Source organism: Phoenix dactylifera, chromosome 9 (assembly GCF_051530095.1).
Source record: "Phoenix dactylifera cultivar Ajwa chromosome 9, Ajwa_hap1_PhDact_Kaust_v1.1, whole genome shotgun sequence".
Taxonomy (NCBI): Eukaryota; Viridiplantae; Streptophyta; class Magnoliopsida; order Arecales; family Arecaceae; genus Phoenix; species Phoenix dactylifera.
Window position 1 is genome coordinate 23,867,922 of NC_143198.1, and position 71,037 is coordinate 23,938,958.

The 71,037-nt window shown below is 41.5% G+C and overlaps 6 protein-coding genes and 3 pseudogenes across 16 annotated transcripts in view; 2 read left to right on the plus strand and 7 right to left on the minus strand.

Annotated features, from left to right (window-relative positions):
• Positions 1 to 8,847, plus strand: part of LOC103714626 (protein ULTRAPETALA 1-like) — a 9,299-nt gene extending 452 nt beyond the window's left edge. Inside the window, exons 1-3 of one of the 2 annotated variants that reach the window (XM_008801945.6) lie at positions 1 to 614; positions 2,667 to 2,991; positions 8,313 to 8,847. The exon at positions 1 to 614 is cut by the window's left edge and continues 452 nt beyond it. In XM_008801945.6, the coding sequence (XP_008800167.1) occupies positions 407 to 614; positions 2,667 to 2,991; positions 8,313 to 8,487 (708 nt within the window). In that variant the 5' untranslated portion in view covers positions 1 to 406 and the 3' untranslated portion in view covers positions 8,488 to 8,847. Of the gene's footprint in view, positions 615 to 880; positions 1,104 to 2,666; positions 2,992 to 8,312 lie in introns of those variants that run through there. The other variant, XM_026807484.4, reaches the window with a different exon arrangement.
• Positions 8,848 to 9,673: 826 nt separating this feature from the next.
• Positions 9,674 to 13,873, plus strand: LOC148702529 (uncharacterized; annotated as a pseudogene).
• Positions 13,874 to 14,949: 1,076 nt separating this feature from the next.
• Positions 14,950 to 19,179, minus strand: LOC103714625 (receptor-like protein kinase THESEUS 1 pseudogene; annotated as a pseudogene). Of its 2 annotated transcripts, XR_015968861.2 has the most exons (3): positions 18,840 to 19,105; positions 18,537 to 18,731; positions 14,950 to 18,441 (listed from the first exon to the last, which is right to left on the minus strand). The product of XR_015968861.2 is annotated as a receptor-like protein kinase THESEUS 1 pseudogene, transcript variant X2 (transcript). The 2 variants fall into 2 exon arrangements; XR_015968860.2 differs by having other exon boundaries at positions 14,950 to 18,731; positions 18,840 to 19,179.
• Positions 19,180 to 23,485: 4,306 nt separating this feature from the next.
• Positions 23,486 to 25,220, minus strand: LOC149752898 (uncharacterized). The gene is made up of 2 exons (XM_089925657.1): positions 24,814 to 25,220; positions 23,486 to 23,534 (listed from the first exon to the last, which is right to left on the minus strand). The coding sequence occupies exons 1-2, from the start codon at positions 25,218 to 25,220 to the stop codon at positions 23,486 to 23,488; spliced, it is 456 nt and encodes a 151-aa protein (XP_089781783.1).
• Positions 25,221 to 27,172: 1,952 nt separating this feature from the next.
• On the minus strand, positions 27,173 to 29,359 carry LOC149752899 (uncharacterized). Its single transcript, XM_089925441.1, has 4 exons — positions 28,654 to 29,359; positions 28,429 to 28,552; positions 28,009 to 28,332; positions 27,173 to 27,899 (listed from the first exon to the last, which is right to left on the minus strand). The coding sequence occupies exons 1-4, from the start codon at positions 28,998 to 29,000 to the stop codon at positions 27,771 to 27,773; spliced, it is 924 nt and encodes a 307-aa protein (XP_089781567.1). The 5' UTR covers positions 29,001 to 29,359; the 3' UTR covers positions 27,173 to 27,770.
• A 645-nt stretch (positions 29,360 to 30,004) lies between these two features.
• LOC149752900 (uncharacterized) lies at positions 30,005 to 32,937 on the minus strand. The gene has a single exon (XM_089925658.1). The coding sequence runs from the start codon at positions 32,860 to 32,862 to the stop codon at positions 30,565 to 30,567; it is 2,298 nt and encodes a 765-aa protein (XP_089781784.1). The 5' UTR covers positions 32,863 to 32,937; the 3' UTR covers positions 30,005 to 30,564.
• A 6,595-nt stretch (positions 32,938 to 39,532) lies between these two features.
• LOC103714622 (uncharacterized) lies at positions 39,533 to 54,005 on the minus strand. Of its 8 annotated transcripts, XM_088704487.2 has the most exons (7): positions 53,762 to 53,926; positions 46,952 to 47,285; positions 46,757 to 46,861; positions 46,554 to 46,679; positions 46,053 to 46,163; positions 44,121 to 45,966; positions 39,533 to 43,721 (listed from the first exon to the last, which is right to left on the minus strand). In XM_088704487.2, the coding sequence occupies exons 2-6, from the start codon at positions 47,266 to 47,268 to the stop codon at positions 44,157 to 44,159; spliced, it is 2,469 nt and encodes an 822-aa protein (XP_088560613.1). In that variant the 5' UTR covers positions 47,269 to 47,285; positions 53,762 to 53,926; the 3' UTR covers positions 39,533 to 43,721; positions 44,121 to 44,156. The 8 variants fall into 8 exon arrangements, with proteins under 8 accessions (XP_088560613.1, XP_008800157.1, XP_008800156.1 ...); XM_008801935.6 differs by lacking the exon at positions 39,533 to 43,721 and having other exon boundaries at positions 43,899 to 45,966; positions 46,757 to 46,852; positions 53,762 to 54,005; XM_008801934.6 differs by lacking the exon at positions 39,533 to 43,721 and having other exon boundaries at positions 43,899 to 45,966.
• Positions 41,622 to 42,092, minus strand: LOC148702530 (uncharacterized; annotated as a pseudogene).
• LOC120112409 (uncharacterized) lies at positions 41,858 to 42,324 on the minus strand. The gene has a single exon (XM_039131765.3). It carries the CDS (start codon positions 42,322 to 42,324, stop codon positions 42,118 to 42,120), a length of 207 nt encoding a protein of 68 aa, XP_038987693.1. The 3' UTR covers positions 41,858 to 42,117.
• Positions 54,006 to 71,037: the final 17,032 nt, after the last annotated feature.

Sequence of the window (71,037 nt, forward strand, 5' to 3'; positions counted from 1 at the left end):
TAGGTTTATTAGGTGAGAGGCGTGTGCGAGGAGGCTTCCTTCGGTGGATCCTTGTGGCCTTTGTCCTCTCGCCGGGTCGCGATAGATCTCGGTAGCGAAAAGTTGGCGCCTTCGGTACCTTTCGGGGGCCTTTGGACGAGGTTTGGGTCCTTGGACGCGGCCCGTTGCGTGTTCTTGACGTGAGTTCCTCTCAGATCTCTCCTCCACGGCTTTGTACAGGGGTTTTAGGAGACTTTTATCGTCCCTGATCTCCTTTTAGGCAGTCCTTCGTTATTCCGGGGCGCCCCGAATCTTCTGAAGGCGATCTGGGGCGAGCTGAGTTCGTTGCTTGTCTTCTTCACTGTTCGTCCGTTAAAAGAGGGATCTTGGCGAGGTTTCTCAAGTTTTCTGTCAGGGAGAAAGAGAGATGGCCGATGCTCCGGGGAAAGATGCCGACTTTCTGTTCACCGACGAGGAATTGAGCGAGATGAGCGGGTTGAAGAGAGGCGAGGACTTCGTCGAGGTGACGTGCGGGTGCACGAGCCACCGCTACGGCGATGCCGTCGGGCGGCTTAGGGTTTTCGCCTCGGGCGATCTCGAGATCAGCTGCGAGTGCACGCCGGGGTGTCAGGAAGGTCAGTTAGTTCTCTTATTCTCCTGGGTTTTCCTCCCTTGAGTGCTTGGATATATTGTTTATAGTAAAAAAAATATCAGGCAGGTATCAGATTGTTAGCTTTGGTGATGTTGAGTTTTATGGGAATAGAGGAATCTGGTGTTCACGCACACATGATGTTTGATACTGGAGTTGTGGCTGTTATCTTTATATTAGCTCAGCCCACATACATATGAGTGGCTGTGAAAGGTTTGTCTGTTTTATATCAAAATATCAGCTACATTCACATGTGATGCCGAGATATTAAGTTCTGTCATGAAGCCTTTGGTGTTAGTTCTGATTCTAGTTGCTCTTTTGGAGTGTATAGTGACGTATGAATTCGTTTATCTTTGCAATGCGGTCGCATCTTATGATTGATTGCCTGCCTTGATGCGGTTGCTTTCGGGTTCAAGGGATTGCTTCTCATGTTGGCCATGTTTTTCTATCCGAGAGATTTTGCTTCTCATATTAGGTCTTAAATCAGATTTGTTTATTATTACGTGCGGCCATTTTTTAGCATGGAACTTTTGTTAGAACTGTTCTTGCACAAGATCATCTGCATGTTTTGTTTTGTCGATATGTTGTCTCTGTGTTTTTGAGGTGTTACTCTTATTTATGCCACAGTAGATTTTTGTTTTTCTTTCTTTTATCAAACTTGCAGCTAAAATTACAAACCTTTTTCTGTATGATCGTGGAGGCTTTTTATCTTCATTCCACTGATTTGACTTGCTTTGTAGATTTACGTCGCCGAGATCTACTTATCTCTGTTCTTTCTCAATTTTCCTTGTGATTGAACGAAGTAACACTGATTTATGGAAGCATCACAGTTCAAGGAAGCTCTATTTTCTTTGTTTCTTCAATGATGGCCGCAGTGTGCTTTTGTCAACTGTGATTGTCACCCAGTAAATAATGCCTTGGGAGCTAAGGACATTATATCCTATCCCACTCTATTATATAATTTGCTTTCACAATTTCTGTTTTTGTTGATACCATCTTGTAATATCTGTTCACACTCTACCCCTGCATAATTTATTTCATTATCTTATCTGAGAAACATGAAGCGCGAGTAAGGTGGCACATGAATAGATGTATCACAATAAATAGGTTGATGTCCCGCATGTGGACAGACTGAGCCCTTCTTCCTAATCTGCGTAAGATTATCATAGGAGCCTCTCCTATTTTGACTTTGCTCTGGAAAAGCTCTGCATGCCAAGATATTCATTGATCCTCCATTTATTCTTGATGTAAATCTTTTATACCATAAAGTTAATAGGAGAGAAACTAAAAAACCCATTTTTTCAGGCAACAGTAATTATTTTCAGCACATAACCAGTTATTTATTTGAGATTCTTTTGAGGTTGTATGGAGGAATGCTTAGTAAAAAATGCATGTATTGAATTCAAAACTAGGAAGTCCAGTTCTAATTAAAATTATTCTGTGTTGAAGGCTTATGGATGTCGTTAAAGCCTAGCAAGGGTATTAGATTAAAACCCCGTTAAGAAAAATGTAAAAACAATGAGGTAAAGCTCCTAGAATACCTCAGGTTCTGAAGAATAAATAAAAAGAAATTGCTTTTAATGGATCTAATTGTTGTTCTGTTTTATTATATCAAGAGATTCGAGTCGAAAAGGGAGCTTCAGAAATGCCCTTTTGTATACATATTGTAGCTACTAGTATGGTCGCTCTTTGGTTAATATGCATACTGTTCAATTCCTTCTCTGGATTCATCTGTGAGTGCATAAAGACGTCATATGATGTTATCCATGGATAAGAACCTCCTATTCTGACATGCCATTAGTACATCCTTTCATAGATGAAGCTTTCCTGCTTACAATAGTAGTATGCTGGCTTGTATTTTCTCAATGCATGAAATATATCTGATGCTTGTCAAATATATTGGCACTGGTTTCCCATCGCATTCTAGAACATTCAATGTTACACCTCAAATGTATGTAGGCAGTAAGCTTGATGTTCATAAGTTTTTATGACTTAATCTTCTCATATTTTGGCTGATCTGCATGAATATAATCATCAGATAAGTTGACCCCAGCTGCTTTTGAGAAGCATTCTGAGCGGGAAACTGCAAGGAAATGGAAGAGCAATGTATGGGTCATAGCTAAAGGTGAAAAAGTTCCACTGTCAAAGACAATTCTACTTAAGTACTACAATCAAACATCAAAAACTGGTAATAGCTCTCACAAAGGTCCCAATGGACGACCATGCCATCATGATGAGTTTATCCGCTGTACAAGGTGTAACAAGGAACGCAGGTTTCGCCTTCGGACCAAAGAGGAATGCCGCATTTACCATGATGCTGTGGCTGATCTCAACTGGAAATGCTCTGACTCAAAATTTGACAAGTAAGTGTTCTCATTGGGATTGTGTGAAAGTTTAACCAATGCAAATTTTTCATGTCTTAGCATAAAATGGGTCAGCTCATTTCTTTTATATCAAACTTTCTTGACATGCAGAATTTTCACTCATGTTGTTGCTGCTATAATAAAATTTGGTTTACAAAAAATTGTCAAATTGGTCATTGCCTACTTTGTACACAACTTTGCAATTATTTCTCATGCTCTGCATGTATGTAGTGCCATTACACTAGTGGTTCTCGAGAATTGAAATGGGTCTATGATGGATTTAAAGTTTAATGGTTATTATGGGTTTGAAAATTTTTGAATTTTGTTCTGATTTGGTGTTTTATTTTGATTTATTTTCTTTAATTTTCAAATCAATAATTTTTAAACTGAATCATCTTTTGACATTAAGTTGTATTTGGCATGTATTAGAGTTTGATTATTCATGGTGTTTAGTCTATTCTGAGTTTACTGCTTTGCCCTCTCTTGCTTTTCTTTGTTGACTGGACTATTTTGAGTTCTGAACAGTTGAAAACCTGTTGTTTTATTGATTCCTTTTGGTCCCTAAACCTTCTTACAGCCATTCAAAACTTTCTAAATTAATTCTAAAGATTTATACCAAACTAGATTTATGGATTAGTATGTCAGACAGAACTTTCTTATGCTAGAAAGTTTAACTTGTTCCTAGATGCCTTTGACTTCCCAAATGTAAGTTTCACTTGTTTCTTAATGCCTTTGACTCTGCAAATGTATTCCATGCTGGTGTTTGATCTCTATCATATAGCAGGACATGGTCGGTAAAGTTTTCAATATTCAAACACAATTTTCATTATCCAGCTGACCAAGATCAATAAAGAATTTTGGAGGTGCTGTAGCAAGGTGAAGCTTAAGGGATTAGCCACATTGCATTTATAGACTGATAATAGACTTCTTTCTTTCTTTCTCTCTCTCCCCAGCACCTCCTCGCCCCCCCCCCCCCCCCAGGTGCTGTAGACTGATAATAGACTTCTTTCTTTCTTTCTCTCTCTCCCCAGCACCTCCTCCCCCCCCCCCCCCCCCCCCCCCCCCCCCCCCCCCCCCCCCCCCCCCCCCCCCCCGCGCTCTTTTCTTTTTTCTAGGTACACACCTTTCTGCCTGCTACAAAAATATAGCATTGTATACTCTTTCTTCAATATTCCACTCAAACAACAAACCCTCATCTAAGGAGTGTCAAAGCTCAGCAGGTGTCTATTCTTTTTTCTAATTAATATTAACACCTTATACCCTTTTATAGTTTAATTCATACCCTTTTAATTGAAAGAAGGAATGTTTTGCCTCGTCCATCCCGCGTCTCTTTCTTTGTGAGATCTCCCAAACTAATCCTGCATGAACTTAATCATTAAATGCACAAATTTGAGGAACTTGTAAGAAAACATTGTAGAGACTATCATATTGATTTGCTACATGGTTGTATGTGAGAGAAAACTTGTCAACAATCGTTTCTTTTTTGTTGCATTGGAGACCTTGGTAGGTGATATCAGTTTTCATCATCTGTGGATTGGAGCTCTGTTGGATAAGCTTCTTACTCATGGTCTACCAAACTGACCCAAATCATCTGATTTGGGGCATACCAACTCGAACCAATGCGAAATTGGGTTGGTTTGGTCTTTCTGTTTGGGATCCAATGCAAACTGGCTTGAACCGCTCTAAACTGAGCAGAATTGCTCGGTTCCGCTTGGATCAGGTCATCTCATGACCAAAGAGAGAGGTGAAGACCATGAGATACTATTCTCCTCTATATTCTGCAAAAATTGTGAAGGGAAGTGATGCAACATGAGGAGTGAAGAGCTATTCAAATGTTAAAATTAAAATTCGGGGATCAACACACAAGTTGATGGCAAAATGGATTGAAGAACTTTTTGTTCGTCTTAGAAAGTTCTCTCATAGAATGTGCATTAATATATCAATATTTGCTTATTGAAGTCCCATTGCTCATAGTACTTGCTGGTTGTACCCTGTGCTACATCAAAAAGGGTGGGTTTTGTAAGGAAAAACTTGTATATTTTACTGCAAGATTAGGTTCATCATGAAAATTTAAAATCGTTGCCTTAATTAAGATGCATTGAAATGGAGATGATCTTAATCATAATCAGTTTCCAAATCTGTAGAGAATGACAAAGTTTAGGACATGTAGATCTCATATAGATCCCCAATATAGAGGCTTTCTTCACTTCATCTAAAAGAGAGACTGCACAACAATTAATATTTGAATGAGACCTTGCCTACCATTAATAACTTTTTGCATAATCTATGCCATGTCCTTAAGAAAAACAATCCACCACCATCCAAGCTTTGTGTTGCTTATTTGAACTATCAACAAATAAAAGCACTTTTGATTAATAGTGAAGGCAAGCTCTTACACATTAGTATGTCGAAGAACAATATGCATCTTAACCATAGCCTTTTGTCATTTTAGGAATCTTCAAATCCTCCTATAGTACTTTAATTTTTGATGGGAACAATGGTTGCATAAACCAAATGAAAGCTTAAAAAGATCCTGAGCTTGTTCTGTAAGACCAATGCTCTCTAGCCAATGCTGATTGTAAATTGGGTAGCAACAATTAGAGAGATTTAGAGAGGTGCAATCATAACCTAGGATCAAGATAATAACTAGACCTTTGGGTGTTACGTCCACCTATATATTAGGATAATGTATCCTATGTAAATCTATGAAAATAATACTGAAATACCATTAAAATCATAGTCTAGAGAACCATAAATCTTAAAATAACCTTTAAAGTCAACAAAAATAGAAAAAAGGAACAAAGAACATTGAGCTAGTACCAAACTGGTATGCATTTGCGCATCAAGTATCACTATAGTACAGCTCGGTACTATTACCGTATCAGTACTGATACTTGACCGATACGGTTCCTGTTACCGAGATTGCAGACCTTGTTCTTATTGTTCGTAAAAGTTCCTTCATGATGCCTTTAGAATTTCATTTGAATTTGACTTTTGTTTAAAAGTATACTTTCAATTAATTGCAATATGCTTCTTAGAAAATTGATTACTATTTTACAGTACTAATAGAGGCAAGCCTTTTATAACAATTTGCAATGGTGTTTTGAAAAATTTTGTTCTCAGTAATAGGTAAAGCTTTTCCATTGATCCTGATTAATGTTTTGAAGAATCTAGGTGGCTTTGGAGCGACATGATACTCTTTTAGGTTTTAGCAATTACTAACTTCTCTCTGAGTTTAACAAAAGTACTATCTAAGCAAATAATAATATTTATATTGGTGACATTTCTATGATGCATAATTTATGTTTTCAAAGCATCATGTGATCTTGAAGTACTCTATGCTCCCCTTTCTTTATGCAGGCAGGCAGGCTATGGTAGTCTAGGCCTGCATGAATTTTGTGGGCACATAGATATTTGGGAAGGAAAATCATAATTTGTTTTACAGACCATATTTCTTAAGAATCTCAGTAATTATAACCAATGGGGCTTATCTGACATACATAAATGAATTTCTGCGAAGACTAGTCAATTTTGATTGACAAATCCAAAATTGGCGAGAATTATATTGAACCTAATTAAGTTTGGTTGAAACTGCCAAAACTCAAATAGTTAATTTCAATGGCCTTGTCTCCAGTCACAGTAGTTCATTCTGCGCATGGATGTGGATTTTCGTTGGATAATTGAAGAAATTGAGATATTATTTTTGTTGGATCTCATATAGGTTTTGCATACTTTATTTATTACTAAGGGAGTACATACTTTTGCTTACATATTAAGCACAAGAAGCCAAAATTCTGAAAATGTCTAACTGGTCTAAGCCTGAGTGTAAGCTGATGTTATACAAGGTAAAGAAAGATTTCTTTTAAAGGTTGAGGTTTTTTGAAGATCTTGAGGAAGATTTACTTGGTCGCCATAAAGATTTTGTAATAAGGAACCGAAGAATGAAGGAAAAGCTCCTAACATTTGTAAATTGTTGACCAAAAAGAAGAAACCTATGCTAAAATCATCTAAGATGAAGAATCCCTCAAAAGCGTGATTGAAAAGAGATACCCCTCTATCATTGAAATTCATTTGGCTTTGATGACATGGAATGAAACTGGTTTGATTGTCAAGACATGCAAAATATTTTCAGCAGAAGAAGGTGTACTCTTGTTTTTATGACAATGTTGGCAATTGGATCTGCAGCCCACAGAATAACATGACATCCTATTGTAGGAATACATCATGAAAGTATGAACATGGCGAGACAGGTAGCTGTTCATCAATGCCGTTGACTTGGGACGAGTCCTTGAAGCAAATTGATCCACTAGTAGATCCATTTTGGTTTTTTTCTGATCTTTTATGAATCAATTTGGGTTTCAAATAAATAGTTTTATGTCTAGAATTGTTATCAGTGTGGACTCTGTTTTAGTTACAAGGAGATCCTTCTGCATCAAGTCGAGGTCAAGTAAACGCATTTAGTCTACGATTATGTTTATTATTATTATTTTAATCACAAGGAGTTGATAGAATTAGTATCAGGTTCAATCACAAAAATAATTTTGAATGCAATTGCAGCTTATTTTCTTTATGGGTATGTAACTGAAAATCTACACGTCCATATTCACTTTATTTTATGTGCTTTAAGGACATGACAAGTTGATGAAATGTTCGACTTGCTAGAAGAGTGTTCCTCAACACAGTTAGACTCTGAGAAAATCTCTTTTTTAAAGGGCACCGAGAAAATCTTACTTGAGAACACAGCAAGCTGTATGCTTTATTAATTAATTAATTTTTTGGGTTAGGAGCAAAAAAGTTTGCCAATAGTGGAAGCTGAAGAAAGGAAGTAGACTTGCATATTACATAGTGGAAAACTGAGTTTGATGTTAGAAAAACTCGATTTCATGTTTTATCCAGGCTGTAGAGTAGACATATCCAGATTCAACTGGCATATTAAATTCTTCATTGCCTAACAAGTATTATAACGCAAAGCATAGCAACATGAACAGCACCAATTTAACTGTGCAGTGCTACCATGTTCAGGTGCCAAAACATCAAGAACATCCAACTAACACAAAGTATTTAGATTTTAGTGGTACAATGATACTATTAGAAACATTTGTATAAAAATTTAGCTTTACTGGGAGGAGAAAATAATAATCTCAAAGTAGTGCTCAGCGCATGTATCTGTTTACCCAATGTTTTCATCATCTCAAGGTTCAGACCAGGGACTTCTTCGGTCTGCCATATTTTCAACACAATCATTGTTTCTGCTTGTATTTTCTCCCCATTTCCTCTTTTTCAGTGTGCATCATGCCATTTATCCTGCTTCCATGTCTCAGGATTAGCTGTGATGATGAAGAGGAGCGAGCGAGTCGCAAGGTATTGAGGGGATGCTTGCGTTCACCATCATGCAGAGGGTGCACCACATGCGTCTGTTTTGGTTGTGAGATCTGTCGCTTCTCAGACTGCAGCTGCCAGACCTGCGTTGATTTCACTCAGAATGCAAAAAATTAAGCCTGTTCACTGGGTTATTTCTTCTCCGTAGCATCCTCGTTTCATTTTTAGGCCATTGAAGCACCATGCTAGAGAGGTCATTTTTAAGCTCTGTTTTGGTTCCCAGGCAAACTAAGATGCTTCAGTCACTGATTCATTTTTCATTGTTTTCAATGATCTTTTCCAAGATGGTCAAAGATACATTGAAGATTGGCTCCATTATTTTCTTGGTGAGGCCTATTGGGTATTTACTTTGATTGGAGAACTCGCTGATAAATGACAGTAATGGAAAATATGGGAACAGGAAATTGTTTTTGACGACAGTAGATGAAAGGCTGTGTTGAAGCCTAAATCATTTGAAATGCAGCCTTTACAATTCAACTTTCCCTTCGATGTTTTTTCGTTTTCTTGTTACTTTGAGCTCATTCCTATCAAAGTGAGTTCTCAGTTGAACACTAACTTCTCACAATAGAGTTCAGGAACTTTCAAACATTCGCAGTGTCATGTTAATCAGGGGAAACAAGATCTTAAAGCTTCTCCCAACCTGAAGGTTCTTCATGATTCTAGGTGTGACCCCTGGAGCAATAGAAAGATCTCCAAAAGCAAATGCCAACTTCTCACAGTGGTAGAACAGTAATTCTTCTCTTCTACTGTCTTTCATGTCATGAAGCGAAAAGCTGATATCAGGCACATGACCCCCGCCATTCTTATCACCTCGATTAGCTTGTGTAACTTATCATATATTTCTTGAGACACAGGATGTGATCCGTCTTCAGCTCTGAACATATGAACTCTTCTATGCATCTCAATCCAATTAACAGCAATTTCCTTCTCCACGCCTCTCTGTTCCATCAACTGGCTGATCCTTTCAGCTTCTATCCATCTTCCTATAATTGATAGTTCTGTAAGATTCCAATTCTAGCTGCAGCTGCTCTACCTGCCTTCTGATTCCTATGTTTTGGTGTTTACCACAAACTCCAAAGGACAATTCTCCATAGAGAAATATCGGGTTTGCAAGGCATATTATCCATTACTGCCTTCAATTTCTCCTGCTCGGGCCATCATGTCCACCATGCATGAATGGTGTTGGCATCGTGGTATAATTCCTCCTTTTTCTTTTTGTTCTTACCAACCTTCAAGTGAAAGACGTGAAATTTTTTAGACAGGTGCAATCAAACTATATCACCGACCTTCAAGTGATGCTATGATGACACAATTACAAGCATCAACGTAATTGTACTTCCAGCTGCTACTACAAATGATTTCATGCATTTGCGAATCAAGCCCGTTTACTCTGCTGTAGATTTGCTAGGTGACATTTATTTCCAGGGAAATCGTGCTGCCACTTGGGCATTCTCCTTGGGAGAAACAAGCGCGGAGCTTACGATCCGGTCCTACGCACGTCCTCTCCGCCGACCACCGGCATTACCGCTCCCAACTTTGCTGCATTCTTGTAGTCGGCGATAGCCCGAAGAATCTGAACTGCACCTCCAAGTGTGCGGACTGCGGAGGCAGTCACTGCATGGTATCTGGTTATGCTTTCCCTGAGTGCGATCCTAACGCTGTTTCTGCTTCCAGTCCTCTCCACCATTAGCTTGCCATCGTATTGACTTCCAGCTAGAGAGGTGGCCTTCCGCGACCTGCAAGGGCTAACCTCTCGAGTGGCCTTAGCGGCAAAGACGTGGGAACCAAACACGGGCCCTTCCGGCAGGCCGGAGGCCAACAAACGAGGCTGAAGCGTGTGGAAGTAGAACGCAGCACCTTCGCCGTCAATGAAGCGAGGGTCACCACAGCCGGATCCTATGCCTTTGGAGCTAGCTCAAGGTGGAATTGGAACCTAGAATGTAACGGAGAAGCGAGTAAGAAAGCTCGAGGCAGGCGGGAAATGGTGTAATACCAATCCAGACGGTTGGGCAAATGGGTTAGTCACAGTTGATGGTGCATCTTTTAGCTTTTGGGTTCGGCATGGATGGCCGGGCACTCAACCAGGCATGGGAACAGCCTCCAAAGACAAGCTTGTATTGTTTAGTGTCGTTGACTTACACTCCAAAAACTTTAGTTGTTGGAAGAAGAACTCGTCATGATAATACACTCATATGACACCTCTTTTTTATTAGACAATGTGAGACTATAACAATCTTTCCTACCTAATCTCGTAATGCGTTCATTATAGCTGGCTTCTATTTGAGAGAGGGAGGTCTATCCATGATCCAGATTCTACTCGGTGAGGGATCCATATAAATAAGGTTGTGATGACCTAACCTTGATGCTAATTTTTTTTTTTTCCAAAAGAGATTTTGATATTAAGGACTCACAATCCAAAAACTTAAACTATTAAATGGAGGACCTGCCCAAGCAAATAAACCCATGAGCCACCCTTTTTATTCATTAATATGGGACTATGGCATTGGGCATCCCATTATCAAGAGCAGAGCAAAGCATATGTCGCAGGTGAGCTAATGGAAGGTGGCCTCTTTCTCTTCTATCCGAATTTGAGGCTGAGGTTTGGCTTATAATAAGCTTGGGCTTGCCTCTAGCTTGGTGAACATTGTTTAACACTGTAGTTTGCCCCGTGCGGTTGGAATAGGGTCTTGGACTACGTCAACCTAGCACCAGATTCTGATAACAGTCTGCTCTAGAGAGAGAAAAGGTGGGCGAGAGAGAGTTGACTCAATATGGTGAGTTGGGGAAGCTTGAGTAAAAGAAACTAATATCAAACGCTGTGAGACTTGGCATTCGAGGGAAAGGAGTCTTCCTGCTGAGGGGAGTCATCTCGTCAAGCAATTCAAATAGCCGAGTGGCTATCGAAGCAAGGTTTGAGTAGCTTTTATGATCATGACTCCAATCAATGGCCATGGCCTCCCACAAGGCCCCAACAGCAACTATTCCAACCTTAGCTTGGGCTTCTACCTTTCTGGCCATGGAAGGTTAGCTACGAGTAGTTCTTTCCTGGTGGAAGCTAGCCAAGTCAAGAATGTCTGCAGATTATGTTCAGATATATTTTTCGAGGGATCACATGCACTTGAATGCATGCAAAAGGCATCTTCACAGCGAGCGTGAACTGATGCTGCAAGTCAAAAAGACCTCTGATGCTTTCGGACTGGTATAGGCTGATTTATGTCCTTATCCCCTCCCTAAGACCAAAAAAAGCCAGCCTGCCTCCCATCACTGGGCAGAATATAGCCCTCCCGTCATAGTGAAAGTACTTGAAGTCAAGAGTCTAAAAGCTACCAGTGAAAATGTCTGGATATCGAGCTTTCACGAGAATCTCAGATCATAAAAGCTTCTCGCTGCCACTTGGTCATGCAGCAGGAGACTTTTGGACCTCTCTCAATGTTGCAATACCATGATTTTTTTTTTTCAAGGATTCTTCAACATTTGTTTGTCAAAAGGTACTCAGCTTTGTCCTGCATTAGACACAGATCTCGATGTTCACATGCTTTTGATGATCGACTGATTCATTGAATATTTCACACTGAACAAAAGAAAATCATCCGACCACATCAATGTAAGACAATGAGAACAGAATGAACGAACGAACTACGAATAAATGACTGAATAAAATAAGCAAGCACTAGGTACCGATACTTGCTGCTGAGAAAACCCAATATCAAAGTCAGGACCTTGAATTCAGATTATAAAGCGATCGCTTCTGACTGTATTGGATAGGAATTCACTTCAAGAAAATGCATAGGGCACCGACCGTAATCGGTAATATAGCAAGGAGGAAGAGCTTCATGGGACCTTAGATTAGCACTTTTCATATGTTAGCACCAAAACTAAAAGGTTACCTGTTCTTCAGTTTCCAGTCTTTCCAGCTTTGCCCTTTTGTGACCTGGGCCACATGAGAACCTCAAGGTCTCCCCCATTGCCTACATGTAAGCAAGGTTCAATCAAAGGCAATAAAACATGATCATGCCCCAAAAGTAGAACATTGAGGCTTGCTCAACACAAATTTCTCACTCAATGCACCGAATCTAGATGGTTTCAGTATAGCCACAAGCCTAACTCCATGCTTAAAAACCCAAATCTCAGAATAGACAGGACCATTGACCTCAAATAAGTTGACTCTACAGGCCATAGTTTTGCTATTAGTTCTCCACCTAAGAATCAAGGCTGGCTAGCAATTAGATAATCGGAAGAGACCAAATCTAGGAAATATTCCATCAAGTTGGTCTATCAGATCTAGAACTGTGAACATATGATATACTGGGCTCACTAATCCAAGTACCAAATTCAACCGATGATAAAAAAAACACATCTGGGGACTCAAGTGATAATGATATTCTGCTAGGAGTCAATTGCTGGCAAAAAAATTGAATGTCAGAAGCAAATCTTGCTGCTTAGTAAGTCCAATGTCTTAAAATACCCCATAACTCAGTCTTTATAAGAGGGAAAAAGAGTAGAAGCTAGCTCATGTAACTGAACAATCTCTATACTTTAGCTAAGGTTCTGTAAACCCAAAGAGAAGAAGATGAAGTTGAACAGCACCAAATGGACAGTTCTGCAGTTCTTCATCACCATATCTATAGAAATTGGAGGTATCTCAGCCCAAAGCACACCAACCTGCAGATACGGACCGAGCTGTGCTTCCTTCAGCAGTTAGATGCCAAAAGGAGTCCCCAGCTGAAAAACCATCAGATCCAAAAGCCAAAGGATGCATCCAGGACTGACAAACTCATCCAAATGCGAGATGGGCTGCTGTGGTATGATCACAAGCTTCTCGCTTGTTTATTTTTGAGTCAACCATTGCCAAAACTAGAAGTCAAATCTTATACATGGAAGCTTGTAGCCATAGAATCCTATCTCTAGTGGTACCTTGTTTTCTAGTCCACCTTGAGATTACTTGAGAACACCCCTTATTTCATATGGATTCAAGCCCTTGGCATCATGTTCAGTTCACACTCTCAACATGGATGCAACTCAAACCAACCGATGGGATGATGCCATTAACCACCTCCATTTCACATTCAACGGATATCCCTTGGAAGTCCTGGAAGGACATCTCTATGAAAGGAAATCAAGTGATAAGAAGCTGGTGGTGGAGAGGACTGGAAGCAGAAAGAGCATCCAGTCAGAGTGGAGGGAATCCCAGAGGTGTCACTAAACGTGGTTTCAGTCACCAAGGAATAAGATTCACAGCTACCACATACCATCGGATGACTGCTTTGCACAATTAGAGGTGCAGTTCAGATTCTTTGGACTGTTCTCGAACATGGAAGGAGTTCCTGGCCGAACATATCATTCAGACTTCAGGAATACAGCAGAACCAGGGTTAGCAACACCAGTAGCAGGTGGAGAGAATAAATACAGGACTTCATCACTTCTGTCTCCAGAATGCAAACTGAGTTTGTTTTCACCTGTGAGAGATAACAAAATGGTGGCACAATATACAAACATCAAGTAGTGCAGTCAATGTGCACCATAAGAAACAATCATCCAAAAGGAATCAAGTTTTAATGTGTCTTAAGGATTTCTAATTTAATAAAAATTGTAGGGTTGGACCTTTTCATGTGCAGGAACAATAATTTCATGTTCGGCGTTTGAATTGTAGCAAGATCATTGGTTGATATGGTTGTGGCAAATATAATAGATGTGATGCTACTACGTATGAGATTTCTAAAGGAATTCTGCTTATTGAAAGGTAAATCAAAGAAATGAAAAGGAAACATGTTTTGATACCATACAGCAAAAATATAGAAGAAAAAATCTTCACTAATCTAACTGAAACCCAGATGACAAATCTAAACTTGAAACAACATAATAGTATAAGATCTTTATAGAAGAAATATGATTCTTTTGTAGTCGTTAACAAAAGTGAAACCAAAATCATCATAGTGGTGACCATAACTTCGAATTTTGATTTCTTGAAAGTATTCCAAATATGAAGTCCAGAGTCCAATTGATGTTTTTGAATGCCCCAACCATCAACAGGCATATATGCAACTATTGTGGCAATTAATTTCAAGATGTTGCAGTTTCAAATGAAAATTTACACCTTAGAAAGATAAGAGTATTAATCTCCAAACCATCACAGTTCACTAGACTGCAAAAATCCATAGACCTTCTAATATTTTTTATGCTGAGCCAGACTTTGTGTTGACTTTCCTAAAGCATTTGAAACAGTTTAAGTGACAGGCCAATGCTTCCCATGCATAACATCCTGCACATCTCAAAGCGCATAACCATGTCTTTGAAAGCATTTTCATATATTTCATTGATCAGAAACTCGCCAGACAGGTGCAAACAAATCCGATGAAGAATGAAAATATCAAAAACACAGTTAACCATAACTGGAATATACATGAACTAGGAAATAGTTATTAACAAAATAAAAGGAAAGCCACAAAGAAGAAAAATATAGTGAACTATAACAGGACTACATGTTAATATAATAGAATGGTAGGCCACAAAACTGAGATAAGCACAGAATTACTATACAGTGCATGAAACATAACAGAATTATTACACAATGCAAGAAAATGTAACAACTATCACATGATTTCTTTATTATTTGCTTCCGCAATCTCGCAAATAGAGAAGATTCTACAAAAATATAGGCATAGATACTGCATTGTTTAGACCATTTGATCTCAATGAACCATATCAGGAAACTGAATTCATTTGAGTTTACAACCGCAAATAGCTAGAACAAATAAAACCATCGAGGCATAACTTAAATGAAATAGCATAGTTACAAACTGAAACAAAAGGCATGGACAAATATTAGGATAAAAGAAATATAAGATAAGGCCTTCTTGAACTTAACAAGAAGGTCACTTTCTTTCCACGTACATGATTGTATAATGTCTGAAGACGATCATAATTTGATTGATCTTCTCATCTTCCCCGAGGATTCACAAGCTGAGAAAATACAGCACTTGTGGCACCATCTTCAGTGTTATCATCAGTACCAGTACCAGTACCCAAGTTTACTCCCTCAACCATGCTTACACTGTTATCAAAAGGTTCCATCCCTGGTAGTAGGATACCAGGAATACTCTTTATGCTGTTCTCATCTGGGTCAGCAAGTGAGGAAGTCTCCTCGAGCTGGAGGGCATATTCAAGATTCCACAACACATCTCCCATTGTCGGCCTATCAACACCCTGCTCTGCCAGGCATTTTTCAGCTGTATCCCCAAATTTCTTAAGGGAAGCCGGATTGATCTTCCCCGCCAATGCTGGGTCCATAATATGTTGCAGCATGCCCTTCTTTTGCCAGCTCATTGCCCACTCTGCTATGTTAACCTGCTCCCTCGGTAGCACGGGGTTGAGCGCTGGCCTTGCACAGAGGACTTCCATCAATACAACACCGAAAGAGTATACATCAGACTTCTCAGTTAGCTGCTGCCTCCGGAAGTACTCAGGATCAAGGTATCCGAAGCTGCCTTTGACAGCAGTACTCACATGGGTCTGATCCAAGGCTGGACCAGTCTTTGAAAGACCAAAATCTGCCACCTTAGCGACAAAATTTTCATCCAAGAGAATGTTTGTGGTCTTCACGTCACGGTGGATTATGCTCTGAGCTGCACCAGTGTGGAGGTAATGCAGTCCCCTTGCAGCGCCAATGCAGATCTCGAGACGTTGTCTCCATGAGAGGGATGGAAGGTTGGCGCCATAGAGATGGCTCCTTAGTGGCCCATTTGCCATGTACTCGTAGACCAAAATCATCTCGGATCGCTCATCACAATAGCCAATAAGTGAGACCAAATGACGATGCCGGAGCTTGGATAACATCTCGATCTCAGTTTGGAATTCAGCCAGCCCTTGCTCAGACCTTGGGTTCCCTCTCTTGACAGCAACTTTAGTGCCATCTTCCAGCGTCCCCTTGTAGACCTTTCCAAAACCACCCACACCAAGAAGCAAGCTCTCTTCGAACTTATTCGTTGCATCCATGATCTCTTGAAACATAAAGAGACGACCGAGGTTTGTCGAGGCCAAAGAGATGCAGCTTGCCGTTCCGCTCTTCTGAGAAGTTGTTGAGACCTTGCTGATTGTGTGTGAGTTTCCATACAAAGGCAGTGATAACCATGGGTGACTATGGGGGCTAGTTTTTGATCTGCGAGCCACGAAACAGCAATAGCTCAATACCATTAACCCAACAGCAGCTACAGATCCCCCGACTACTCCGATTATAATTCCCAAGTTGTTCTTTCCTGAGGGCGACTCAGGCACAAGATCTTTAACAGCATAGACTCCATCCAAGCTTGCAACATCATTGCTGATCTTCATAATCTCCAAACCATTCAAGATTGCGTTGCTAAAATCAGCCATTGTGTCTGGACCAACACTCACAGACATGGTATTCGAACCATTTGATGAATTCGAAACAAAATCCTTGTAGTAAGGCACCGATAGGTCACCCTTTAGAGATGATAAATCTAAGCTTGCAATAGCAATGTCTGAATTCACATAAACATTGAAAACCAGTGTGTTCAGAGATTTACTGACAATATCGCAGAAGTGGAGACGAATCAAGTAAAGGAAGCTCGGGTCGATGGTGAAGATCCATGTGATGTTGAAATTCAAGTCCGTTACATTTGCATCTCCCATTGCTTCTGCAGTGGCATACACCCATTTTGGTGCTATGTCTGCAGTCATCACATCAGGATACTGTATAGTTGCAGGATCTACGGACACCTTCACCGCAGAGCTGTTCACATGGAGGTATTTGTCATCGGTCTGCCAAGTTCTCCCAAGCGAGTCATTCTGAGGAGTGAGCAAAGGACCCCCCATGTTCAAGCGATACATGGTCTCAAGACCGAGCTCCGAGAGACCACTGAAAGGAGCATTGGGTATAGCCAGAGCCTGATCATTGATCAATTCATCAGGGACCGAGACAACTTCGATGCCGTTCACAAATGAAACAGAGCCATTTGATGGGATAAAGGTAAGAACCAACAAATCAGAGGTCACATTCACCAAATACTCCTTGAACAAATATGTGAAGTTTGAATTCTTGAAAGTGAAATTGTTCATGAGAACAAACCCATCCGTGATCACTGTCAACGGGGCTGAGCTCAAGTCATGGCCAGAATTTGGAAGAGGATAGAAATAGAGGCGGATCCAGTGCCGGCCCGGTTGCCGGATATCGAACTTGTAATAGCCTGGTTCAAAGAAGATACGAAGGGACTGATATATGGGTGATGGAAGAGCAGAAGTGGAGGCGGAAAAGGTACCATCTCCAGAAGTTTTTAGAACAAATGAAGACTGCTGTGAATCAGGAACGAAGACCTGGCCTTGGACCGAGATATTTTGGGAGGAACCACAAGCAAGGAGGTAGTTGTCGGCAGGGGTGAATGCAGCAGAAGAAACATCAACTAAGAAGGTGCTGAAAGCAAGAGAAAAGAGCAAATAGATCCAGCTCAATAGTCTCATCTCCTTCATCTCCAACACCTGCCTACCAAGATAAACACCAGACCAGATTACGATAGATCGCTCAAAGATTTCTAATCCCCAGATACCTAGAATCGCCAAATCCACATTTCTCCTAAAACCCCCCAACTCTCCAGGCCTAGCTCCACCGAAACCTAATCTCTTGCTCAAAATCTAGAGGACAAAGTGCAGGAGCTCCAAAAGTACTACTGCAGCAAATAAACCACAGAAAGCAGCATTTTTCTAAGATCTTGCTCCTCGAACTCCTAAATTCTCAAAACCAAGAGTGTTGAAACTATCCAAAATCTTAAATGCTCTCATTGTCTGGAAGGCACCGTCCACCAAACCAAAATTTCTACTTTTAGACTCGATAAAAGAAAAAAGTTTGAGCCCCTACAATATATCAAAACTTATCCCGAATCAAGAACTACAGCTTTTTTACCCGCATTAAGAGAAAAAAAAAACCTGAAAATCAAATTTTTGCGCAGCAAATCTCAGGGGAACGACAACGGCAAAAATTCAAGCTCCGAAAAATCAAACAGAAAAAAAAGAAGGACAGCGACGAAACATCAAAAAGCCCAGATCCACAAAGGAGCTGCCCTGAAAAAAAAAAAAAAAAAAACTCTTTGAAACAAAATGGGGTGGAAATGGATCGTACTTCCAGTTCAACCAGAGAGACAGAAAGGAAATCAGACCTTTGCCACAGTTAGGTTCCCCTCTATCTCTCTCTATCTCACCCCCTCGGGGATTGAGGCCCAGTCCCACTGCACCAGCGATGAGATTCGGGCGGAATGCACCCCACCACGACGATCTACAGGTGCTTTTCTTCGTCGACAGAAGAGCTCTTTCCAGCCTGTGGCGTTAGGCTGGCAATCTATAACGCCAGCAATCTACAGAGGAGTAATAGGACCCACATTAATCTTTACACCAAAGACAAACGAAACAAAAAAAAGATCTAATTTTTAACAAGAAAAAAGAATAAAGAAAGGAGCAAACACCGCCGAACTTTCGACTGGGCATCGGTGGAGGCTCCTGTTCCGAGCTCAGACGATCATGTGGCTTTGTTTCGATTCGCAGAGGTGGTTTCGCTTGGGAGAGGGGGGTATGGTAGGGTGGGGAGATAGAGAGCTGAGCGTGGGGTTTATTTAAACAGTAGTAACCGCCATGAGAGAGCTCTGCAACTGAGCTTGTAGACAAAGATGGGTGGTCGTAGGAGCTAATAAAAAATTGTAACAAAAATTATGGAAGCGGCCCATGAGCCAACGGTCCTTTTGGGAGATCACGAGCTTTCACGCGCCTTCAGGAAGCGACACTAGCGGCGTTTAAGGGCGTAACCATGAGTGCTCCCCCTTCGCGACGTCGACAGTTAAAACGCGCCCCGCACTGCACAGATCTCGGAGCGACAGTTCCACGATCCAATGGTGGATTCGCGCGAAAGAAATAAATCAGACGGCGTCGGCATCTGTATTCAGACGGTCAACATTTTTTGCTTCATTCTTCCAAGTAATAATATCTTGATATGTTTTATTCAGTAAATATATCAAAACTTTTCACCCAAAAAAAAAAAAAATATCGAAACCTCAACAAAAAATATTCAATAGGTATACTTTTTTATTTTTTTATTTTTTGCTACGTATTCGTTGGAACAGTACTTTAGGATACTTTACCTATAACATATGTCCGTTCGTGCTGCAGTTGAAAGCAATATATTTTAGTGGACTTTGGCGCCCTAAGAACATGCTTAGCTCGTCGTTTGACAGCAAGTGCAGCTCCTCATCGATGGTTGTTGCAGGAGGTGCAGGCATGATGCACTCGCCAGCTTAGATGTACATAAGAGATAGGGTTGACCATAGGCCGAACTTAAATATATATATATATATATATATAATAAATTTGGTCTAAAATTTAATTAAAAATAAATAAAGTTTAGACTCGAAATTCGACTCATAGATAAGTGCATGCCATGCATGCGTATTCCATAATCACTATTCATAGGCTTGCTCAATTCGCCGACCATAAGACAAACAACTAGCCTCTTTCTAAGAATATCTAAGAAACATAAATTTATCTTGATGGCTGGCAGTAAGGTAGTGCATCAAACTTAATAATATAATATCTAAGAAACATAAATTTATCTTAAAAAAATATCAAAGGTATCACAGTATATTTCTGTCAACTATCACTACATTACCGATGCAACAAGCGACATAATTACATGAGAATAATTTAAACATCTGAATTGAATGTCAAGTGGACATCCAGCTAAATGAGTTTACTTTATGTAGTACGAGCAAGCAATGCACATGGAGAGCTCGTTTAGGTTAATTTTCTATTAATAATAATTTAGAAACTCTCATAAATGTAAATTTTTCTTGGACCTCCCTATAACAGTTAGATAACTTTTTTTAAAAAAAATAATAACTTTTTAACTATTTATTCGATCCTTACCCTTCTCCCCATAACATCATGGGAGATTGTTGAACCAATGATAAACACTTAAAAATTTCCACTACATTAATATAGTAGGAGATTAGATATTTGCTCTCCCATACTTCATCAATCTTACCAATATAATAAATTAACTATAGAGCACATGACATTAATTGATCATACACATCTAAATCTCTCTTTCATCTTTTTTTTTATTCTTTTCTTTTAGAAAAAGAGGGGCAGACTTACCTGTATTGTAATATATAGTCTATATAAAGATTTTTGAGGATGTATCTTTCAAGATCAAATCTACAATCTCTTGCTATTAAATAGATGGATATAAGGGCTAGGGCATGCCTCCAGTTCATAGATCCATATATACTATTGAGATATGCATCTGTATATATTTTTCAAAATATGGATTTCTAGCTACATTCAGTCATCATATAGCGCGTTCTATGATATTCCACAATTAATAACACCTCTTATTCTTGTGGACAAAAGGATCTAATTTCTGATACAAATTCTCTTTTATAATGGATATTTCTTTTTCTGCTCAAATAATGGATATACTTAATTTAGGTGTAAATCAACCTATTGGTTGGGTCCCTTTGGCATAACAAATGAATTACCAAATGAAGAGCAAATTGAAGGCATGCATATAGTCCTACCAAGTAAAAAATGTGGCCTGTGGTTCCATAAAACTTATTTTTATGGAGGAAACGAAACATACAAGGGAAAATGCTACCATTGGACTTGAAACCAAGACCTCTCTTTAGAGCATACCTAAAGGATCGAGATCAATTATATTAATTTGTGAGATTGAAGCCTAATCCATCTGCAAGGAGAAAGTAAACAACTCCTCTTACAACAAAGCTCGGCAAATCTAGTCATATGAAATGCGGAAAAAAACCTTGTAGCGTTCTCCACATGAACTGCCAACTTACATGTGTGACACGTCAAGCAGTAGAACGTGAAGTGTCTCACTCATCTCTTAATTTGCCGACAAACTAAATGAGAAACCTAACAAACTTTTTCTTTTTTCCCGAGAGAGTTGAAGTTAAAACTTCATCGTTGCATGTGTTCACACGTCTCGGAAACTTCATGACATGCATGACAAATAGCCAATCCTGGACCAGCATTTCAGTCCTCCACGGCTTGGCTTCTGCTGCCTTTCAAGCACCGCCCACATGTCGCCATTGCCTACCACCCAATGCTTCGTTGCTCCTCCCAGGCTCCTACGTCCATATCGTCGTGAGGTGCCTTGCGATGACCAACCACGTAGACGACGACGGTGACGTCGTACTACCCTTTATAGCCCAACTGGCGTGCCGCCAAGGAAACAACGTCGAATTAGCAGGCCTCCTTAGAATGGAAACCCGAGTGTCCGGCTTGTCTTTAATTCATACAGCTGGATTAAGTTTGTGGGTCTCACCAGAACAAGATAATGACTGGTCCGATCGATATTTTGTTTGTAAGAGACCCTCTCCCTTGTTCGGACTCCAAAATTCAAACTTAATTAAACCTCACAGCTGGAAGCGACATGATGTGCCCTCATCTCACGGAAAGGAAGATAATAGTTTTTTTTTTTTTTTTTTATATCGACAGCTCACACATGATGGGTGTGAAAACAGCCAACAAAATTAGAACACAAAATGCTGCGCAAAGGCATAGGCACAGCTCCGTGATCTAGCCAGAAAAAGCCTCGGAATGATGAGCGGCAAAGGAAGCAACCCAGTCTGCAGCACCGTTCGCCTTCCGATATACGTGCGTGGCCTGGTAGGAGTCAATCTCTCTCAGTACTTTACGAATATCGTGGAGCAGCGGCCGGTCCTCAGCTGAGCACTCCTGTCCCCGGATTCACTCGATCACCGTGGTCGAATCCCCCTCGAGAAGGATATGACCCGCACCTAGTACCTGCCTTGCATAGGAGATACCCTCTTAGGCCGCACGAAGCTCAGCGGTCACTACTGACGAGTCAAAAATCCTCCGCCCACCTGCCGCGACGAGTCTGGCGTCGTGATCCCTGATGACAAATCTCACACCTTCGCAGCTTCCGTCCTCTGCTACGCTGCCATCGAAGTTCATCTTGAGAAAGTTAGAGGATGGAGGCACCCAGGATACCAAAATATTATCCTGGACGCTAGTTTTATTTTTATTTTTTATTTTTTTTTTTAAGAAAAGAGAGGAGAGAACCCATCAGGATATTATCAAGATAAGAAAAAAAAGAAAAAAGTCTTAAGTACAATTAGTTTTTTTAATCCGGCTCCCTATATCAGTAGACATTGCATGTTTAGATGCACATCATCTTGAGGATAAATTGGACCGCGTGCAATGCAAGATGAGACCTGGAATAGAAGGAGTTGGAAGATATGTGACATGTATCCTTCTTCAAGATAAATGACATATATATATATATATATATATATATATATATATATATATATATATATATATATATATATATATATATATATATATATATATATATATATATATATATATATATATATATATATATATTTGCGCATGTTGCTCATCTAAATGAATGATATATATACATACGTCGCTCATCTGAGCATGCACTATTCTTTGTTATGTATAACATGCATTGCAGAGGATTTTAGATTTTAGTTTGTCACCAGCAAGGAGTTGATGTCGAATCGAGATTTCTTGGGTCGCCAATTGTTAAAATCACCAATTATCTCCAAAACTTAAGCTGATAAAATGAGATAGATTTATTTACATCTTGGGCTCATCCATTAAAAAAAGTCTGGCCCATATGTAAAGAGGAGTGTAAGAAAATATAAAATATATAAATAAGTCTACCTCATTCTATTAGCTTAAGTTTTTAAGATAAGTGGTAATTTTAACATGGTATCAGAATAGAGATTCTTAATAGTTTTTGGAACAAGAGGTGATTTTAACAGTAATGTTAGGAGACATTTATTGAGAGCGGAGAACTATTAAAAAACAGGGCGCCGTCAATTTATATTTATTTATTTGTTTGTTATTATTAGAACAGTCGTTTTCCTCTTTGGGACCCTTGACAGTTTGCACTACATCTCGAGAACAGCTGTTACGCAAAATCAAAAGGAGTTTTGATGCACTCGATCAAGATTTGTCTCACCTTTCCAGGGTATGCTTTCCTTCTTCACGCAACGGAGCGGTGAAAATTAACGGGTTGGATTGGAGTTGATCAAACTTATTAGGGCTAGGTTTTACCAATCAGATTCAATATGTGCTTGTAACACAGCATCAAGCTGTTCAAGTAAGTATATCAAAAATTATCATTATTTAAAAATATCTCCTTCAATCTATTTAATCAAAATCATCTTACGATCTTGGAGCAATTAGTTGAATGTTCATATTATAATGCTTATGATTATAATTTTATTTTTTTATTTTGAAATTTACATCTAACAAAATGATCATGGTATTGTCCAAATTATCATCTTAAATGTGACGAAGTTTTATCTAAATCAATAAGATCATAAATATAAAACAAAAGAAATTCGCAAATGAAATACTAAATCTTAAATTAAGACTATATTTGGTATCATTGTCACTTTTTAAAAAAATAAAGTAAAAAATTTATTTCTATTTTTTAAAGTAGAAAAATTATTTTTATTTTTAAAAAAATTTTCTAACAAAAATCTATTTGATAGTTATTATTGTTATATTTTTATTTTGATAATACAGAAAGGGGAGCGACCTCTTTCATTACAATTCTCCTAAGATAGTCTCATATAGACTTTTCTAGAGGAGGTACCAAAGAGAAGGAGTCAGAAGACTACACAAATGGAGGCAAGAGAGAGAGCAGAGGAAGAATCTTTTTGGTGAAACATGTTGGGATGAAGGCTGATAACGTAGTAGTTGTTGAGGGCTGACGAGAGAAATAAGTCATCAGAGCTGATTCGATCTAATTTCATAGCTCAAAAAATATTTTTGAAAATAATGAAACTAAAAATATTTCACTTCCAATTTTTTCATAAATTATGAAATTAATTTTAGAATAAAAATTAAAAATAAGGAACTAAACATCTTTATTAGATTTAATTTTATGTTTTTTCTTTTAAAATCAAGAAAAAAGGGAAAAATGTTATAAACAGGGTCCCAGAATATTCAATGCCCGGTGGCGCATGCGAAATAACGCATAAGATATCATTGAGTTATTTATTATTATATAGTCGTTTTAGCGTGCTCATATTCAAAATGGCTGGGTCCGAAGACCAAACCCCGACGCTTCCATAACGTGATCCCAATGCCTTGCAGAGCGCCTCAATCTTCGCCGTCTTCCGATATATTTACGATGCTACCCCTCATGAATCATGATCACCCGTCGCCCCCCGCTTCTCGTCACCTCTCATGACCATAGCAGTCGCCGAATCTTCTTCTTCTTCTTCTTTTTTTCTTCTTCTTCTTTCTTTTTTTCTTTTTTTTTTTTTTTTTTTTTTTTTTTTTTTTTTTGTGATAAAAGCGGCATTTCATATAGCTCTAACTTGAGTATATCCAGCCATATCAAAAGAAAGTAAAGCATACAGGGTAGGAGGAATATCTCCTATAGATGTCCATGTGACCTCTCCAGAATGCCGGGCAACAAAAGAGGCAACCCAGTCTGCTGCACTGTTTGCCTCTCGGAAAACATGTAACGCCCGGAAATCACTCGACTCCTGCGCCAATCTCCGAATCTCACTAATGAGAGGGTGCCCATCACCATATCTGTCCACTCCCCGAATCCACTCTATCACCACAGAGGAGTCCCCCTCAAGGTATATATGCTCAGCACGAAGTACCCGCCTCGCATAGGATATCCCCTCCCAGGCTGCCCGCAGCTCCGCACCGACAGCGGTGAGTCCCGGCGCACAGCGGCCACCAGCAGCTATCAGACCACCCAGATGGTCTCTGATGATAAAACTAACTTCTCCAGATATCCCGTCCACCGACATACTACCATCAAAATTCACTTTGCCTGCTTCCCCGTTGCCGGAACACCGCTCGGTCTTGTGGTGGAGGTAAGTTTACCGAAGAGTTGCAGGTATCCCACGTCCTTGTCGTGTAGTCAGACGAGCCTCACCGATCCGACGGCCAGGATCCACGTACAGCGGAAGGGGGCCGAGGGATGGACCACGCGTCGTGGGCCCAGCGTAACTCGCGGGTGCGTCTCCGTGGAGATCGGAGTCTGCCTCGATAAAATAAACCCCAAGTTTGAGATATATTCGGCTTCTTAGTATTTTAATGGACCCGCCAAAAGGGGACCGTCGAGATACGAGCCACGTGCTCACATGGGTGACGTCGGCAATACCATCGTTCCTTTCCGCGCTCCGTCGCCAGATGCGGACTCCGACTACAGAGACCCAACAACGCACCCACTTCTGACCTCAGGACCGATGCTGGAGGGAAAATAAATAAATAAACAAATTACAAAAAAGTTTCTTAAGATTTATATTAACCTACATCCAATAACCTATAAAATTTATATTTACACTTAATTAAATTAATGGTGCCAACAAAACTATTTGCCTTATATAAAAAGTCAAAATTATTCTTAAATGGGGAAGAGGATGCGCAGGCTTTCTTATATATAGTTATTATATTACTTAAGATTATTTTGGTTATTTTTTGAATTTTTTCTTGATGTGGAATTTGTGTTCTATTTAAAATTAATAATTTAACTAATGTTTTATTAAGTTATTATTTAAAATTTTGGATAAAAATAAATTTTAGGAAGGTAAGCATAGATTTTTCAAATTATTAAGTATAAATATAATTTACCTCCAATCCCAATATTTTTATAATTTACTCAAAATATTAAATAAAAAAATTAAGTACCAACTATTTTTAATATATATATATATATAAAAACCAACTGTGTCACACTACCAGCACTAACAACAACAGCTATAATTTTTCAATATATAAAGAGAGAACAAGAATTCAAGCTCCAATTCAAAAATAGGAAACGAAAAAAGGAGCATGAACATGCAACCAAAATAGTGTCAATGGCTTGAAGCCACGACACCAATAATTAAAAATTCATATCTCTCGAGGTTTTTCCCCTCCTTGCCAAGAGAAGGTCCACTTCATGTTGGGCTATGTAAAGTGGAATGAAAGGAGCCAGTTGAAGCCCATTCCAAATTATGGCAGCCTCTCTTATAAGAAGAAGAGGAGAAATTTGGCTTAAAGTGAGAAAGGTTTGTATGAGGTATTTCGAGAAATCTCTTCTTTTCTTCATCTGGTTTAGGTATGGATTTCCAGGGAACATTACCAGAAAACACGCGTATAGTGACGGAGATTCCCGTCACTATACCGTGTTTCCGGTTACTAATATGGAATTGGTGACCGGAGCTCCCGTCACTGATTTGGTTACAAAAACACGCGTCACTAAATTATCAGTGACGGCGGAGATTCCCGTCACTAACTCCCGTGACAGAACCGCCGTCACTAAGCCGTTACAAATTCAAGAATTAAAAATTTAAGAAATTATGTATTTTCCGTCACTATCTAGTTGCGGAGTTAGTGACGAAGGTAACTTGGTCACTGATTTTGTCACAGAATGCGGTCACAAGTTTGGTCACTGATCTGTCACAACCTTTAGTGACAGATTTAATCGTCACAGACATGGTCACACATTTTGTCACTACATTTGTCATTAATCCCGTCACTGACCTAGTGATAAGTTTACCGTCACTAATTGGTTGCAAACGCGCTGAGCAAAATCAATTTTTATTAACCAAAATCCTGTCACTAAGTTTATGACTGCTCGTCACAATACTTGGTAAACAATTTAGTAACCAAAATTTGGTCACCAATCACAATCTAATAACCTGGTACATTTGGTACATTGATTGGCTCATAATAATAATAATAATAATATCATTAATAGCAAAGGCATTCAACATTACGCAAAAGTCATTTTAAATGTCATTCAAAATTGGCATCAACATGTCCTGAATCCATCAAAATCAAAGTCTAAAAATATGTCATAAAGATCAACAGAGATTTCATTCCTCCTAAGAATGCAAGGACCTATCATCTAAGGCAAAAACAATCATAATGAAGCATGATCAGTAGAACCAGAATCACCATTACACCCCCGATCTGCATGCCTTGTTCCAAAGCCAATCTCTTCTCTCATCTTTTGAAGAACCTCCTCTTGCCATTTTTTCTTTTCCTGCTCAAGAATACGTAGAAGGTCTTCATGAGTGTACAGCTCTGGAGCTTGACTTGTAGAGGTGGAAGAGGATGATGATTGCCCAATAATTCCAGTGAGATCCTCTAGGGGACTAAAGCCATAGACATGGCCATGAGTTGGGACACCAGTTGCCTCAAACCACAAATCATAATCACGTGGAGGAGCATCTGAGGTGGAGGCATCACCATATTTTTTGGAGTATTCAGCTGAATACGTTGCCTGCCAGTTGATTTAAAAGAAGAGAAAAACATTATGGTAGATCAAACAAGAGATAAACATGAGCAAGCTCAATAATATTTATGAATCATAAAAAAATTATACTTACCATGACAGCTTCACTTCTCTTATCTACATATCCTCCCATGCCTTGCTTTGTCTTATGCGTCCGATTAAAAGATTCAACTATTGTTGGCTCCCTACCTAACTTTAATTTCTACAAAAGAGAAAAGAAAAAAATCATTAACATATAATGGGCTAATTTAAGATGATTGAACAATAATATAAAAATTATTATAGAAATCTAATTGAATAAAGATATGTACCAGTCGTTCGTCATGATTGACAAATGCGATTGATCCTCCACAGTGTTTAGAGATGCTACCATTCTTCATGGTGTTTCTATTATTTTTGTTGGCTTCTGATTTCTTCTTCCATTTTGGGGAGATCCAAATATCAATTAGCTTATTCCAATTTTCTCTAGAGATCCAATTAGGGGGTTTATCACGGGCTTTATTTAAATCTCCTTTTGCTTCCAAAAGCTTTTGGCTTCTGACCCTCCCTAATGAGGTTGTCAACCGTCGCTGACAATGCTTGTCCCAAACTTGATGCACATGATGCAATTGTCCTGGAAGAATTGTGTGTATCTCCTAACAAAAAAAAGGTCGCAAGTAATCAGACTTATTAATTGGCATGTGTAACAAGGGCAAAAGTTAATGATAAGAAATATAACTTAATTACATCACCTCAAATTTGTTCCACATTCCAACTTTAGCATGTGTAGGGACCTCCCTCCATGACAACCACGGACCATTGAAAAATTGGCGCATGATAGCAACAGCTTTGTGACTGACCTCATAATCAAGAAACCTGCAATTTAAAAAATATTCATTAGAAAATAAATTAAATACTTTAAATGCAACAAACACATAAATTCAAATTAGTGATATAAGAAAGTGATATTTTCATACATTCCTCTTGTGCACCTAACAATCACTTTTCCATTTGCATCAACAGGGGCTTTAAGGGTTGGTTCTCGGCCATTGCTTTGTCGTGGATCAATCCCAAGTTCATCATTCATCTGATCCTCATTCATTATATCCTCATGATTTTGCACTGCACCATTCATTTCTTCATCGTTTATTTCTTCATTTGTATCCACCTCTTCAATCATGTCCCCATCAGGAATGTAATCATCATCATCATGACAATCCTCGACACGCTCAGGCAACCTAGAAGGTTGAGAAGGAACTTGAGTAGCAGCCAGTATTAAAGCTGCTTTTCCATTACCTCTTGGTTTCCCTTTTTTCTTGGCCATAACTGCACAACAATAAAAAGTTGTAGTTAGTTCACAATGTAAATGTCAACAAATCCAATCAAAGTAAAGAACAATCAGTGGACCTGTTGCTTTCCCTTTGCTCTTTCTCATGTCTGCACAATTATAATTTATAAGTCTAAAATTAGTTATATTAGCATTCACAAAGTTGCATGTTGTATTTTAATCTTCCTCAGCCTCATGCTCCTCTTCCTCGGTTTGTTCATCTTCAAAATCTTCTTCTTCATCCTCAAAGTCCTCTTCCATTTGGTTAGTTGTCAACTCAATTTCTGCTGCATCAATATCTTCTGCATCTCTGTTAACACCAACCAAAATGTCTGGATCATCAAGCTCATCTGTCATCGAGATTGGGGTAGGAATCCTGTGGTTTTCTTCTTGATAAAAATCAAGAAATTTTCTTCTGGCACACTAGGAGTGAACCTACCTCTAGCTTTTGTCTTAATTACTGCCCACCACAATCTTCGATTCTTCTTCTTACCTGGGTAACCAGTATAGAACACCTGATGTGCTTGTTGAGCTAATACAAAAGGATCATTGGTTGGAAGTCTTAGTTTGTAATTGATCTCAACGAGGCCATGTTGAGGGTGCACTTTCATACCCTTGTCTCTATCATACCAGTCACATTTGAATAACACTATTTTATTACCAACCCCAAAATAGTCTAACTCGATAATGTCAACCAACATCCCATAATAGTCACTCTCAAAGTCATTGTAACTGCTTCCCTTAATGCACACACCACTGTTGAAGGTTCTTTTATCCTTTCCATATTCTTTAGTGTGAAATCTGTACCCATTCACAAAGTAGCCTTTATAACATTTAACTTTATTCCCAGGGCCATATGATAGGTCCTTTAAGCGCCCATCAACATGATTTTTGCTGTCATTAACCTAGCATGATAAAAATAATATCGTAAGAATAAATCAAGAGAAAGTCTAATTTATTATTATATTTATGAATTATGTACTCACATATGACCTAAACCAAGCCGGAAACTCCATTTCGCGTCGTCTTTTCAAATCTATTTGGCTTATATTTGGACAAGATTGCCGGATATAATCATCAAAATACCTACAACACAAAAGCTAGAATCACATATATTGTACTCCATATGCATTTTTAAGGATGATTATAATTAAGTACTTGTGTAACTTACTTTCCAAAAGGTTGAACCTCCTCACAATTCAGAAGAACATATAATTCAGCAGCATTAAACTCCTGAGTAGTTAAATGCCTTCCAAAAGGTTTCCCAAAAGGCCGACCTTGATGAGCAAAAATTGATAGACGATCCACGAGATCAAACTCCCCTTCGTCTTCATTACGGGGAACTTGATTTAACCTCGTTTGTATAGAAGGCTCAAAATAATGCGAACAGAAAGTTGATATTTCTTCTATGATGTAAGCCTCGACAATAGAACCTTCAATCGATGCTCGATTCTTTACCTTCTGCTTTATATCATGCATAAGCCTATAAATAAGATTAATATGTTAATTTCTCAAATTTAATAGATACAAAAAAAACTATTTAATAAAATTATAGAAATTGTTACCTTTCAAAGGGGTACATCCATCTGTACTGCACGGGCCCCCCAACTTTAGCTTCATAAGCTAAATGAACAGGTAAGTGCTCCATTGAGTCAAAAAATGCAGGAGGAAATATCTTCTCAAGTTTGCAGAGAGTTACCACAATATTTTTCTCAAGAACCTCCATATCTTGGACACGCAAAGTTGTGTTGCATAAATCTCTAAAGTAACAGCTTAATTCTGTCAATGCATCCCACACTGGTGCTGGCAATACTTCACGGAATGCAATTGGAAGCAATCTCAGCATGAAAACATGACAATCGTGACTTTTTAACCCGTAAAACTTATAATCATCCAGGTTAACACACTTCGATATGTTTGAAGCATATCTATCAGGGAGTCTTAACCCTTTCACCCACTCGCAGACCTCCATTGCTTGGTCTTTGGACAATACATAGGAAGCTGGAGGCTTAACTAGCTTTCCATTAACAAATTGAATCCTCAACTTGGGACGCTTGCAATACAGCTCTAAATCTTGCCTTGCTTTCACATTATCTTTAGTCTTCCCTTTTACATCCATACAAGTGTAAAATATATTGAGAAACATATTTCGAACAATATGCATGACATCTAAATTGTGTCGAATAAGTAGTGTATGCCAATAGGGCAACTCCCAAAATATGCTCCTTTTCACCCAATTATGATCTTTACCGAATCCAGGAATGGTGTGCTTAGGAGCTTTCGAACCAAAAGTTACATTAGGCAAGGCAAAGACCCTATTTTTCAACTCCTCACCAGACAGTCGAGGAGGTGGGGGGTCTGTCTCTATTCTACCATTGAAGAAACCATCAACTTGGTATCTGTATGCATGGTCCATGGGCAAGAATTGACGATGGCAGTCAAAAAAAGAAGTCTTCCCACCATGTTGTAGTGTAAAAGTTTTTGAGTTCTCCATACAATACGGGCATGCCAACTTTCCATGTGTACTCCATCCTGAAAGCATGCCATATGCAGGAAAATCGTTGATAGTCCACAATAAAGCTGCCTTCATTTGAAAATTCTCTTTTCTAAAAATGTCATAAGTGGTGACCCCTACTTCCCACAATATTTTAAGTTCATCAATCAAAGGCCTAAGCAAGACATCGATACTTTTGCCGGGGCTCTTAGGTCCAGAAATGACTAAACTTAGAAAAATGTAGGGTCGTTTCATACATATTGATGGTGGAAGATTGTAAACTGTTACGAAAACTGGCCAACAGGAATAAGGACGAGCTGATTGGCTAAAAGGGTTAAAACCATCTGTACATAACCCAAGTCTCACATTACGAGGCTCGGTAGAAAAGGATGGATGAATGCGGTCAAAGTGCTTCCAAGCCTCCCCACAAGCAGGATGCACCATCTCATCTGAATCACCTCCCTTTACATGCCATGACATGTTTTCAGCCGTTCTGCTTGACATAAAAAGCCTCTGAAGTCTTGGTGTTATTGGAAGATATCGCAACCTTCTATAAGGAACATCTTTTCTCCTACCACCACCATCATTTCTTCTGAGTTTATATCGAGGATGACCACAAATAGTACACTCAATCAAATTCTCTGTTTTCTTATAGAATAGCATACAATTATTCTCACAAACATCAATACTTGTATACTCCAACCCCAACTTCCGAAGCATCTTCTTTGATTGATAGAAATCAAGGGGCAGCTTCTCACTTTCCGGCAACATATTCTTCACTATTTTCATGATTCGATCATAGCAAGATATACTCATATTAAATTCAGACTTGCAATTTAATAATTGAGTAATAGCAGATAACTTAGAGTGTTTTTTACACCCTTCCCATAAAGGTACTTCTGCATCTTTCAACAAAGAATAAAAATCTGCAGCATCCTTATTTGGCTCTTCCTCATGATTAACTTCAAGTGCACTACTCAAATGGAGTTCCTCTTCTGGACCCATAGCTTCCATCACCATGGTTCTATATTGCTGACCATGTTCACAACCAACATCCATTGATGTGGATGCTTCTACTGCACTTGTACTTACAGGAGCAACTGCACCAAGTAACTCCCCATGTGCAAACCATGTTGAATACCCCGGTGTAAACCCCTTTCTCAACAAATGAACATTGACCATATCACGGTTAAGAAATTTCTGGTTGTCACATCTCATACAAGGGCATCTAATCTTATCACCACTACAATACTCTAACTGAGTAAATGCAAACTCAAGGAACCCTTTAACTCCATCACAGAACTCAGCTCTTATATAACCATTTTCACTAAGTCGGTGGTACATCCAATTACGATCAACTGACATAGTTCCTCTAGAAATCAAAAAAATAAAACAACATTAGAAAGCCTAGAAAATATTAAAAATCGGGCCATTAAAAAACACAAAAGGCAAGATCATAAAAAATGTAAAAGAAACAAAAACTGGTATGATATTTATGAAGATGAGAAGTTATCATAAGAATGACAAAAATAAGTCATTCAATCTTGTCGTAGCATCATTGACATTAAAAAAGCATTCAATCTTTATAAAAAGCTGAACATAACGAATTAATCTTTACAAGTTATCTCTTCATTCATCTAATACCAGCAATATTCAAAAAGCATTTAATCTTTACAAAGACAAGGAATACAAGTCAAATCATCCAAATTTACATATGGAATACTATCTGCTTCACATAGAACAAATGTCAATATACATGATCGCCTCTGATGCTAGGAAAGCATGGCACTTCTTAGCAAGCTTTTTTGACCACCTTCTTGATTGCACACTAGAAATAAGTCACAACCATGAAGCAACACTATTTTCCACCACTTTCCATTTTTCCTTGCAGATGAACAATGATTGTAGAAATGAATAACATGATGAAGAAATTAAAATCCATAAACTTTACAGAGTCAAGTTAAAGTTTTGAGAAAATTTTCAAAAATGTAAACCAATGTCATAAGAAGCATGACTGGCATGCTTTGAAGTACTATTCAACAATTATGAAAATAAATTTTGCAAGTTGATGAAGAATCAATAATTGATACTCTTTTTTAAGTATTAGATCTCTAATGGGCCCAAGTTTGGTGCTTGACGAATGATGTTCATAGGAAAGCTCAAATATATCACAATATACAAAGATTAGATTTCCTACAAGGGTCCAAGTAAATAAAATACATTCAATTATATTACATTAAATTAGAGGTTACTGTAGATTCAGATTTAGGAGGAAAAAAAATTGCACCAATGATACACAACTCTTCCCTTAATATTTTCACATGAACAATAAAAAAATGGAGATTAATCATTGAGAGCTAATAGTATCGGACCATTGGAACCACAATATCTTATGTTGAAACTCTTGAAACAAAGTACTACTATAATCCTTGGCAGCTGGAAACACAAGCCTTTAGTCAATGATTTCATCAGTTTTTCAGTTGAAGTTGTTTCAAAGAGTGAGATCTGTTTATTTAGAAGAACCCCCAAGAACATATATTCTCTAAATCCTGGCTGCTTCATATTTCTCAAAAAGAAAAAAGGGAAGAAAAAAAAAGAAATAGTTGCTGCTCCATGTCACAACATGAGATTTTGCGGTTCCAAACTTAACAGACACTATTAATCAAAAAATTCGTCTGCTAAAACGAAACATCAACAGGGAATTAAGGGAAACAAACCCTGCTTCACCACAGCATCTCAAAAACCCTGCTTCACCACAGCATCTCAAAAACCCTGCTTCACCACAGCATCTCAGAAAGGAGATTAAAATGTATACATTTACATCCACATTTGGAATCTTGGATCATGTATATAATGACTAGATGAAGATGAACACAAAGAGATGTAAACACAGGATCATGTATATAATCGAAAGGCACGGCGATCAAGCGCGGCGCCGGATCCACAGGGGGAGACCCTCGGTAGGTTCCTTCCCCCTTCCTCTTCCTCTTCTTCGTTTCTTTTATTTTGTTATCATGGGGTAAAAGGAAATGGGGTTAGGGTTTACCTCCGGGAAGAACCGGTTCTGAAAACCCTAGCCGACGAGCAAGAAACAGGGGAGCGTCGACGGGGTGACGTAGCCGCGATGATCTCGTCCCGGGCGAGAAGGAGATGAACACAGGCGCCGAGCAAAGAGACAATGAAACCCTCGGTAGGTTAGGGTTTAACTCCGGGAAGAGATCCTAGCCGACGAGCAAGAAGGAGGGGATGTCGACGAGGTGATGTAGCCGCAATCGGGAGGCGTGATGTTGCCGTGGTCGCCGTCGGCAAGGGGGAGCCGGAGAGGAGAGGCCGGAGGTGGAGGGGAGGAGAGGAGATAGGAAGCCGCGATGCCAAATCCCTAACCACGCCAATCTTTTAATCGAGACCAAATGCTTCGAGTCCCAGGCTCACCCTGTCACCCAGCTCCAAATCGGGACGGGACTGCAAGCCAAATTTCATATTGAATTATTTTTGGACTAAGTCGGTGTGCAAGCCAAATTTCATATTGAACTATTTTTTATCTATAAGGTTGATTGGAAGAAGGCTGATTGGACGGAACTTGCTGGAAAAAATATTTTTGAACTATAAAGCATGGTAAAAAAAATTCGAGACCTTCTTCCAAAATCCAATCCCATTGCAGGAAAGTTGCAATAGGGGTACAAATGGGTCATGGCCAACACCATGAGATTTGAAAATGAGAAGGAATTTGAGTTTTCTGGAGAGCGTTTGGAATTTGAGTTATCGAAGAAATTTGGGCGAAACGGCGGGCATACTTAGTTTCATGTTGGATTTTCCTCCTTTTATCTTTTTTTAATTTAGATTTACTCAAAAATAATATTTTTAATATTTATGGAATTAAAAATTAAATTTGGTGACGGAAATTTTTGTCAATAACCTGTCACCGCCAAAAATAATCTTTTAAAAATTTATAAATACTTGGGTTACGATATTTGTGACGGCTGAATTTGTCACTGCGGGGTTGCAATTTCGGTTATCATTTTACTGACAGATATCCCGTCACTATGATGGTTACTAAGGTTTGGCGCCCATCCTACCCGCGCATTCTGTGACCGGTCTGTCACTAATCGGTCACTAAGTTTACACTACGGTGACCAAATTTCTGGCGGTCACTAATCAGTCACAAATAGTGACTGATAACGGTCCGTCACTAATTTTCCGTCACTATACGCGTGTTTTCTGGTAGTGGAATACTGTTTTACATCGGTTTAAACAAGTACAAACTTTTTCTACATTTTTGGAGAAAAAAAATGAAATGTTATGCCAAATAATGATTGGGTTTTCTTTTTTGTGTGTTTGGACAGTGAAAGATGTTGGATCAAGCGTTTATTACCATACCAAAAGCATAAAATGTTAATAGAGGCGCAACTTTATTTTCTTAAGCCGAGACTGACCACCGCAGGGCACCCCCCATGGCTAGCAACGGCAGAGCAGAACTTCGTACTAAGCGACAGGTGGGCCGGAGGGGCTTCGCAATGCGCCCCCATAAACGCATCGATAAGTTGGGCTGTCAAGCATCGATGCCACCATGTGGCCCCCATGAGCCACACGTGGTAGCGAACCCTTAAAAAGGGGCTTGGAAAAATCCCAACAATCCTCCCCCCCCAAGCGACACCTTGGGGGTTCGAACCTGCAACCTTGCTTTGATACCACTTGTTGGATCAAGCGCTTACTATCATACCAAAAGCAATTGCTATTAGTAGAGGCACAACTTTATTTCCTTAAGCCGAGGCTGACCACCGCAGGGCACCCCCCACGACTATCAACGGCAGAGCAAAGCCCCGTACTAAGCGATAAGTGGGCAAGAGGGGTTTCGCAATGCACCCCCATAAGTGCATCGGCAGGCTGGGCTGTGAAGCACCGATGCCATCATGTGGCTCCATAAACCACACGTGGCAGTGACCCCCTGGAGGGGGCTTGGAAAAATCCCTACAAAAGAGAAAAAGGAATGTTGTTTGGATGCTTTTTGAAATAAATTATTGGGAAAGGAGAATTATTATGAAACTGAACAAGTTTTTCCTTCCAATCCTCGGTGGGCTAGATTCATCGTGTGGAAAATATGTTTGGATATTTTGGGTGAAGCACAAGATATTTTTATAACAATATAATTAAATAATAAAATATATCATATTATATTATCATATTATTATATTATTGTATGTTAGCATTTTATTGTATATTTCAACAATGTAGATTATAATAAAACTTCATGATAATATAGTAAAATATAAGATTATATAGTAAAGTATTAAATACTATATTATTTGATAAGTATAATATAATGTCAATTCACTATTATATGATTATTAATATACGGTGTAATATAATATAATATGCTATACAATATTAAACATCGTAAATTATACTATAGAGAAGTTTAGTATATTAAACATAGTAACTATGATATAAAAATTTAACATAAGATGGTATCGTGAAATATGTTACCATGGTATTTTAATTTTTATGGTTGTATTATATTGTATGGTACTTGTGCATGGTACCTATGAAATATCATTAGTATTTAACAAAAAAAATTAGCTAAGTTGAACAACAAGATCTAAAATTATGTGCAGCGACACATATAGTTTGCTAGTCAGTGGCATGATATAAAAGCTACAGTCGCATGAAATAATATTCGAATATAATGGTAGAACATCATAGCAGTACAGCAGATAATTATAATATTATAGTTTTAAATATATTATTATAATAGTTTTTAGTAATTCAATAATTTAAGTGTGATACATATATATAACACACATGTATATGCGAAAAGAAATATTATCAGAGTGCAAAAATGAGTTTCAGCATGTTGAAGGTCAGAAGTGAACAAAATTTGCCGAGTTCATATAAATATTATTCCAAATTCATGATGGATGCAACTCATACATACTGTATGTGAAAAGATGGAAATGATGATGCATATTTTATGAACTAGTTAGAATTGGAAATTACTCATCATTCTAACAATCTTGGAATATGCTGAAGAATATACATATATGTGGAAGTATTGGAAAAGCTTATATATACTTAAGTTCTCGTACTAGTTTAAGTTTAGCCAAGTCTTTAAGGCTTTAGGGTAAGTTGACTATTGGAAGGAAAAAATTGTCTAAATCTTGGAAGCTCGATTTTATACATTTGAAGGTTAGAACTCAAATCTCTAAATTCTAGAATCAAAGGTTTGGAGGTTTGACTAGAATAAATATAGTTTGAAACATGAACAGATTTGCTTTATAGGGTGGCAAATTGGCAGTATAAACCATGTAAGCATATACAAAAGGACCAATAACTTCATACATCTTTACTAGTGAGAAATGTATGTCTATTTCATTAAACAAAAAGACCATGTAATTATTGTGCAAGTCTCGACACAAATATTTCATAGCAAACAGATCAGATATAGGAAAGGGTAATCTGTGCATTCACATAAATATTACAAAGATAATGTATACATGCTGCAAAGATATCATTGATGGCTAGCAACCCTGAAATAAAAATTTAGTAAATTGAGGGGCATAAACTGGCTACCTATGCTAAAGCCAAACTAATAGGAAAATCATTATAACCAAGGCCATAGCGGGTCGGCAGGCAACCTGATAGTATTTCTTGAAAGGGAGAAAAAAAAGAGTATAAATCATGAAATTTCAAATAAGTAGTTATAAATGAAATGCAATGTAAGGAAGTGCAAGGCTATTCGAATGGCCTTCATCTCATGCCTCGCCATGCATGCATGTCAAAGATGGCTGGCGTGTATGATGATGGACTGAAAAGGTTCTATCATTGGCCCGGATCGCCATGCATGCATGTCAAAGATGGCCGGCGTGTATGATGATGGATTGAAAAGGTTCCAGACGTCCGGGCCAATGATAGAACCTCGCTCTGCTTCGTTGAGACGGTCCGCTGCTCGACAGAGCTATTTGGCACCCAGGATATCTACTAGTTTGGGATGCAGAGGGAGGGAACTCCGAAGATCACATCGCCTACACTTTCTACGTACACAATTCTCATCAAGAATTGCCTTCACTTTCGAAGCAGAGCAGAGCAAAGGTCCTTATTGCAACCAAGAAAAATTGCCAATTAGGACACCTGCATGCAGATCAAAAGATCATGGAAAAAAATGATGAACAAAATCTGCCCTACACCAAGTTCGTGTTCCATGCACTCCGGTTTGATCTAACATAGTTTGTCTGCTATTAGCGAGAATCATTCCTCACCGTTGCAGACCAAAAATTATGAAGCATCACGTTGACTAAAAGATTCTTTCATATCATGCAACAATTCAAAAGCATTTCTTTACATTTGCAATTAGTCTAGAAAAGCGTATGCTTTACATCATGAAGTACGGGCTGATCGTGATGCTTGTGATTAGATTTAAATGAATTTAAACTTTTAGCCTAGCAATGAGGCCGGTACTTAAACGAGAGAACTATGTGAGGATCCGTGCGGATATGTGTTTAGTTCTAGATCGGCTATGTACTAGGTAGATCTTCAATACTTATGCAGGACTAAAGAATCCAAATAGCATCTTCCGACTAATGTTTTTGGGTGAGCTTCTGAGTCGTTATATTCTCTTGTTTTATTTCATTTACCGTCTTCCAATCATGGGATTGAAAAGGCTGAGCTGATTATTCTATCACAATTTCCCACAATCCCCACTATGGGTAAAGGTCACATGAGGAGGATGCCTTGTAAATATATATATATATATATATATATATATATATATATATATATATATATATATATATATATATTATAATAATTGTTTTTACTGATGAATGTGTATCACAGTTTCACCTTCTAGAAGTTATATATAACATGAGCAACTCGAGTTTTGGATACATGGATTCGGCAATGCAACAACCAAAATTTCAGATTTCTTTTTTCCCCTTTTGGAATTGGCTATCCGGAGGACAAAACAATCATTCAGTAATCTCCCATTTTTTGTCTTTTTGAGAACTTCCCCTACGATGTCCATGATATAAGGAAGTTAATATAAGAAAAAAAAAATCCATTCAGAAAAACAGCCAAATATCATAAATATTACAAGTAAGCTAATGTGAAAGGCAAATGCACTGCAACAGAAAAGAAAAAGAAAAGAAGAGATGATCCAAGTTTCTCCACCCATTTTGCAATCGGCCAGTACCTCCACCAAAAAGAATGACGAAGACCTCCTCTATGATGAGGTTTCCTACCACTAAAAGAAAGGAAAACCATGAGGCCAAGCGGCGTTTCGCTGCTGCTGCTGGGGCGGAAACCCACTAACCAAACCGGCATTTGGCTGCCGCCGGCTGGAAATCCATCAACCCAGATGGCATTTGGGTGCTGCTGCGGAGGAAATTAATCCACGACCCAAAGTTGCATTTGGCTGCTGCTGTAATAACATGATGAGACGGATCGCGAAAGCAGCCTCCTGCTTGCGGAACTGATGGTACCGCGGCAAGAGGCTCGGATTTCCAGCTTCAAAAGAAGAAATATTTGCATATCCTCATGAATGGTAGCGTCGCTTATGGTGGGTCCTCTTCACATCAGTTATGAAGGGCGGAGCCATTCCTAAGTGAAGAACTGAAGGACAAAGAGAGGAACCTTCGCCACCAAGGTGGTCGCCTAGTGGTAACGGAGCTTGGACTCCACCTGAGTTGTCCGGATTCGAAACGCATAGGCGTCAATTAAATCGGGGGACCGCATGCCCCACGTCTGGATAGCTCTCTGTGAATATACTTTCATTCCATCCATACTGAAGTGGCGCTGGGATGACGTACTTATACGTGGATGGCCCAATGGAGTTTTCCACGGATTGGGAAGGGCACGCGGAAATTTGTGACCTGTATCGAACATTCTCTGGTAGAAGAGAGGCTCAGTGGGGGCTGCGACGCGAGTGGGGTTCTGCCCCTCTCCCTCCCCTTCTATTTTTCACCAAAAAAAAGAAGAGAGGAACCTTCGCCACCAAGGTGGTCGCCTAGTGATAACGGAGCTTGGACTCCACCTGAGTTGTCCGGATTCGAAACGCATAGGCGTCGATTAAATCGGGGGACCACATGCCCCACGTCTGGATAGCTATCTGTAGATATACTTTCATTCCATCCATACTGAAGTCGCACTGGGATGACGTACTTATACGTGGATGGCCCAGTGGAGTTTTCCACAGATTGGGAAGGGCACGTGGAAATTTGTGACCCGTATCGACATTCTCTGGTAGAAGGGAGGCTCAGTGGGGGCTGCTACGCGAGTGGGGTTCTGTCCCTCTCCCTCCCCTCCTATTTTTCACCAAAAAAAAAAAAAGAAGAGAGGAACCTTCCAATGGTTCCCTCCATGTGCAGGACCACAGCCATTCCTTCTTTCCCCACCGCTCTCTATTTGCTCCCCACCCTAAGTCCCAACCACCGGCAGATGGGCCTCTGGGCCAGCAGCCCCCTTCACCAGGGCCATACGACTTCTTTGGTCCCACATGGCCCTTGGGACCGCTGGACCGACCACCTGAACCATGGTACGACGTGGACGCCCCCCCCCAACCCATGGGATGATGGCCACATGGCCGGTCGCCTGGTCTGATGGGCTCTCATGGCATCATCATACTCTCTTCCATGGCAATTACTCCGGTAGATATTTGTTGCTGTCCAAAAAGATCATCATCTGAAGAGTTTTGAATCATACGATACATTGGATATTTATGGGGGAAGGAGGACTGCAGTCTTACAATTTCGCCCCAAAAGTCCGTGGTGATCAGATGGTGAGTCGGCACTGCAGCATTGAATAGAGCCAACTTAACGACCTACATGTTTAGACAAAGAAGTTATTAAAAACGCTCGTTTCTCGCAGGCCATTACACGCTTAGGGGCCTATTTGTGGAAATTTGACTCTTTTTTTTTAGTGCGTGGGTTAGCGCCTGGGGGTTACGAAGGTACCAAGAAAAACCTCAAATTACTTGTATGGGTATGATTCGCTACGAAGCTACCTAATTTGCTGCACTGTTCTTAGTTCCACTTTTTTTTATAACATTTGTTGAAAATATATATTTGCAATATAGTAATTTTTAGATGGCATACCACCGACCAAAAGAAAGTTGGAAAACAAAGTTGCTGAAATTACAACAGAACCATGTAATGAATAACATTTTAATTTGTTAAGAGAGACACACACATGGTATCAGTCATATATTCCTGGATATATATAATAATCCACCCATACCACGAGTTAAAAATACTTAGTCCATGGCAGTGGCAAGGTGCAACGCCGGCCGCAATGAACTCGGAAGCAGTCGGCCGGAGCCACGGGAGGGATGAGCCTCCGTGCTGCATCACGCAAGCGTTTGCTCATAATCTCTCTTTCGCGCTCTCTCTCTCTCTCCAATCTGTAGGACTTGAGGAGGGCGCCGCAGAAGGTACAGATGATGGCCCGCCAGGTCCGACGATAGACGGGGACGTAGCAGAAGCGGGTGGCGCGGTGACCATGCCGGCGACGCTGGCGCATCCCCCGCACCGCGAGCAGATCCCCGCCGCCGGCTTGCTGCTCCTCACCGTCCGCCGCTGGTCCACCAGAAAGCAGAACACCACCATCTCTCTTTCTCTCTCTCTCTCCCCCCTATCTGTAGGACTTGAGGAGGGCGCCGCAGAAGGTACAGATAATGGCCCGCCAGGTCCGACGATAGACGGGGACGTAGCAGAAGCGAGTGGCGGTGACCATGTCGGCGACGCTGGCGCATCCCCCGCACCGCGAGCAGATCCCCGCCGCCGGCTTGCTGCTCTTCACCGTCCGCCGCTGGTCCACCAGAAAGCAGAACACCACCATCTCTCTCTCTCTCTCTCTCTCTCTCTCTCTCTCTCTCTTACATAAATAAATAAACTAAACTGATCGGCCGGTCTCCCTTGTGAGTTGTGTCTATCAATCAAATATATAGGCAGGGATCGCGGCGTCGGATGCCCGACACGTGGCGGAGCAGCGGCCCGTTGCTTTGATGGGGCCCGGAACCATGCAAGGTCGGCCAGGTGCAGCGATCGAGTCAGGTGCAGTTTCTGGTTAGGAGGTGGAGTGCACAATTAATTCGATTCAATTCACTTCAGGATGGATTTGGACAACGGAGGACCTGAACCCATATCAAACGGTGATGCTTATGGGTCAGGAGACCAGGTCATCACGGCCCTCCATCTACTTGATTCTTTGGCAACAAAAACCATGCAGACGTTGCTGACTAAACTTCCTCCCACTAGCTCACCACCAAAACCATGAGGCGAGTAACCTCGCATTCAGCATGACACACCAGCGACCAGGTTTTGGTTCGCCATTCACCGCATACAGCACGTTTACAAGCTTAATCTCGGATGAAATTATGCTTAAATCTGATAGATCGTACGCACCAACTTCTCGACTTGTGAGGATTTGGATCTCCAAATTGGGAGCGAGGGTACAGGGTCGCAACTGAAAGTAGAGCCCCTCCGGTCATAAAACAACAAATAAAAAATAATAAACCATGACGAACGGATGTTTTGACTAGTATTATCCTTTTATCAGGTAATCTTGCTAGCTTTTCCTCGAACTAATTAATCCTGTGAGTTTGTTTTAGAGCCGTACGCAAAAAGTAAGTACTTGACGCAATGATTTCTTCAAGATTAACAATTATTCTTCTAACTTGGCAACGAAGCACTCTTGGTCATGAGAGTCTTCGTCACAAGCAGTAATTGACGGGATGCTGATGGCTGCCATCCAGTTGGTTGAAGGTGGTCATCAACGGTACCCCTTGCCCAGCCCCCTTAATTGGGACCTCCCGAATTAATTAAATTTCAGGAGAGTGAGGCTTTCTAAAGATCCGTTTTATCAGCAGCTTTCCAACCGGTCCACGAAAAGCATCTACAACAAATTTCTGGCATACCATGACTGTAAAGCTTCCCAAGGGCACTCCCATGAAAGATGACCCAATTCTCTGAGTATGAAATTAACAGCTGCCAGCTTTTGGATTTCCGAAAGACACCATTAAAGAGTATTGACCTCACAATTACTTGTAAATCCACACAACCGCATCCATTTGCAGACTGCAGACAATTAATGGACTTCCACGCTTTCAGCTTTACACTGGTAACAGAACCGAACTCGGTTGCCACGTAAAACTTGGTTAAAGATGGCATATGACTTGCTTCTAAAGGGTTATGCTCTGTTTCCATACCCCACCTTCATTGTGATTGGTCACCACTCTACACACCATAGAGTATAACATGAAACCAGTCTTGGAAACTACTTGTGCATAATTGTTTTCAATATAAAGGTGTTAGAATACCAGTAAATGTTAAGTTAGTCCAGAAAATCAGTATAATTCTTCCAAGTAAACAATCAGCACCCATCTAATAAAAGTTATATCAGTAGATGCAACAGGAGAAAATAGTCCATATATTTGCCTAAACAGTTTTCATGCAAGCGGAACATGCTTCATAGCAGTAGTAGAAGCAATATATAGCATCAAAGAAGAATCTATCAAAAGGCTTAAGGTAAAAAGGATAATGTATTTATAGCCACCAAAAAACGAAAGAAAAAAAAAGGGTGCATGGCCATGGATTTCTTACAATTTGAAAGATCCATCCACGATATCATAATACCTGATATGCACAAGGGAGACTAGATGACACATGAATCTACAGAACAGCTTCACAAGTTGCCTTGTTGTGCCCTGCAACTTTGCACCTGCTGCAGTGTCGTAACACTCTATTTGTCTTATCAGGATTAAATCGTTTTCTCTTTGGTCGTCCTGGTGGACGACGAGTTGGAGGAGGATATGAATTCGCACCGGAATTGAAGTCTATGCTCCCTACATCAGGTATCGGATGGATCGATGCTGAATATGTTAAATGATAGCATTCGGTCCTGAAATATCTTGAACAATAATCATATACAGATCTACCGACACGATCAAAGACTGCAATAGCATGCATGCATGGTAGACCAGAAATCTGCCACCGCCTACAAGTGCATTCCCAACTTCCAATGTTAACAACATAAATTGTATTGCCGCGTACCTCAAACATGGTATCGGAAGAACATAACACATTAAGCTTGCGGGCTTTAGACACTTCTTTTTGCAACTTCTGCTCCATAGATGGTGTTAGAGTGCTCTCCCATGCATTAGAAGACTCATGCCTTGCTTCTATCACCTCCATTAGCTTTCCCTGTATTGCATCGACCATCTGCACTACCGATGACTCCTTTTTTGCTGGTATCCAGTTATTAAATGAGTCGACAATGTTTGCTGAGAAATGGTCATATCTTGAACCTCTAAAAATGGCATCTGACCAATTTTCCGGCTTACTAGCCATCACCCAATCTGCAGCTTGACTTGACACATTCCTTAAGTTTTCAATGGAGGCATTAAAATCTTCAACTGTGCAGGCCTGAGCAGCACGAGTAAAATCTTCAACCATGGCATCTTTGACCTGCTGTGACCATAACCCCTTCCTCAACTCTCCTTTAAAATCTTCGATGAGGTGATGCAGACAGTAGCTGTGGTGACTATCCTCAAACACCTGAGGCACAGCTTCATCCAAGCCCTTTTGCCTATTGGACACAAAGGTAATGGCACGAGAAGTTGTGACAGCATATTTCAACTGTCCTAAGAACCAAATCCAGCTATCATAATTCTCATCCTCTACTACAGCAAAGGCAACTGGAAAGATAGCATCATCTCCATCGACTGAAGCAGCAGCTAACAACTTAAATTGATTATTTGCCTTTAATGGAATCCTATCAAGAAAAAGGAGAGGGCGGCAACCATGCTCAAAACCATGGAGAGAAGCATGAAATGACACAAAAAAGCGACGGAATTTTGAATCATGTGATGTGGATAAAATGGCAACACTACCAGGGTTAGTTTCTAGTATCCTTTCACAGAACCAAGGCAACTGATTATATGTCTCCTTGAGAGTATCGTATAGCTCTTTTTGAGCAACCTCCCTTCCCCGCCATACCTGTGAGTATGTTAAAGTCACTCCATAATCTTCATAGAGTTCTCTTACGAGTTCTTTGGGCTTACACTGTGGGGTTTCCTGTAATTTCTCCTTAAGAATACCTGTCAGCCATTGCCTTGTTGCTCGCCGCTGACCATCTTTGCCATTTCCTCCTCCACATGTATGCACATTATTCATCTTCTTAATCACAAATTTCTGCTTGTAAGATGACTCAGATGCATGCAACCGCCATGGGCAATTCTGCTCATTGCACTTTACGGTCACACGTGTACTTTCGTTCTTAATAAATTTGTAAACAAAACCTTTACTGATGGCATACTTGCATAATTGAGCACGGAAGTCCTTGACATTATCAAATTCCTGCCCCACACCAGTGATAACATTTTCCCAGAGAGCATTAATATTAAGTGGTCTAACATCTTCAGGACTGGCTAGAGAGGGAACAAGTGGGTAACTTGGCTCAACCAAAACACTCCCAGTTGCCCTGCAGGAACATATTTCAATTGTTATTACTCCTACAACATGTAGTGCTTCACATACTATAAAAATGAAGTAGTCTTGGACTAATACCTCTCATCAACTTCATCAACAGTGATTGGCCCCTGGTGTTCAATTTTATCTGGAGAAACAGCAGTGGCAACAACAGGCATACCCATGTTAGCTGCCATGATCCTAGATGCACTGTTAGAAGAGTAGAAATCCAGATTAATTAGACAAGCATGAAACTTGAATAATTTCAATGAAGAATCTATGGAAAAATATGAAAGAAATAAAGTGGAAAGAAAACAGGTATAAATCATGACACCAGTTGTAAATTAAGTTTGGCCCAAGGTATGTTAGCATCCAAGATAAATTAAAAAGGGTTAAAAACTGGAAAGACGGAACTGTCATTCAGTGGACGGATGAAATTGATAAAGCAAGCTCACAGATAACGTAATTTGTTGATAAATTATATATCCAAAAATAAGCATATAGCTTCCTTGCACAAAATCTATAATAGCCTGTGTTCACGATGATTTCGCAGAAAGTTCAAATATAAAGAAAAATTAGATTTAACCTACAAATACAAACCAATTGTCAGTTTCTTCGGCAATATTTGGCCTCTTCTGTCTGACATTAATAGCATTGTCTTCTGCGGCATTGGTGGCAGCATTGGGGTTACCTGAATCAGCTGCACGCATCCTTGCTCTAGTTGCCCTATGGAGACATGGATTCACCAATATCTCATGCAATGCCTTAGGTATGCCTGTAGTTCAATTAATGATAAGACATACCTGGTACCAGAAGTTAACCTCTTCCGTCTACCACCACGAACAGCAGTAGCTGTAGCAACAATAGATGTTCCCGAATCAGCTACATTGCTCCTAGACCTACAAAAGCTAACTTTTCCAAGTTCAATAATTCACTTTAAGGATAACTAATGAGTGTGTCATGAGTAGCTTTGTAATAAAATATTATAAGACAAGCACCTGTTATCGACCTTATTTAAGATATAAACCTCTGCTGTTGAAGCATCAGCACTGAAATCAACCATTCGTTGTAAATCCTTGTCGCTAGATACCGTGATGAGTATCCTTTTGTTGTTTGGAAGAAAGTACTTGATAGACATGCCACTGATGTCAATGTTAAACATACTGGTTAGTTCTGACTTAAACTCGTCAAACAGCATGCCTTGACCAATTTCCATTGCATGAGCTTCTCCACCAGTATAGGACATAGAGCCATCACTATTTGAGACAAATTCACCACCATACTGGCAAATGGCCACAATATTCCCCCCTGCCATGATCTCTTGGCAACCACCTGTATATGGCAAGTACAATAAAGGAAAAAAAATGAATAGCAAAATAAATGTTGTCACATTAACTGCATATTTACTTCTATAGAACTGAATATTCCATTGCCATGTATGCCCTGAATATCCTTCTTATGACTGCCAATAAAGAGCCTAATTGATTCCATATTCAAAAGGCATGGACGAACTAAAAGCCTGCAGGTCTTTGTGATAAGATCTAGACAGGACTACAGTATTCTGCAAATTATTTTTAAGTTCTGAGGTTCCTGTCACAGCAAGCGAAATGCCATAGCATCTGAAACACATGCAGCAGAAACCAGGGACAGAAAGGATCAAATTCACCACATGACAATAAGATTATCAGAGTATACCAACTTCTGGCAGATAATTATAGGGAATAATACAGTAGGACCAACATCAGCAGTCAGCATAAGTTCCTTAGATGCATGAGGAAAAGCCAGTATAGTGCTTTGCATTATAATTGTAGATTTTGCATAGAAGCACCTGACTGCTGATGTACACTTGTGTATGTAAGACATCAGATTTTCATTTCAGCAGAGATTTCGACCAAGATATCAGCTTGTATTGGTATCTGGCACAAACCAATACTATATATATTTAAAATTAAAGGGCAGCCCAGTGCATGAGGCTCCCACAATTGTGAGATTTGGGGAGGCTCAGATTACGCAGCCTTACCCCTACATGGGAAGGGACTGTTTCTGTGTTTTGAACCTGTGACCTCTAAGTGACAAAAGAGCAATTTTACTATTATGTTAGGGATCACCCTTGATAAGATAAAATCTCTACATTTATTGCTTGGTTGATATAAATTGATATAGTCTGAGATACTGGTTGATACAATACCAATATGTCACCTAGTACAATCCTACCATAATTAATTACTTTAAATGGTTTTTTAATAAATGAATATCAGATCAATGCCTTAAAATAGTAGGTAGTCTTGGTTTTACTATACTGACCAAGATGTTGGAATATTGAAGTTCCTTCCAAAATTTCCCTTCATTCTATCTTATTTGGGATAAACAAAGGTCTCACTTCACCTTGGGAACTGATCACTCATTGAGTCCCAACCTCCTTCTAGATCACCATAAACTTACAAAATTGGTTGGCAAGTTGAGAGGACCAATCTTACTGGTTGCTTTGCATAAGCTCATTCGACTACAAGAAATCCTCCAAGTTGACCAATGGCTACCTATAACTTTCAAATATCAATGCCCACTTCAATATCAAAGGCTCCTAATGAGACCCATAACAAAACCAGCAAGTTTTTTAGAAAGAACATCTTACTAATTTACCGAGTTCACAGGTCTAGCTGTTGGCTTATTTAGCCCAGAAACCACCTCATTAGTCATTAGGTTATGCCACTAAGTACACATCCAGTCACAAGTTAGTACAAAACAAACCCTAAACCAACAAGGATCCATCATTTTTCCCCAGGCCAGATTTCAGTTTCATCAATTAAAAAATTGTTTTGAAAAAGAAAGGTCAGGCGGCATGCTCATGACTTCTTAATATGCAAAGACAGCAAGTAGTTGGTGGAAGATAGTTTGGTGAACTGATACCATTTAGGGCCTGTTTAGGTGCTTGGGATTTATAACCTTAGGATAAAATTCATGATGGGATGTAGGTTTTGATCCTATAGAATTATTGGGAGAAAAATCCCAAGTATTACTGATCCTATCCTATGTTTGGATGATCTTCACTGTTTTATTGAATTTTCATAATCTTTTCCATTAATAAAAATAGTGTGAATTTTCTGGGAGGAGAAAAAAACTTGCCTAATTGAAACCAAGCGTATCAGAAGAAATTCAAACTTCTAGATTCATTTATTTAGAAGAGGTCATGATAAGAAGCACCTCTGGTTGTTGATTTTTCAGCACATTCTGATCACAACTGTCTGATAATAATTAAAACATTTCCTCTTTAGATTCAACTGTTTTTGGTTGTTGATAACCTCTCTTATCGCATCTTGAATCTTATTTGTCTCACTTTCACTTTTCCAATTTTCTCATTCTCCTTTTGAATGGATAAATTTAAAATTAGAAATTTTTTTGGACCGATTGATAATAAGTAAGAACTTCCCATGAACTTAAAGACAGGGGCAAGGTGTGTAACTAATGTGAAAACAGATATCCCACCTCTGAAGGATACAGACCAGAAGCATTATGGTGCTGGCAGACTGACATATATGGCTCCGCTCAAAAATCAACTTTTATACAGGTAACAAGTGAATAACTAAAAAAACTGGAGCATGATGAAGAAAAAGTTGACTAAGAGGTCAAATATAATCAACGGAGAACCCCACATCTAAGTATAAAATCCAAAAAAAAAAGGCACATAAAAAAAATTTGGCATTCATGCTCCAGGGAAGAAGGCTAAAGATCAACCTTTTCTACACCTAAATACAGAAACCATAACTAATAGCACAACATAATGAAGAAAACACTACTGAACACTAGTAAACCATTAGTAAGTGCTCTATTACTCAAATGTTCTCTGCAAAGAAGTCATTTCAAAATTCCCTTGCTACTTCCACCAAATGTTCAAACACCCTTATAAATATCATGCTCATTGTGGTTGTCGTAATGGAAACAAATGGCAAGATATTTGAGAAAAGGAAGACTTAAATTAGCAGTAGAAAAAGCCTCCTACACAGTTATCAAACAAACAGAACATATCAAACTTCTGATAAGGGAAGAATATGAATTAGCTGGCTTAGTAGGGCCTTGGCTGTCAATAACATTTGATCAAACAAGAGGCAGGAATGCAGAAAATAAGCTTCCATATGAACAGAAATGAAGGAGATCAAGAGGAGAAAAGAGAGAGGCAGAGTAGGACCTTGGATAGTGGCCAACTCCGAAGGGTGAGGAGTTGAGGGAGTTAGAGAAGGGATTGATTGTGTGAGACAGAGAGAGGGAGGTGAGTGGTGGGTGGCGATGAGAGAGAGAGAGAGAAAGGAGAGAGAGCTTACTTGCTCGAGGTCAGAGTAGCCAGACGGAGGTCAGAGAAGGTGGCCGGAGGTGGTCATCGGATGTTGGAGGCAGCAGCGAGAGGTGTTGATGGCCACCAGGTACCACAAGATGGGGCTGAGAAGAGGAGCCCAATAACCATAGGTTAAAAATAATGTCCTCTTGAGGAATTTATTTTTATCCTATGGGATAAGTATATTCCAATAGAATAGGTATCCTCAGGATTAATCGTCCAAACTCTCAATTCTAGTCTCTAATACATTTTTATCCTTGGGACTGTTAACTCCTGTAGAATTGACCTAAATCCTATGGTATCTAAACAAGGTCTTAAGAGTCGAGGTTGACGACTTCATATAGAAGCAACATTTCTATATGGAGGTATGCTATGAATTGCCTTAGTAAATATTCCTAGAAATCTAGATGAGAATTGACCAAAGTCATAGAGTTTTAAACTTTCAACAACAAGAGTTGGCCAAAACACTCAGAAAAAACACAGGTTAACAGGTACCATATGGCATCTATTACCTAAATTATAATGCTTTAGTGATTCGCGTAGAAAGACTATGCACATTTGTTGTAAATCTCAATCTTACAATAGGATCCAAATATTAAAGTTTGATCATTGCACAGACACTATAGCAACTTAAAACAAAGAGGAATAGGTTTGATCAAATACATGATCAAGTACAACATGGATTTACCAAGTATAATGAACCAATGAAAGACTAAAATTCTGCCAATTTAAATACATAACCCCAGATCTGAAATAAATTGAGGCAAAAAGCCTTTTCAATGACCTTACATCAGCCAAGCCCTCACTAGTACTTTCCTAACAAAAGGATTCACCAGCCTAGGTAAAATTTGACTGCACATACACATACAGATGTAAATGCACAATACACACATACATACAATAAACGCATACATGTATCAATGAAAACATGCACATAAGTAAATGTGTATGTACAATGCACGTGAAAACAAACAAAATATAAATATAAATCGCTGAATGATATTCAATGCAAGCTACAAAAAATAATATTAGTAGAATAAAATACACTTCAGTAAGATCCCATGTCCTTGATGTTATTGGAGAGAGAAATGTTTTAACTATGCATTGCTCTCATAAAAGTAGAAGAGCTATTAATAGATTTTCTTTAAAAAAGCTTTCTTAGGAATGAACTAAATGTACTGTTATTGCAGAGAGAAAACAAAAAAGGGAAAGATTACCATATGGGATTGGAAAATGTGAAGCAAATTGCTCTAACAATCAAAAGATAAGTTGGGCGGCTCCAGTCAAGTATGTTCGGTGAAAACAATTTTAAAAGCAGCCTTTTGGAAGCTAGCCGCCAGGATTTCAGGTGGGGTTGGTTGCGTTTGGATCTAACTTAATCTAAATCAAACCTAATGATGTCCATGATTTAGACCAAGATACAGCCCATTAACTTCTAAAAGGTCAGGCGGATGTGGATCAGGTCTACATTTTATGGGCTAAAGTTAAAAATTACAACTTGTTTTTGTCAGGTAGTCTGGTCCATTTGGGTCCGTATGGTTGTTTCAAAGTTCAATTCTACCATATAGACAGCCAATTTGATTCGAGTTCAGAACTATTTAATGGTCACTGGGCTGGTCCCCATTTTGTGCGTGGCTTGACTCTGAAGCGAATCATGTAAGAGTCAAACCAAGGGAGACTCAACATAGCGGTAAGACCATCAATCACTTTTTTTTTGAAAAAAAGGAAAGAAACAAAAGTGCTTCCATCCATGAAGATCATAAAGCAGAACAAATCTGATAGAAGAATGTTACATAATAGACACAGAACTTCTCCATGACTCCTATTAACAGACTATATGTTCCACTCCAAGAGGAACCAACAAGAAAATCTACATCAGACGTGCACTTAAAAAAAATTATCCGACCCTTTATTTTATCTCTTGTATTTCTCTTTTCCTCTTATTTGTCACTTTTTTCACCTTTCTTTCCTCTTTTCTCTTCTATTCCATTGCCCCATTACCCTACAGAATTATCAAAAAATTCCCTTTCCCTCCATTCCTTCTCTTTCATGTATGGGAGGAGCACATAAAAACCACCAACAAATAAATCTAATCCACCAGTGCAGCCTGTCGCATATCTTCTGCATTAATGAGAAGAGGATCACTCGTGAACAAAATAGAAAACATATCAATCCGGACAACATTAAAAATATCGAGTACAACAAAAAAGATATTTCTAGAACATAAAGGATAAATGTGGCTATTGCAGACAAGAGCTGTCATGGTGAAAAATTTATTGAATAAGACCCGGTTATGGTGTAATTGTCAAGAAAGAATCCCAGCAGAAGGAAACATGAAACAAATCACACAACGATATAGGCTTATCACACTAGATGAAATGTCAACTGCTTGGAGATACCCAAAGGAAACAGAATTTGCCTTCTATTCGGCATGGAAAATTAAGAAACACAACAATAATGTAAAAGGAAAACACATTTAAAAGAAGTTATGGGAGCACCGGTATAATCAACTCAATGAGACCTTGCAATACCCTACCAGTAGAGAAGTGGACGCAGCACCTGGCTAGTTGAAACCTCGAGTGGTTTGATCCAGCAAACTCGTGTGCCAAATATTTTGCAAGCAAGAATGAAAAACAAGAATTTGAAGACATTTGAATAGCTGAAAAATAAAAAGGCCTGATGGTGGCATCGGGTAGTACGTAACTACAAGCACGAGCACATCTTTCATTGGGGGTTAAAGAAATATAGCGAAAGTTCAATCTTTTTCTTCTCTTCTTTTAAATTTTATTGCTAATTCTTACCATTATAATTGTGCATATATAAAACCAAAATCAAAACCAACAAAGAACCAAGATCATCATATGAATACAACTTCAAATGACTGCCACTTTTAGCGCCACCGTACAAAATTAAACTGACATGCTCGTAGCAACGTATTTCCAATGAGAGTATAAAAAAAAAAAACACATACAAAACAAAGGCCAGAATTTAGTAGAATCTATCCAATCAGAGCCGGCCAGTGCGGCCAGTGGCCGTTAAACGCGGATTGGACGACAGAGTAAGCAAAACTTCTGCACGGCAAAACTTGAGTCAGATCCACATATTTTCGAAGAATTTGAACAGAGTCCTAGCAAAGAGGGTTAGGATTTTTCTTGTCTATCCAATAGTAGCTACTTCTGCTCTTTTTCTTCAAAGAGCACTTGTTCATGGTTACAGAGCTCTCCGCGATCGCTCCGTCTCAGAAACGAAAGGTTTTCGGATAGAAATAAGATTGCAGCAAGGGTTAGGGTATAAGGGAGGGTTTGGGTTTTGATTAAGATCGCATCTTGGGGTTAGGTTACGGTCTGGATTAGGGTGAGGTATGCTGAGGGTTTGCAGAGGAGGGAGACAGAGAGAGAGTCGAAGAGAGGAGGAGGAGGAGGAACAAGAGAACGACAAATAGGGGAGGGAGGGAAAGTGAGAGGAGAGATGGGGGGCGTACCAGCGGTTCGTGAGAAAGCCGGAGATCGTCGGAGGATGGCGCAGACCGAAGGGCGCGGCGGGTGGTCGACGGAGAGAGGAGACGCCACTTCGCGTCAACCGGACGAGAGAGAGGGGGTGAAAGGGGATACGACGAACCTGGGAGGAGGAGAGGAGGACAAGAGGAGCGGCCCCCTCGGTCTACTAATGGGCCGGAAAGCCGGTCTACGCGACCCGACCTCCCCGGATGGTCTCAACCCTCGACTGGAGCCGTTGATTTATATTTTTGAAGGCTAATTTAGCCTGGTTCATCTTTTTGATGGTCTTGATGCGTTTTGCTTAGATTTCGAACAAGAGCTGTAAATGACAAAAAGCCCCCTACGATACGCCAATTATGATAACATGTGATGCGCTCTAAGTCTGGACGATTTTTTTTTTTTTTTTTTTTTTTTTGCTGAAACGGGTGCTTCATACAGACCGTGTATGAATACACCCAATAAGATCAAAATACAATATCTCACGGAGTGCCAAAGGCAGCTCCCCCTCCCCTGACCAAAGGGCGTAACCCGAATGGTGGGCCGCATAGGCGGCTACCCAATCAGCCGCCCCATTGGCCTCCCGAAATACATGCATGGCCTGGGTGGCCCCCCATCTCTCATCATCCTGACTATGTCGCGGATCAAGGGGTGGTCTGAGCTCTCACCCCTCAACCCCTGCTGAATCCATCCAATAACGGTAGCTGAGTCGCCCTCCAGAATAATCGGGCTGGTCCGCATCATCGCCCGTGCATGTCGAATCCCCGCCCAGGCAGCGTGCAGCTCAGCTCCCGGGACTGATGTAGCGAACAAGCGGCAGCCGCCTGCAGCCACAACTCTGGACTGCGGGTCCCGTATGACAAAACCTGCACCACCTCTCGAGCCGCCATCCAACACAGACCCATCAAAGTTGACCTTGAGGAAGCACGGGGGTGGGGGCTCCCAGGTGAAAAACACCGTCTGAGGAGCTGCCGGAGCAAGGGGGGAACCCCAAGTGTCCCGAGCTGTCAAAGGTCTAACTGTGGAAGGGATATGGCTGATCTCCGTGGCCTGTGCTCGAGCAAACTCTGCTACAAACCTCGGTGACACCCTACGCTGGCCGAGAGTACGAGCATTCCTTGCCAGCCAGATCTGAAGGGCCGTGCAAGTCGCTCTGATACCCTCCTCATGAGTCTGCGGACTCGCTAGCCACTGCCGCATCATACTAAGGAACTGAATCCGCGCACATCGGGCCCCCTGCGGGATCCCTGTACACTGCCATGTCGACATCGCCCAAGTACACTGAAAGAGCACATGGTCCACTGTCTCCTCAGCTCCGCACGTCCCGCACTCCGCAGGGATCCCCCAGCCACGCCTGCTCAATACTGCTCTCGTCGGAAGGCGGTCCCAGAACACCTTCCACAAAAAGAGAGCTGCCCTCGGGTGGAGGCCGGACCTCCAGATCCAAGCGCAATCTGACCCCGGCTCGTGCTCTGGCTGAATGGCACGGGATAGGTCTCCCAGTCTAACACCGGCCCGGCTCGAAGTGCCCCATACCCTGACATCCGGCCCCCCACAACCTGGAAGCGGGAGAGACCGAATCCTCACAGCCAGATGTACTCCGAAGAGCAGCCGTAACCTGGCCTCATCCCACTCTGCCCCTCCTGGTGCTAGGAGATCGCACACCCGTAGCCCCTCCACTGCCTCTGCATCTACCATGGTCGGCCAGCGACTCAGGGGAAGGGTGTCCACCCACGAATCACTGGTCACATCAATACTCTGGCCATCGCCAATCAACCACCTGGTGTGTGCTGCAACTGATGGCAAATACCTCCCGATCTCGCGCCACATGAAGGAGATTCGTCGACCGGTCCGTGCTACTGATGAGGCCCCCCGACCATATCTGGCTGCCATCACCTGACTCCAGAAACTGTGTGGCGCTAACACAAACTGGGCCGCGTGCCGGGCAATGAGTGCCTCACGCCTCTGAACGAGGGACTGCACCCCTAGACCACCCTCGCTAGTAGGAAGGCAGACCTGCTCCCACGCTACCAAATGCACTCCATGGCCTCCACTATATGACCCCCACAGAAAGCTCCGAAGAAGGCGTTCGATCCTCAACAGAATCGTCTTCGGAACTACTGTTTTGGCCATAAGGTACACCGGAATAGATCCCAGCACTGCTCTGACCAATGTCACTCTCCCCATCATGGATAGGGAAGATGCCCTCCATCCCTCCAGCCTGCTCTGGACCCGCTGCACCAAGCCCAAGCACTCGGCCACCCGTAGCCTCCGACCCGTGATAGGGACGCCAAGGTAGGTCAGCGTCCCCTCCTGCTCCGGTACCTGCAGTATCCCTCTGATCTCCTGTCTGACGCCGCTCTCTGTGCTGGGGCTGAAGAAGATAGCCGACTTGAGGAAGTTTACACTTTGACCGGACGCCACGCAATAGTCTGCCACCACCCTGCGTAGGACCCGTGCCTCTGAAATCCATGCCCTGGCCAAGAGAAGACAGTCATCAGCAAAAAGTAAATGGGATATAGGGCGGGCCCCCGGTGCTGGCACATAGGCCTCCAGCTCCCGGCTGGCACACGCCCCCTGCAAAGCACGGGATAAAATATCCGCACAGATGATAAACAAATAAGGGGATAAGGGACATCCCTGTCGTAATCCCATCGTGGACTCGAAGAAAATCGATGGAGTGCCGTTGACCAAGATAGAAAACTTTGGCCCCCGGACACACCCCATAATCCATCCAATCCACTGCCTAGGGAAGCCGTGCTCCTCCAGTACCCGCTGAAGGAAACTCCACCTGATCCTGTCGTAAGCCCGCTCCATGTCCAGCTTGACTGCCATCAAGCTGTGCCGCTCCGAAGCCCGCCGAAGATCCCACATCATTTCCTGGGCTAACATAACATTGTGAGAAATATTTCTACCAGCTACAAAAGCCCCCTGTTCCTGACTAATAATGCCAGGTAAAAGGGTCTTCATCCTGCCCACCAAAATCCTTGCCACAACCTTGTATAAGGTTGTACACAGGCTAATGGGCCTAAAATGACAAGGCTCATCCGCATCCTGACGCTTAGGCATAAGCGTGATGAAGGTGGCCTTCCAATCCTCAGGCATCGCAGCCTGGGTGAAGAAGCACTGAATGGCCTCCACCACTGCTGGTCGGATAATACCCCAATAATGCCGGAAGAAGAAAGGGGGGAAACCATCGGGTCCCGGGGCCTTGTCTGCTGCCAAGGCCCAGACCGCCTCATGCACCTCCTGTGCCATAACCGGTCGGATCAAAGATGCGCACTCGACCTCTCCAATACCCTCGTCCACCCGGAGGGGGTAGTGACCATCATAGGCCCCCTCATCCTCTGTCCATCTAGCGCGGAAGAAATCAAGCAAGACCTGTCGAATGGCAGGCTCACCCTCCACCCGCTGGCCGGACCTATCGTGCAGGGAATGGATCATGCTCCGACGTCGCCGGATGACTGTCGTCCGATGAAAGAAGCTAGTGTTACGGTCACCCTCGCTTACCCACTGCACCCGATATTTCTGTCTCCAGAAGACCTCGTGTTGCCGTAGCAGCGAATGATGAGTCGCAAGTAGGCCCCGAAGGTCAACCATATCGTCCTCCGGAAGCACGCCCCCTAGGTCTTCCTTCCTTTGTAGCTCAGCGATCGAGGTCTCTATCACCTCCAAACGCCGGAAAATATTACCCACAACCTCACGGTTCCAACGGCGCAAGCGCCTCTTGGTCAACTCAAGTTTGCGCGAAACCCGCTGCATGGCATCCCCGTGTACCGGGATCCACCACGCGTCGCGGACAATGTCCCAGGACTGGGGGTACGACAGCCAAACCTTCTCAAAGCGGAAGGGGCTGTGGTGGGTGGGACTCGATGATGTAGAGAGTAGCAGAGGGCAGTGATCCGAGGCAATCCGAGGGAGGTGAGTGACCCTACTCGTGGGAAATCGAAGGATCCAATCTGGGGACGCTAAGGCCCTATCTAATCTCTCCCATACCCTAGCACTACCATGCTGATTATTACACCAAGTGAACTGTGGTCCCGAGAAACCTAAGTCTACCAGGCCATTCCGCGACACAAAATCACGGAACTCCCTCCTATCCACTCTATCAGTAAAGGCAGCGCCCCCCCGCTTCTCATTCTCACTCTGGATGCAATTGAAGTCACCAACCACAACCGTCGGGATACCCTGAGCGGCTAGGTTGGTGATCTCCTGCCAAAGGACTCTCCTGACCCTGTGGTCCGTGCTCGCGTAAACACCGCACAGCACCCACGGGGCAACATCAGGTCTCGACACGACCATGACTACCTGTTGGGGGCAGTTGTGAAAGACATCAACTGTCGTCACTCCACGCCTCCACAGAACCAAAATACCTCCCGACAGCCCCCGAGAGTCGATCGCATAGGTCTGCCAGTCCCTCTCAAGGTGCCGCCTCAAACGTCCGAGCCCCTCGCCAGATAATCGGGTCTCACAGAGGAAACAGATCTCCGGACAATGGACCTGCACTAACCGTTTGAAAGAGGTCATAAAGGACGGCTTGGCCGCCCCCCTACAATTCCAAGCGAGAATCATCATGGGTCACAGTCCACATAGTCGGCCTCTGACCCCTCCTCTCCTAGAGTCGCGGGGCCATCCATAGGCTCAACGCCTATGAAGCCTCGCTGCTCCTCCACATCGGCGGTCGTGGATACAACCCCCATAACTGCCGCCCTGACCTGCTGCAGGGCAGTAGAGTGGTCCATGCCCCCTCCCTGCCACGGCCGTGCTCTCCTCCAGGCGAGGGGTGGGGTGGTCCCCCACCACACACCTACCTGGGGTGGTGTCCTCCAGCACGCCCGGGGTCAGGGGTGTAAGGCCAAAGCGAACAACCCCATCTAGGCCTGCACCCAACATAGGAAGGTCCTGGCTAGCATCCTGGGGGATCCCCAGCCGCAAGTCCAGCTCCCGACAGGGTGGGCTGTACTGGAAGGGCCCTGTGGGTGCCTCAGGACCCCTGACCAAGGTCCGCTCGTCCTGGGCCGAAATATCCGGCTCAGGGGAACCCAGGCTGCGCGTACCCTGGCCCTGTAGGCCCCCGACATCGCGGACCTGAGGTCCCTGGACTCGCGGGCCATCCCCATGGCCCAAAACCCGGTCATCCGGCGGCCCCATCGTGGAAGAGGCCCGCTGGCCCTGCACAGCCAACGGCCCACCAACCCGATCGCCAACGACGCCAAGCGCGGTCTCGTACCCACGCGCGCCCCCGACGCCATCCGGGAGGACGTCCCCAACGCGGGGCGCAACACCCACTTCGGGCGCGCCATCCGCGCGGGGCGCGCCGTCCGCGCGGGGCGCGCCGTCCGCGCGGAGCGCGCCACCGGCTCGGATCGCGCCATCAGCTCGTGGCGCGCCACCAGCTCGAGGCGCGCCGTGGGCTACGCCAGCTGGCCCACGGCCCCGGCGCCCGGCCCTCTGGGCCCGGCCGCGCTGGGCCTGTGCTCGATTGGCCTGCTGGGCCAATTGGGTCACCGGACCCAGGCCCCCTTGTGGGCCAAGGCCCGCTTGGGGCCTGGGCCTTTTTTGGGTTAGGCCTCGGGCCTTACCCACCCCGCTCGGCCCAGGGTCGACCCGCGGCGGGGGCGAGTCGCCTCGCTGGCTCAGCTCCGGAGCCACGGACTCGGCCGAACCGTCTCCTGGTTCATCAACCAGGGCAGTCCGATGGTGGTCCATGGGAGGTACCGGGGGCAGCCCTTCCCCTCCTCTGGCCAACGGCGACCGGCGGCGCGCGACCTTCGTCGGCTTTTGCCAGCCGTCCGTGTCCACAGGAGATGCCGGCGAGGTCGGACGGGCCGCCGGGGGTGGCGGCCGAGGCAAGGATGACACGGGTCCCGGATCGGTGCCGGTCCTCTCCCCCGGCCGCGGCGGACGACTCTCACGCGGGATTTTCCTCCGCGTCGCCACCATCCAAGGGCCATAAACTGGCCCTTGGTTCTCCACTCCACCAGCCGGTGGCGGCTGGTCCAACCCACCCCCCGGGGCCTCTGCCCCCGACGCCGGACCCTCCGCAGCACAGCCGGCCACCGGGAAACGACAGGACGCCTCCCCATGGCCCATCCGCCCATAACGGGAGCAGAGTGCGGCTACGTTTTCGAAGACGAAGGGCTGCCAACGCACCTTCGTCTCCCCTTGAATCAGAACCCCCGGTAACAAGGGTTCGTTGACAGCGACCTCGATCTTGATCCGGGCAAACCCCATCGATTCCTGTTGCTCGGTGACCCCGTCAACCGCTATCGGCCGACCCGCCCGAGCCGCAATCTGGAGAATGGTCGAAGTCGACCAGTACTCCGGCGGCAGGCGGGGCAGACGAAGCCAAACCAGGGCCCTCTGCACAGTACCATCGTCGGGCTCGAAGTCGGAGACCCATGGGCTCATGGCGAGGAGCTGCCCCGCCACCACCCACGGGCCCTCGCTCAGGACTCGGTCCCGGTCCTCCGTCGACCGGAACTGCAGGGCAAGGTGGTCGTCCGCGAGCGGGACGGCCACCACATCCTTTAGTTTTGCCCGGGCCGCCACGTCTTTGGCCACCCACTCCGCCGGGACGCGGCGGCCAAAAGTGCGAGCCAGCAACGCCCGCCCTCGCCATTCACGCCGGGCCGCCGCTATCGGTTCCTCCGGGAGCCGGAGGATATCCGGGAAGCGACGGCTCAGCCGTTCCACCTCCGCGGCCGTGGGCCAGTGAGTAACCCACGGCCCCGGCCGCGTCCAAGCGCCGGAGCGCTCCCCTCGTCCATGATCGTGTTCCTTACCAGGTCCTCTCGCCGCTCCTTCCGGTACCTGCCCCATCGGTTGTTTACCCTTCCGATCCATCACACCTGTAAGAAGACAGGGGGGTTAGCCAAAACAGAGCAGACTGAGTTAACCTCGCCGGCCGCCGGGATGTCGCCTGCTCACACCACCCGGGACACGAGCTACCAGGGGTCCGGCCCCTACCCTCCGGCTTCAGAGCCGGGTGGCCCGGCAGCTACTTCCTCCGCGCACCCAAGCTAAACGCCGGCTACACCGAGGACCCTCAACAAAGCCGTAATACAGAAGCACTGCCCAACCCGCCGTGGTTACCGCCGGACAGCCGGAACACAGACCGACTTCCCGCCGGCCCACTAGCCGTTGTCTTTCTCTCTCAAGAACCGGAGCTTCTCGCTCTAACTAGCCGTTGCTTTCTTTTGGTATCTGTCTGGACGATTTTTTTAGTGCATGATCATTGCTAATGCTACAACATAAAATTATTTTATTCGCAATTTTGAATTATGGAAGAGTACTAGAACCCAAGAATTTAGATTAAGTAGGCTCAAGATAAAATATAAAAAATTTATTTTAATAAAATTAAAAATAGAGATAAATATGAAGTGAAATTTGACGATGATGAAGTTCTATGAGTTATAGTTTTTCATATTTAGAATTAATTATTCATAAAAAATAAGAGATTAAAGGGGATCCCATCCAAGCGATTAAAGTGGGTTGGACAAAATTGAGAAGTGCAACTGATCCAAAGTTAAAAAAATAAAGAGAAATCTTACTAGATAATAATATGTTCAATTACACTTTATAGTGCAGCATGCTGATCTATTAAAAAATAATATGTACATAAGACAAGTATGGTCGAAATAAGAATATTAAAATAGATGAGTGGTAATACATAAATAAAATTATTTGTATGTGGACAAATAAAGAAAATGATGATTTTCAATATATATGAAGTAGACCGAAGGATGTACCAATGTAAAGTGATTTGATATATGTCAAATGAAAGAGGAGTAAAAATAGATCAAAAATTATATAGGGACGAAATAATAAGGAAAGACTTGATATCTCAATTTTTTTAGAAAATATGGCCTTATAAGGGAGGAAAAGGATTCATGTGGCTATATCCCACTAGTTTAGAAGTGTTTCTAATTAAGTGTGATTTATGTGACATGCTCTATTTACAATATTGACCATCATCTTTTTAAGGTTTGACCGACCATACTAGGTCCCAGAACCAAGCTACTCATGCTAAGTGTTGCCATGATCTTGCATAACGACATTACAACAACCATTATAATGGTTTCAAGCTCCTCTATTATTAAGTTAATAACATGAAAATCATATAGGCTTGGAGAACTGGGATTGTAGAAAAGGGATTAAATCAAAGTGCCATTGATATGACTTTGTTGTGTTTCTTATTTTTATTAATTTTTCGGTTTATAAAAATTTAATAATTTGCACTCAACCAGCCCATATACAAATACAGTTCATCAAACTATAAAAGGAAGACTATACATTCTAGATGTACCATATCCAGATTGCTCATTGATGCTAAGCATATTAGGATATGTGAAGCAAACATTCATCTGTGTAAAGATGTGTCTATCATAGTTGCTGTGCAATGAGTATTGGAAATCACAGGCACACTCATTTGTATGGACACCAATCAATCAAATACTATGCTATCAATTTTGTTGTTATGCATCTAAACAAATTTTTATTTTATTTTTGGATCTGTTTTAGTGCATGATCATCCTACGCTTTACACCTAAATTAATTAGTCATCAATCCACTTAAAAATGGTAAAAATATGAGATCAAACAAGATTTAATTAATTAATTTATGCATTATGCTTCGAAAGATTATGTTTGGCCACTTATTACTCATTACAAAAGATCATGTATAGGCAAGTTTTTGCTGTAATTAGCTTCCTAAAGAATGAAATCTGGACAAAGAAGAATTAGCCATGCAAGAAATCACCTGCAATCATTAATGAAAGAGCTATCAAGATAATAATAATAATAATAATAATAAACGAAAGAGGGTTATTATTGTTGAAAATAAATACCAATGTACAGCATGAGGAAAAAAAAAAAGATATTCAAGATCTCTCACATATTCTATATACATGGATTGATTATCTTAATATAGTATAATGAGCATCGAGAGAATTTGCATCCTTAACCCCGTTAGCATTCTCCATTATAAAGTCTCGTACCACCTCAGTGAAGATCGATCTGTGTGTCGAGAGGATTCTATATCCTTGGCCCTTATTGACATATCTAGTTCTCCGTTCTAAAAATAAATAAATAAATAAATAAATAATCTATCTTCTATTGATTGATCTGATCGATCCAATATGCCAGGAATTCCATGGACATAATTTATATTTTTTAATAAAAAATACCCATCTAGGTTAACATATCATGCCATCCCTTCTTTTTTTCTTTTTTTTTGCTGATAAATTGGTGGTAGTCAACATGGAGTGACCTCAGCTAAAATTCTTTAGGATTCATGGTTCTAGAGATATCAAAAGACGCAAGCTGACCAAAAGAGGATAACAGCCCATCGCAATGGAGCTCAAAAGCCAACAACAGAGCCTCGAGCACGGCAGTGGCTTCAGTGGCGAGTGGTGTTCGAACATGGGCCGATGTAGTTTTAATGAAGATGCTCCTTCCCATATGCCCCTCGATAGTTAGCAGCCATGGCCCAGGCCTTACAGGCCCAACGTGCTATAGAAACCATGTCATCGTCTTTGGGGGTTGGTCACCCTTAGGCCCAGTGGGCTCTTTGGGGTGCCATATCCCTCACGGATTTGCTTTTTTTAAAAGATGCCTCTCCTTATAAGGCACAATCCTTTTCACTACTCAACCGATGTGGGATTAAGTCTCTGGCCCCCTCTACCGCCAACATTAGCCCTCCGAGTGGAAAGGATTCGTGCGGGGTTTATGGGGGGTCCACGCTCACTGCACCATCTGTTAGAGCAGAAAAAGGAGTTGCGTCCCGACGGAAGGAGGCCCAGTGGGCTTTTTGGGGCGCCATATACTTTTCACGGCTTTGCTCTTTTTAAAAGGCGCCTCTCGAAGAAAAGGGGGTGTGCCCTTCCTTATAAGGTACGATTCTTTCCGCTACTCAACCAATATGGGACTAAGTCTCCGGCCCTTCCACCCCCAACAACAGCCATGCCCCAGTGAGGATGGGAGTACCCATCGCTGAAGTGTGGGATCCAATACCAAGCAAATGTTGGGGCTCCCATCTTAATTGATACAATATTCGTTGGAGTAGCTGCTTCACCACGGAAAAAACAAGTGAACAAGATCTTTGAAATGCAAACCCCACAAAGGACACAAAAAAAAATTGATGAAGCCAAAAATTTGTAGGCAATCTTCCCTGCAGAGAAGTCTCCAAATAAATGTTTGCACCCATGGAGCAACTTCAAGTTGCCGTAAAGTGGTCCACCTAGGCCAAACAACATCTAGCTGCTCACCTTGATTTGTAGCCAAATGTTGGCAAGTTACTTTAGCAAGTTTAGGGTCAAGTGAATTACCGCTCCAAGCCCAGCTATTTGTTGGGTGACAGAAAGAGGCATGACTCGAACCTCCTGAACATTATGAAAGCCATAGACTTGTTGCGAGAGTTGTGCATTCCAAGATGAGAAACCATATAACAAGCATCAATATTAACACCAGTAGTTCGAGCTGAATCGGGCATTCAAACAACCAAGGCCTAGTAAAGATATCAGGAGAAACACCTAAAGCCATGCCTGGTATATATTTTTAGGATCCGATGGCTGCAGGCCTTGAGTTTTGCCTTCCTGCATTTGATAATTCAACAAAGCCGGCGGTACCCAAGAATACAATATAAATAAATGAGACAGCAGATCGCCTTATCTGATGCCCCTAATAGCAGTAATGGAAGAAGTAGCATGACCATTAAGGATGAGAGAATAGGACAGCTGCGAGATACATGCCCAAATCTAATTTCTCTCTGATTCTAGAGAAAACCTACAAATGGATTCCAATTAAATATGTTATGAGCCCTTTCCCAATCAAGTTTCAAACGTAATAGGATCATCTTTCTTACCATGATCATTGAATTTAAAACCTCCTGCATTAGCAAAATATTTTCACTTATATCCTACCAGCAAAAGCACCTTTCTTGTTACCAACTGCAATAGAAAGTGAAGGTTGCTGCCGCTAAATTCTGAGTTGGGGTTGGCTGCCGAAGTATGGTCACCATTTATCCCAAAAGCTTAAGCAGATAAGATGAGGTATATTTATTTATATATTTTATATTTTCTTATACTTTTCCTCGTATGTGGGTCGGACTTTTCTTTTAATGAGTGAGCCCAATATGTGAAATTTTTTTAATAATAGAGTTAAAGAGTACGGAGACAGGGAGCTCAGAACCTCTGCTCTGATACCAAGTTAAAATCACCACTTGTCCCAAAAACTTAAATTTATAGAATGAGGTAGATTTATTTATATATTTTATATTTTTTTATACTCCTCCTCACATGTGGGCCGACATGTTACCTTTTCGAGCTGTTGCGAGTTGAGACCACACTTGGATGGCTTTGGCTCTGGATTAAGTAGCAAAGGCAATTTCAAAGACGTATCAGACATCTCTGGAAGTTGTACAATAGACAATTTTGAGCGAGCACTTCATCAGTGGGGAGTTGATTGCACTAAGGATGAGGTCGTCTTGTCTATTCCATACAACATAATCGAAATTTGGAGAGGTAGAGCCGTCAGGTGCAGTAAGCTTGGTAGGAGATTTTTTGGCAGTACCATCAATGTACCCGAACACTTGTTATCCTTTGAGGTATGGCAGCATCTGTGCTCTCTACATAGGGTAGTTGTTGCGAGTGAGTTTGAAGATATTGGAATTGAAAATGGGAAGAGAGATTGTTGTGTTAGTGGAGGTAGAAGATTGTGGAGAAGACATATTGAGTAACATTTGTCTTAGGGCTCTAAACGTACATTATGTTTGAGGGAAAGATCTTTTCATTTCTATTTTTTTGAACGTACATCATGTTTATAGATTTATAGAAGTATAGCATAACTGATATAAATTTGAATGAGTTTGAAATTCAAATATACAGTTATTGTGACAGCTAAGAATTTCTCTTATGGTGAGTCTAACAGATACAAGTTTGAAATTCAAATTTATAGTTGTTGTGATAGTTAAAAATTTCTCGGATTGGGCTTCTCCTTCACTTGCACAGAAGACTCGGGCTCTTCTGGTGAGTTCGTTCCAACACCGGACTACAACTTTTATATAGAGTAAAATACGCATCTGTTACATGATTTGGCACACCGTGCCTTAACTATATAATAACAGTCGGTTGCACGTTAACAACGTGGTAACCATTTCATGCGTGCAGCACATGGTGGCAATCACCCTAATCATGCATTAACTGCAATGTTGTCATAGCTGTTAGTCTTTATAGCTTTGAGCAAAGTGGCACCTTAGTTTTTACCGAAGTTGTTCACCTCGGTTTAGACCGAAGTCAAGAGGGTCGGTTTAAGCTAAGGTCAAGATATCCAATATTTCTTCCATCAAAGGCTAAAGACGATTAACAAGTAATTTAGCAATAAGTTTAAAACAGATGCTACAAAGAGAAATGGGTTGGAGTCCTAAATTTTCTGTGAGTATTCTTTCTCAAGTGTTGTAGAATATTAGCTAGTATTGCGAGCTTCATGACCAAGGAAGAACACTGTACCGATGAAAATAGGAAATTGCATTACAGTCATCCTATCCCACAATATTCTAATAACATTTATAAAATTCAACATGAAAACCATCAGGGCTAGAGGCCTTACCTCTGTCATGAAGGACAAAGTATCTTTAATTTTCTAAGCAGTAAAAGGTCTAACTAAAATACTATGAAAGTCTTAAGCAGGTGAAAGTTGGAAATGTTGACCAATCAAGAGTAATTTAGTCATCAACATTTGCCTCCACAAACTAGGAATTTGAGTACAAAAGAAAGAAATTTGTTGCCGTTCAAAACTTGGCTTGATGGGTGGAGTTGACTTGCTCTACTTGATTGGACTATAAGAGCATAGTATGGTGTTGGAGCTGATCTGCAACCACAAAAAATGATGAGAGGGTCGCTGAAATATGTCTTCGTACTTAGGTTGGATTTCGAGATAAAATATTAGAGATGAAAAAGAAGATAGAAGTGTGAGAGTATGGTATTTGAATCTCTCTTCGTACTTAGGGTCTTGTGCCTAGCATTTATAGGAAAGAGGGTGCGAATATGCGCGGTTAGTATCACGCAATTCGCGAATGAGCAATTGAGCTCTTTCCATATCCACTTATCAAGATGGTTAAAATATTTCTTTTCAGGTTCATCATGATCAGGTGCTTTCCTTATTTGCTAATTAGCCGGTTACAATGTTCCTTTTCTGACAAGTTAAGATCGCATCGAGCTGTAATCGATCATACTGATTGTTTAGAAATTTGATTGCTCGTTGATTTTGTCGGACATGTGTCATCGTTTGGTTGGCGGACGGTGTTGGGTTGAAATTTGGCTTGAGGGTGACCACACCAGAGGAAGCCGAGAAGACGCTGATCGGGACAGAGGGCCACCTTCTACGCTCCAGGGTACCTGCACAAAGCCTTGGCCGGAGATTCCGGCGAAGGCCCTCCGATGGCTAAGTTAGAGTTGATCCAGCATTTTTGAAAAAAAAGACCCTGAGTGTTTTTGATATAGTTTATTATAGTCCTCACAAGGGTGCCCAAGTGGCTGAGATATAATCCATCCTCATCATGGGAGGACATGGTCTTGGCCAAGTAGCGTGTGGCCAAGGCCAGGGCTTGCTTGAGGCATACGGTTTGGACAGTCCTTGTGCACGACATGATGTTAGCTGGTCTGGCAGGGTATGGCTCTTGGCAGCAAGCATGGCTGAGGCAGCAATGCATAGTCCTTGGTTGGCATGTTATAGCATGGCCAGCAAACAATGGTCATGGGAAGGGGCTGGCTAGGCTGGGATGTTCGGCCACATGTGCAGGCGTGGGCGCACGCTGGTGCGGCTGCGGGTGAGGTCGGACAGGCTTGGAGGCCGCGGCATGTGCTTGGCGAGGTCGGCTCAGCCTTCGGCGTGGGCTGAGGTCGGCCTGGCCTCTGGTTGAGATAGGCTCAGCCTTCAGTAGGGTTCGAGGTCAGTCTGGCTCTTAGCAGAACCGAGGTTTGGCCTGCTCGACTCTGAGGTCTGCTAGGCCGGAATTGAGTAGCTCCACGCTAGAGTAGGACGATCCATTTTGCCTCCCATCAGACGGAACTATTATACAAGATTTTATAGATAACAAATCCAAACCATATCAAAATTTATTCTTAGTCACCCTAGTATTAGTCATTGAAGACCCATTTAAAAGTTCAAGAGACGAGATTGCACTCCTCCACTCATGACATAAGTATATGGAAGTACCATGTGGCCTTAGCAATTTTTGGCAGCCATTCGTATTTAATCGCCTATTGAGGGCATTATACAAGTTTTTATCTGCGTCCAACCATGTTGCCTCAGCAATGTTGATGCCAACTTCTCCAGCTTTCTCTCAATATCTGATAGCACCAAATGCAACCTGTCAATTTTGCCAAGATCAATTTTATTCCAAGAAAATTCTTTCCAAACGCTTAGAAATTTCCTCAGAAAAGGAGGGAGCCCGACAACCTATCAATTTGTGAAAATGGCTCAGAAGAAGAACGTGCTCCCATGAGATCAACAGCCGCGTGCGTACGGCGTAAAAGTTTCTACACCGCGGAACGGCAAGATTCTCTGCATACAGCGAGGTGCGAGGTCACGCCAGGCATCACCGTTCATCAAGCGGGCTCCATGCAACGGCATATCCATGGGAATATGCTGACTCCCGGTGGGGACCACGTTCCTCTGGTCACGCCGACTCCGGGTTCCTGGGCATTTCCGTCGTGGGCTGCGTCAGAAAGCGCCAAGAACCATCCCACATTCCCACCTAACCTGCCCTCGCATCAAGTCGGCATGGCTTGTCATCTTCCCGTTTTCAAGGTTTCTTTCGCATGCGAGTTGATTCGAATATCTGTTCTCCAGTGGGGAATCTAGAGGGAGCCTAAGATACCGTTCGACCGGTCACCGTATACCGTGTAAGACCAGCAAACTAGCGGTGATAAAACAGGCGCTTTCCATTATTTTTCCTTTTTTTAGTTTAAAAAAACATGGTCTTAAATCTTCCACGTGTCTTTAATCTTTTTGTTTTTTTTTTAATTTTTTTATATTTCTAAACTAGTTTATATGTATATTTAGCCACACATCAATTGTTCATCATAAATATCTTGAGTACTTCGGCAAGCAGAATTAAATAATCTATATAATACTTTTCACCTAACTTTTTAAATAAGATTCTAAATTGTGAAAAATGGTATCAGAGTTGATCGGACCTATGATTTATGTAAACTACGGAATACTATAGCACTGGTTCATTTGATCATCAGCTGACTATAGTATATGTGATTGGATTTGAATAAATTTAGACTTTTAGCCTCGTGGAAATGCTAGGGTTTAAACCAAAGAAATGTATGAGGATTCGTTTAGATATATGTTTAGTCATACATTGATTATTCGTCGGAGAGATTTTGGATATCTATACAGAAATAGGAAACTCAAATAATATCTTTCGGCTAGCTTTTTTTAGATAAGCTCTTGGGTTGTGACATTTATAATACTAGTGTTTCAAATATAGACAAGGTGGAAGATCATAGAAGAATGCTATGCAAAGGCTATTGCATTGACAAAAAACTTTTTCATGCTATGGTAATATAAAAATCTCAAACAAATAACTAGAAGATGATACATGCCTTCTTAATTACTTTATCAAATAACATTTTACTTAAAGAAATTCTTCCATTATATATAACTCGTTATTCATTAAATAATAAGGAAATTTAATTTAATTATGCAAATTCTACATGAACTTTCTTTTTTCGATGCTCGAGCATAGAGATGCCATGTCGATATGTTAATAGATCGATTCCACCAACACAACCATATACATCTTCTTGCCCAACCCAAGCTACCTCAGCTGGGGCCGTTGATTGACTTCATCAAGACTAATCTAGCATGCCCTTTGCTGTTCATAGTACGAACTTACCACTTATGTCCTTGACTGGGACTAAGTCATCCTTAAATCCGGTCAAGCTATGATGAATCATGTCACATATTTTATACGAATCATGCAAGCTGCAATTGCATCAGACTGGACCATGAACTTTGACACAATCAGCGCAAACCTACCATGTAGGTCAACTGAATAATTTACACTAACGTAGACCGGAATAGGAGAGTGCAAATTAATTTGGAGGACCGGACATGAAAGTTTATTACTTGTCCTGCTTATACTATTATTTTATTTCTATCATCTTTGTTTTCTTATGCCGATAATAATGAGAATAGTTTTTTTTAAGTGATTGTCCACTTTAATCAGGTTGAATCTTAGGTTTAAAATATTTGCGTTTGTTTTTAGTTAGATTGGGATAATGATATTTTTATCATGCAATGGAAGAGACATTGGACGAGCGTTTGGTGAGATACCTTTTGCGGTGAAGTTGGACCGTGTCCGAGAGGCTGAGAGTCACCTGATCCGTAGATTCAAAAAAAAGAAAAGGAAAAAACAGTCTAACGTGTCAGCCACGCATCATCAACAGGATGAACGGTGCGATGTGCACGAAGTTTCCGTATCCTACCGGCACGGGGAAGCCTTCTAGAACTCCAACAAGAGAAATCGCTCGCCACCGTCCGAAACAAATCATGCGGTCGTTGGATTGGACATTGGAGGACGCTCCAGTCGCCGCCTTCTCGGCACGTGGCCCACGGCTGGTCTCGCTTCCGCGTTTACCCGGTCATCGGAACGAGAGAACACCGGGGTTCCCTCTAGGACGGCGGCGAAGGATTACGTCATGGAAGGAAGTCCAAGAACGCGTCGCGTACGAACGCACCCCCTTCTCGTGGAACCTTCCGCGAGGCACGACACCTCGTCCGGGGGCCGGGGCTAATAAAAGAAAGGAAAAAGTAATATATAATAATTAGAGAAAAATATAAAAAAATTGGAGAAAATTTTTTTCCTCCTAGCCACTTCTGATTTTTATTTTGTAATTATATTTAGTTTATTTTATTCTTTTTTATTCCACTTCTGATTTTCATTTTTTAATTGTATTTAGTTTATTTTATTCTTTTTTATTTCGTTCTTCGCTGGATCTGCAAGTCCGATCGAGTTCGATTTGGTTTCTTCCGAGACGTACCGAAGAAAAAGTTTAGGATGGTCGTATCTCTGAGGAGGATTGCCGAGAGACCCGTAAGTAGGGGCAAACACTTCTTTGAGACAGCGTTTACACGCTTCAACCTACCTTTAATCAGGCTATTTTCTCTAACTTTTATTTTAAATTTAATATTCGTAGATATGTAGTATTTGCAATTTTATGATTTAAATATATTAAATGAATAGGTTTATT

What these genes read in the sequence shown, in the direction of transcription:
- LOC149752899 (XM_089925441.1), bottom strand. Translation starts at nt 29,000, where the DNA reads ATGGCCAAGAAAAAAGGGAAACCAAGAGGTAATGGAAAAGCAGCTTTA. An exon ending in GAATGTGGAACAAATTTGAG is followed by an intron (nt 28,333 to 28,428) that starts GTGATGTAATTA and finishes TTTTTTTGTTAG; the next exon opens with GAGATACACACAATTCTTCC. An exon ending in TCAATCATGACGAACGACTG is followed by an intron (nt 27,900 to 28,008) that starts GTACATATCTTT and finishes TCTCTTTTGTAG; the next exon opens with AAATTAAAGTTAGGTAGGGA.
- LOC103714622 (XM_088704487.2), bottom strand. Translation starts at nt 47,268, where the DNA reads ATGGCAGGGGGGAATATTGTGGCCATTTGCCAGTATGGTGGTGAATTT. An exon ending in AGGTTAACTTCTGGTACCAG is followed by an intron (nt 46,680 to 46,756) that starts GTATGTCTTATC and finishes ATGTCTCCATAG; the next exon opens with GGCAACTAGAGCAAGGATGC. An exon ending in GTTGATGAAGTTGATGAGAG is followed by an intron (nt 45,967 to 46,052) that starts GTATTAGTCCAA and finishes ATGTTCCTGCAG; the next exon opens with GGCAACTGGGAGTGTTTTGG.
- LOC149752900 (XM_089925658.1), bottom strand. Translation starts at nt 32,862, where the DNA reads ATGTCAGTTGATCGTAATTGGATGTACCACCGACTTAGTGAAAATGGT.
- LOC149752898 (XM_089925657.1), bottom strand. Translation starts at nt 25,220, where the DNA reads ATGTCGGTGGACGGGATATCTGGAGAAGTTAGTTTTATCATCAGAGAC. An exon ending in GGAGATATTCCTCCTACCCT is followed by an intron (nt 23,535 to 24,813) that starts GTATGCTTTACT and finishes TTACTTGAACAG; the next exon opens with CTTGATGCTGTGTTACAAGC.
- LOC120112409 (XM_039131765.3), bottom strand. Translation starts at nt 42,324, where the DNA reads ATGGTGGTGTTCTGCTTTCTGGTGGACCAGCGGCGGACGGTGAAGAGC.